The 72,089-nt window shown below is 41.8% G+C and overlaps 2 protein-coding genes across 5 annotated transcripts; one reads left to right on the top strand and one right to left on the bottom strand.

Moving 5' to 3' along the window:
- The first annotated feature begins 3,099 nt into the window (after positions 1-3,099).
- Positions 3,100-17,038, top strand: LOC133455148 (substance-P receptor-like). The gene is made up of 7 exons (XM_061734032.1): positions 3,100-3,354; positions 6,815-6,990; positions 7,931-8,125; positions 10,376-10,526; positions 10,670-10,866; positions 10,963-11,059; positions 12,173-17,038. The coding sequence occupies exons 1-7, from the start codon at positions 3,139-3,141 to the stop codon at positions 12,347-12,349; spliced, it is 1,209 nt and encodes a 402-aa protein (XP_061590016.1). The 5' UTR covers positions 3,100-3,138; the 3' UTR covers positions 12,350-17,038.
- An 8,817-nt stretch (positions 17,039-25,855) lies between these two features.
- On the bottom strand, positions 25,856-60,254 carry scarb1 (scavenger receptor class B, member 1). Of its 4 annotated transcripts, none has more exons than XM_061734029.1 (14): positions 60,080-60,254; positions 52,370-52,530; positions 49,129-49,270; positions 48,836-49,039; positions 45,566-45,661; positions 45,371-45,486; positions 45,127-45,293; positions 42,631-42,749; positions 33,659-33,732; positions 33,420-33,471; positions 33,048-33,194; positions 31,770-31,811; positions 28,867-28,936; positions 25,856-26,684 (listed from the first exon to the last, which is right to left on the bottom strand). In XM_061734029.1, exons 1-14 carry the CDS (start codon positions 60,197-60,199, stop codon positions 26,677-26,679), a joined length of 1,518 nt encoding a protein of 505 aa, XP_061590013.1. In that variant the 5' UTR covers positions 60,200-60,254; the 3' UTR covers positions 25,856-26,676. The 4 variants fall into 4 exon arrangements, with proteins under 4 accessions (XP_061590013.1, XP_061590012.1, XP_061590015.1 ...); XM_061734028.1 differs by lacking the exon at positions 60,080-60,254 and adding an exon at positions 54,302-54,624; XM_061734031.1 differs by lacking the exons at positions 31,770-31,811; positions 60,080-60,254 and adding an exon at positions 54,302-54,624.
- Between the last annotated feature and the right edge of the window lie 11,835 nt (positions 60,255-72,089).

The raw sequence follows: 72,089 nt of genomic DNA, 5'->3' as shown, positions 1-72,089 counted from the left end.
TGGTGGGCTGTACATGTTTAACTAAAATACTCAATTTGGCAAAATAAATATAATTTAAACAGAGGAAGGACATTCTTCAAAAAGGTGCCTAATTTATAAATAACATTTAGTTTATTAGATTGAAGTAACAAAATCAATTTAAACATAGATGGTCGGTTTATATAATACTTTGTTAAATATTTTTGTCTGAGATTCATTATATTTACATTTTTACATTCGAACAAAATATGAAACTCATCTCCAAAAAATGTCACCATTAAACCTCAACGAAGTTAGCCACGAGCTAACCATTAGTGCGTGAACTCTGGGAGAAGCAGATGTTTCTACATGTGGATGGGTGGAAACAGCATTTTAAACATGTTGTCTGACGTTTGCGTCAGAAATAATGCTGCTAATCATGAAACATGAGGAAGGGTGGTCGTGTTATTTTACCTCCTAATGAATTTTGTGTTAAAATCCCACCAGTGATTAAAGTTGTTTTCTGGACTCGTCTCCATCGGACCTCCTCACATCCTCCAGGTATTGTCATTTGATTTTGCAGCTGCTCTCAGATGAAGGTCGCGGCCTCCTGTTGCATCAACATGTCCCTGTAATCAAACTCCCACATTTTTAATTTAAGTTTTTTATCATAGCTCATTAACGGACGTCATTCGGGAGTTCCTCCTCTCCGCTTATTCCTTCGTAGCTTGTTCAAACACGAGTGCTGGTGACCTGCCGGTGACCTGCTAGCGACCTGTTCTGGTGTGCGTCTCAGCAGCTGCGAGGGAAGCAGGTGGTGAGTGAGATTTGTTTTCCTTTCTGTGGACAGTCTGGATCAAACGGGACTCACGGTGAGCTGCAGACAGAAACGCTGCATTCCTGCACCTCCACAGAAAAATGTTGGGAACCAACAACTGTGACAGTGGTGTTTGAAGGTGTTTGAGGGCTGCTACGCCTGCGTGTTTCAGATGAACAACAAACACTGCATCAAACTGGGTTTAATCCAAAGATACATCTGGCATTTTTGAGCAGAATAAATTCAATTCAATTCAGTTTTATTTATTTACCATCTGTCACAAAACAGACGGCGTCTGGTCGCTTTTCAGAGACTCAGAACACGATGCCTGAGCAAATAAAAAAGAAACAAGAAAATGAAATCCCAGAGGCAACATGCAAACTTCTGGGTTGAAGCTAATGCATAAGTATGAAAAAACTTGCAGATCCAGACCTGCAGTTCTTCTACTGCCGACAGCATAGACACAGGGACCCCAGCTGACCGACATCCCGGTTGGTAAGGTGCAGTAACTAGTTCTGTCAAGCGACTAAAAAAATTGAGAGATTAATTAATTAAGATCTGTAATTTAATTAATCTCCATTTGGATTTACGTCCAGTTGGCAAGAACATTCGCCAGCCTCTGTGTCGCAGACCTGCACATGCGCAGGGGGCTCTGCTCGAGTTTAGTTTGGGGAAGAGCGTTGCTGTGGTAACATCTTTGCTACTAACGTTAGCTGTGGCTGCGCTCGCGACCGGGTGCTTTGCATTTATGCGGCTAAACTTGAGCCTCTTCGGTGGTGAGCAAAGTCCTTTCCATAAAGAACACATATCACTCTACCTTTATCAATGGTGCCGTCAGGGCTTTTTATAAATGTAAATTTCCCATTCACTGGACGGGCAACTTTAACATGCTCCTCCATTTTCACTTCTCTACTCTACTACCCACCGTTCCTCCCCATGCGTGTCCAGCTACAATGGGATTTCAATCCAGATTGTTGTAATCCACGAGCACGTGACAGCTGGCTTTTAGCCATATTTGAGTCTCAGTTAAGATAATTCGTTGCAGCTTTAATTGAGTATTTAGCCCTCTTCTTTGATGAAGTGAGCCTATTTTATAATAATTAACATAGCAGACTATGAACAGGCTGGATATTTATTTGCTGTCATGTGGTTTACCATCATCTTTGTCCCCATCCAGGTGACAACAGGTGTGTACACCCACATGAGTATCCTGCTTCCTGTGTTTGACGTTAAAAGCATTGCCATAGCTCAGGTAATATCATCAGACTGCAGATTAATCCCGCGGTTATCCGGGTCCGCGTGTTAGATCCAGTACTCGAGTTGTAAAAAGAATTCAGGGGGGATGGTGGATTTTATCATATGGGGACAGATCATTTGTGCTGATTACAAATAATATAATATATTACAAATAATTGCAGTGACCAAAACACCTGCAGAAATACTGCAGGAATGACATAGCAGCAGTTAAATGCAGCCTTCTGTAAGCTTTAAATATCCACTGGGCTTACATCAAATACATCAAAACACAACAAAAAAAAACAGTTTTCTGAACTTATCAATATGCCTCTGTCCTTCACAGGATAAGTAAAATGGATCACTGCAAAAACTCAAAATCTTAACAAGAATATTTGTCTTATTTCTAGTTAAAATGTCTCATTTTAGTAAAAAAAAATCTCATTACACTTAAAACAAGAATCATCACTGGAAAAAACAACAATTTTCACCTATTTCAAGTAGATTTTCACTTGAAATAAGTAGAAAAATCTACCAGTGGAACAAGTTTTTTTTTGCTTGTAATAAGAAGATAAAATCTTGTCCCAGTGGCAGATTTTCCTACTTATTTAAAGTGAAAATGTACTTGAAACAGGTAAAAATTGTCAAATAAGTTATTTTTCTGGTGTTATTTTTCTAGTGATGACTCTAAATGTTGAAATAGCAGTAATACCACATTCATTGATGAAATGACATAAGGGATGGAAAGGGGGGATGGCAGTTTTACGGGGGGATGATTTTGACCGTTTTTATTTCAGGGGGGATGCCATCCCCCCTCATCCCCCGGCCCTCAACTCGAGTACTGGTTAGATCGCATCCAGAATTACTTCTAATAAAGGTGACAGTGGGCAGAAAAGGCTGATGGTGGGTGTGGGGTGGTTGGAGGAGGGGTGTAGCTGGTGCGCTGCGTCGTGCGTCTTGGCACTGTGGCATCCTCTGGGGCGCGCGTCTCTGCGGTGCGTCGCTGCGCTTTCCACAAGCCCACTGTTGCCGTTGCTTTTTGTTTCTCGGAGAAGAACCTGTTCTGGTAACAGGACGCTGTCGGCTCTATTTTTAACACCCCAGTCACCAGACGGGCTACGGCCCAGAACATGGAGCCGCTCCTCAACGCCACCGACTGTAACAGCACCGGCGCTCCCGGCAACTGCAGCGACGGCTTCAACCAGTTCATCCAGCCGCCGTGGCAGGTCTCTCTGTGGGCTGTTGCCTACTGCAGCATCGTCGTCGTGTCCGTGGTCGGCAATATCGTGGTGATTTGGATTATTCTGGCGCACAGACTCATGAGGACCGTCACCAACTACTTTCTGGTGAGTGTTCGGCGGCGATACCCTAACTTTAAACGATTTTTGTTTGGTTGGTGTCTGAGCAACTGTGGACCCAGAACTGTTTTATCATCATGACCCAAATGTGAGAGCAATGAGGATTCTTATGCACATATAAACTACATCATCCTCATTGATGAACCGATCATCAGCAGGTAGGGTTGCCACCTTTCAGAAATAGAAATAAGGGACGCCCCGATTTCAGCAGCACAGGCGCCAAAAAAAAGCCCCAAAACTTCTAAACTGCATAAAAATCTGTTTATTTTATATGAAAAAAACAAAACGCTTAAAGTTTAAAGTGCTTTAATAGCATTGAACTTGCGTGACTGTATAGACAGACAACCGTACTAGTAACTGAAATATCCTCCTATGCTTGTATGTCCACATCAGCCAAGATGTATAATATAGCTACAGGTGAAGAATATGGGGTAAAAGTTAATTTATTTCAATAATTCAAATAGAATATGGTGTAAAAGTTAATTTATTTCAATAATTCAACTAGAATATGGTGTATAAGTTAATTTAGTTCAATAATTCAACTAGAATATGGTGTAAAAGTTAATTTATTTCAATAATTCAACTAGAATATGGTGTAAAAGTTCATTTATTTCAATAATTCAACTAGAAAATGGTGTAAAAGTTCATTTATTTCAATAATTCAACTAGAATATGGTGTAAAAGTTCATTTACACAATCAAAGATTTTGCTGGCCTTAATGTTTTCTGTGTTTTATTTTGTTCATTATTGTTAAATTTAGATGTTTGTGTGACAGATGTGTGTATGAGGCGTTAATGAAAATACGGAACAAATTGCGGCCCGTATTAGTTCAATACGGGACGCAACATTTTTTTCTCAAATAAAGGACAATTCCGTATTTTACGGGACGGGTGGCAACCGTATCAGCAGGTATGCAGACTGTAAGTAACACTTAAATATGTCCCATTACCTCTAGAGAGGCAGAATTTGTCTGCTCTGGATCATTGGAAACGTTAAAGTCCACACACCACAACCAGATGTCTGGACCAGGACGGTTTGTCTGGAATCAGCAATGGTCTTGGAGAAACAACTGTTGCCACACATCAATCTTGTAAAAGTTATAAAACCAGTTCCAAACTATTTGAAGTTTAACATTCTTAGAAAGATGATTGATAAATGTACACATTTACATCAAGGTGGCTGTAATCAGAAACAGAATAAGAATCAGCTTTATTGGCCAAGTCAGGTCAAACAAGACAACGAATTTGACTCAGTTATTTTCACTCTCTGTACAGTAAATAGACAAATGAGAGCTCTTATTAACATATATTCCTTTTTTTTAAGTAAAAGGTGCAGCAGTATGAGATAGACATGGTTATTGAAATGTGCATTGTTACAGCATATGGTTGTGGTTATTATTATTATTATTGCACAGTGATTGATTACTCTGAGACTCTATAAGTGATGAGAGTTCATCAGAGCAACAGCTTGGGGGAAGAAACTGTCTCTGAGTCTGGAGGTTTTGGCTACAGAGCTCTGTAGCGCCGTCCAGAGGGGAGGAGTTCAATCAGACTGCGTGTGAGGGGTCTGCAGAGATGTTACCTGCCCGTTTCCTGGTCCTGGACCGGTACAGGTCCTGGATAGATGGGAGGTTAGTCCCAGTTATCCTCTCTGCAGACCTGATTGTCCATTGCAGTCTGTGTCTGTCTAGTTTGGTGGCCGATCTGAACCAGACAGTGATGGAGGTGCAGAGAACAGACTGAATGATGGCAGAGTAGAAGGTGGTCAGCAGCTGCTGTGGCAGGTTAAACTTCCTGAGCTGGCGCAGGAAGTACAACCTCTGCTGAGCTTCTTCCAGACAGAGTTAATGTGGGTGGACCACTTCAGGTCCCGGGAGATTGTGGATCCAAGGAACCTGAAGGAGTCTGTGGTGGAGACAGTGCTGTTGAGGATGGTGAGGGGGGGGGGGGGTGGTGGTGGGTTTTTCCTGAAGTCCACTGTCATCTCCACAGTCTTCAGCAGGTTCAGCTCCAGGTGGTTCTGACTGCACCAGTGGATCAGCTGATCAACCTCCAGTCTGTACACGGACTCGTCACCCTCCCGGATCAGGCCGATGACGGTGGTGTCGTCCGCGTACTTCAGGAGCTTCACAGACGAGTCCCCTGAGGTGCAGTCGTTCGTGTAGAGCAGGGGTAGGCAACCCTGGTCCTCGAGTGCCACTGTCCTGCATGTCTTAGATGCTACCCTGCTTTAACACACCTGATTCTAATTAATCATCGCCATCAGCTTGTCATCCAGGGCTGCACAATTCTGTCGATGACACAGGTACTTTTATCACGGTGTGCTGAAGCAGGGAAACATCTAAGACATGCAGGACAGTGTAGAGGGAGAAGAGCAGTGGCGAGAGGACGCACCCCTGGGGGGCGCCAGTGCTGATGGTCCGGGTGCTGGATGTGATGCTCCCCAGCCTCACCTGCTGCCTCCTGTCAGTCAGGAAGCTGGTAATCCACTGACAGGTGGAGGGAGGCACTGTGAGCTGGGTGAGCTTCTGGTAGGGCTGTGCGATTAATCGATTTTAAATCTAAATCGGATTTATTAATCACAATCGATGTTAAAAAAAGGAAATCGGAAAATCGATTTTCCTTTTTTGCAGCTGGCTGCATTACAGACAGAGCTCGTCTAGTCATCTTTGTTTGGTCAAGAAAATTGTAAATTGTTGTCACTTTACTAAAGTCAAGGAGGATTTACAGTATCTTGCAGTTGCACTTCATTCCCAATAGGGAAATTTGTTTGCTATTTTTCTTTAAAAATAAAGATAAAATATTTGAAACAATTTTTTCCATTGTCTTTTGTAGTTTTACAAAAAAAAAAAAATCAAAATCGAAATTGAAAATCGGGTTTTCAGAGAAAAAAATCGGGATTTTATTTTTTTCCAAAATCGCCCGACCTAGCTTCTGGTAAGCCAGCTAGTCCGGGTCCAGACCGGCTCAGAAAAGGAGACAGGGGTTTGTCGTAGTTTTTCTGAGCAGGCCATCCTCCTCCAGTCTGATGACTTTTATCAACCAAAACATCAGATTAAAAGGTGAGGTTCTAATGCTTGTCCTGGCTGAGAAGACGTCAGTTAACGTGAACCGTCTTAGGTTCCCGGGTATTCTTGGGGGTCATGTTCTCTGAATTATCTTCTACGAGAGTAGAATAAAACCTGTTGATGGGTTTCTTGCTCAGATCAGTGTTAAATGTCAGGCTGATTTAAATGATCAAATGTGGGTTTTTCATTTTCTGTCGTTTCATTTTAGTAAATCCCTCCCACCTCCTTCACCAGCAGTCGTGTCGACACGAGAGGCCACTGTGGTGTTGGACGTGTCTGTGGAGAACAGGATCAGCCTTCGTCCCCTCAGCCAGTTCTGGAGGGTTGGTGACGTGTCTCAAGGTTTAGGCCATCATCATCCAGGCTGTTCTTTCCCCACAGGTGAACTTGGCCTTCGCCGAGGCCACCATGTCAGCATTCAACACGGTGATCAACTTTGCCTACGCCGTTCACAACGACTGGTACTTCGGCCCGGTTTACTGCCGCTTCCACAACTTCTTCCCCATAGCGGCCATCTTTGCCAGCATTTACTCCATGACGGCCATCGCTCTGGACAGGTGTGTGTGTGTGTGTGTGTGTGTGTGTGTGTGTGTGTGTGTGTGTGTGTGTGTGTGCGTGTGTGAGTGTGTGTGTGTGCACAACCCTGAACCGGTTCTTGTTGACTCCTTCTGAGAAACATCAGTCAGTTCATGTACACACACATACAGCTGAACCCTCAGGAAAATGACTTAACTAAAGCTAATCGGATTCTGGGGACGAGTATTGCGGATGAAATAAATGAAACACATTTACGTATTTTCTGGACTATAAGCCGCTACTTTTTTCATAGGTTTTGAACCATGCGGCTTATACAAAGGTGCAGCTATTCTGTGGATTTTTCTTCCACCGCTAGGGGGAGTGCTAACCGGAATTAGAATAAAAACTAAGACAAAATAAATGCAAAGAAGAATACGCTACTTCTTCTTTAGCAGATAGAAGTAGAAGCAGATTTCAAACAGATAAATAGATAAATAAATAGCAGTTATTTTCTCTTGGTTCTGTCCCGTTTTAATCAGCAAAGTTGCTGCCGTGTTAAAAGACACCGTTAGGAAAGGATCTATTTAGGTACAAACATGTACATCATTTACAGCTCAAAATCCTTCTGTACATGTAGTACAGATGTACTAATCTAACAACAGAAATATCTAATCTAACAACAGAAATATCTAATCTAACAACAGAAATATCTAATCTAACAACAGAAATATCTGCGGCTTGCATATCTTTTTTTCTAAATAGAGCGGATGCGGCTTATATACGGGTGCGGCTTATATATCTTTTTTTATTGTTTTTTTTTTTTAAATAGAGCTGATGCGGCTTATATACAGGTGCGGCTTATAGTCCAGAAAATACGGTAGATCTCAGCAGTCTTTGCAAGTCTGTTGTCAGACGGTGCGTCCTGAGGAGGAGCCAAGGAAAAGCTGCTAAGCAGTTCCTCTGCTTGTCCGTGGGTGACAGGTACACGGCCATCATCCACCCGCTGCAGCAGAGGTTGTCCTCCACGGAGACCCGGGTGGTGATTGGGGTGATCTGGACCCTGGCTCTGCTCCTAGCCTTCCCTCAATACCACTACTCCACGACAGAGCCGCTGCCAGGACGGACGGTCTGCTTCATAGACTGGCCTGAATACGCCACCGTGGACTTCAGGAAAGTGTGAGTATCTGTGCTGCTGGTCGGCGGAGGAGCCGCAGGTCTGGACCAGACCCTAGTGGTCAGTAGATGAGGTCCGACTCTGGTCCAGTTTATACCTCTGCATCCATCACTCATGTCAGGTGATAAAGATCCACTCCATAAATCTCCTGGTGTTCTGAAGTGAACCCAGAACTCCAGACAGTTGGTATGTTTGGATAATCTATGCAAATTCATGTAAATGACTTCTGAGAGATGCAGGAGGTCAGGGGTCACCATCCCAGAATGAGATGATGGATTGTGATTGATCAAATGTCACAAATATGTCCGAGATGCACTCAGTATTCATGAAAAATTAGTCAGACACACAGTACCACACTGTATATACTACGCCTCTCAGTGCGTCTCGCTGTCAGCTCAAGATTAGCTCAGCTGAGTCTAAAAAAATATTACATCTCTTACTTTAAAGCTGCATGTCAGTTTTAAGTTGCCACTCACATCATGAGATTTAGGTCCACTAATAAAAACCCTGTCTAGAAATAAACCTCAGGTGCTGAGATAATCTGTGTGTAATCCTTCAAGTGAGGTCAAAAATCAAGTCAAGGATGTGGAAAGATGTCAAAGATTGGGGAGTCTTCTCTTTGATTTCATGCATGTAATTCCTTCAGCCACAGGAACCCTCAGTAGATGTTTCCTGAAGCAGCAAGAACCCTCAGTAGATGTTTCCTTTAGTAGCAGGAATCCTCAGTAAATGTTTCCTTCACTGGCAAGAACTCTCAGTAGATGTTTCCTTCAGCAGCAGGAACTCTCATTACATATTTCCTTCAGCCACATGAACCCTCAGTAGATTTCATTTCATTTTCATTTTATTCTTTATTTCATTCAAAAAACAAAACAATTTAATACAAACACAAATACAAGTGTTCCTAACTTATGAATGAAAAGGGAGCAGCAATCTTATCTGATCTGCCCCTTTCACAAATAACATAAATTAATAATAATAAAAAAAATAAATAAAAATAAAAAAAACAACTAAGTGAATAAAAACAACTAAAATGAAATTAAAATAACATTAAATAAAATTACCACCGCCTACGGGTATGTCAATCAAACTCAACATTTTTCGTTATATTTCCTTAACATACAGGCTTTAATTGTTCTTTTGAATGTAATGTTTGATTTGGATTCTTTGTTTTCTTTGTTCAGATTGTTCCATAAATTGATTCCTTTCACAGAAACACAACGTTCCATCAATTTTGTCCTGCATCTTGGTTTTATAAAAATCTCTGTTCCTTTTAAGTTATACTTGCTTTTTCTTTTTTCAAATCTTTTCTGAATGTTGATTGGTAAAGTTTTTTTATGAGCTTTAAACATAATTTGCAGAATACTATGGTCTACTAGTTCATGAAATTTCAACAAATTTAACTGAAGGAATTAGATATTTCCTCCAGTGGCAGGAACCCTCAGTAAATGTTTCCTTAAGCAGCAGGAACCCTCAGTAGATAATTCCTCCAGTGGCAGGAACCCTCAGTAGATAATTCCTCCAGTGGCAGGAACCCTCAGTAGATAATTCCTCCAGTGGCAGGAACCCTCAGTAGATAATTCCTCCAGTGGCAGGAACCCTCAGTAGATGTTTCCTTAAGCAGAAAGAACCCTCAGTAGATATTTCCTCCAGTGGCAGGAACCCTCAGTAAATGTTTCCATCAGCTACAGGAACCCTCAGTAGATGTTTCCTTAAGCAGCAGGAACCCTCAGTAGATGTTTCCTTAAGCAGAAAGAACCCTCAGTAGATAATTCCTCCAGTGGCAGGAACCCTCAGGAGATGTTTCATTGAGCAGGAAGGAACCCTCAGTAGATGTTTCCTTGAGCATCAGGGTTCCCCTGGGCAAACTTGCACCAGCTGTACTCCTCCTACCAGGGAGGATCAGCCCAAGAGTCAGGATTTGTGCATATGTTTTTAGTTTTATGTTGTTTTTTGCGTGTGTGTGTCTGAGGGGGCATCAGGGGTCCCGGGACACATGCAGGGCCAAAACACGAGCTTATCCGCAGGTCAGGTACCCGGGCTGGCCCCAGGGAAGAGCGCTGGGCGTAGCCTAGCAGGACCACCACTGATCAGGCACACCTGAGTGGAGGAGGGTAGGCCACGCTCATCCCAGCACCGTTCCCGAGCACCGCTGCCCCCCCTCCCCCCAACAGCATCCACTAATTTGACATTTCATATCCTTAATGTCCATTTGCACTTATTGTATTTATTTATTTCTATTTGCGGTTTAGCTACTACATGTGTGTGATGCTGCTGATCTACTTACTACCCCTGTGCATCATGGGATGGGCGTACATGACGGTGGGGGTCACCCTCTGGGCGAGTGAGATTCCTGGAGATTCGTCTGATCACTACACAGAGCAGCTCATCGCTAAACGCAAAGTGATGCAATACACAAACCATCATCACCACTGTGTCATTTACCTTGATGGCTTTTTAATCCCTCACATGTAAAAACAAACCCTCTGAAAAGATTAGACCTTAACCCGCTGCACTGCCCGCTGACTCTCGATCGTCCGTGTCAGGTGGTGAAGATGATGATCGTGGTGGTTTGTACATTCGCCATCTGCTGGCTGCCCTACCACATCTACTTCCTGCTGCACCAGTTCTTCCCCGAGCTGTTTGAGCAGCGCTTCATCCAGCAGGTTTACCTGGCCGTCATGTGGCTGGCCATGAGCTCCACCATGTACAACCCCATCATCTACTGCTGTCTCAACGGCAGGTCTGTCTCCCGGTTGGGCTGCATCAGTGCAGCGTTCGCTGCTTCTCCGTGTCGGTGTGGGCTGTGATCTGTGTTTGTGTTCATCATACTTGCCAGGTTCAGGGCAGGTTTCCGGCAGGTCTTCTTTTGCTGTTCTCCACCTGCCGCCAAGGATGAGCTGGAGCTCAAGTCTCCCCGTTTCCTTCAAGCCCAGGTGGGTGTTACAAACACGGAGAAACCAGAGAGAAACTATCTGCTGTCGATGCTGAGCTGACTGAACCGATCAGCTGACTCTGAACTAGGGCTGTTCGATTAATCGATTTTAAATGGTAATCGCGATTATGTAATTAGAACGATGTTAAAACGTGAAAATCGTAAAATCGATTTTTTTTTATTTTTTATTTTTTATTTTATTTATTTTTTTTACCTTGTCTGCACACATATTAATGATTGATTGATGGAAATACCTCTCAATACCTGCGACAAGTTCCCCATCGTAGAGGCTCTTTAGTGTAGGAGGGGGCGCTAGACCGGCTCGTGTTCCTTGCAAAAAACTTGCAAATGTGAACAGCAAATGTAATGACTGACATTACACACCTCTACCTCCTTCATGGGTTGCATTATTATTTAGCATGCAAAGACCCAGTTTAGTTTAATTAGAAAATGTCTTGTTTTATTTAATTGGAAATATAACTTACTGTATGTTTGCAAGTGCTGATTTGCTGATTTTTTTTTTTCCAGAGATAAAACTTTATATTTTATTATATTTTTTAAAACTTTTTTTCAACTTATTTTACAGAGTTTTGCACTTTATTCATTCATTTTTGGTTTAATAAGAGCAAAGTTTGCACTTAAAGCCCAATGGGGCAAATGTTCAATAAAAAAACAGCATATTTGAAATCATTTCTTTGCCTTTTGTCAATTCACAAAATAATCGTAATCGAAAATCGGATTTTGAGAGAAAAAAATCGAGATTTTATTTTTGGGCAAAATCGAACAGCCCTACTCTGAACGGATCAATAATCTCTGAGACTGCTGTCTCATCACCGTGTGAAGGCAACCTCAGACGAGCAACAACATGTAACATTTTTTCACAGCAACATTATTTATTTTAAACTAGACAAGTGTTGGACACAAGTTTTGGACTCGACTGTTGGACACAACTGTTGGACATGACCGTTAGAGACAAGTGTTGGACACAAGTTTTGGACTCGACTGTTGGACACAACTGTTGGACATGACCGTTAGAGACAAGTGTTGGACAGGACTGTTGGACACGACATGGGTTGAGATCGTTTTTTTACATGTTAACGGTTTGTGTTTTCAGATGAGCATAAGTCGAGTCAGTCGGATGGAGACGGTTGTGTCCATCACCGTAGATCCTGCAGCCTCACATCAGAAGCTTTCAGACCAGCCGTCCTGCACTCCTCCTCAGGTGGACGTCACATCTAACAGTTCAGTCTCAGAAGCCACCCCCCCGAGCCCTCAGGTCTGCTCTCAGTAGGAGAAGACAACCCTGACGGAAACATGGACAAACCTCGAACTGTCTCGACGCTCAGGACTGTCGAGCTGGTTGTGGTGTGGCCGGACTCTCGTGTCCCCTCAGCAACAGTGTCCCGTCCACTTCGAGACGCTGTGTTTGTGTTGCATAGAAACAAGGGGACGGTGTGTGAAGGGTGTGCTTGAGCAGAGCCAGCACCTGTTGGACTGTATTACTGGTACCCCCCCTTGTTTTGACAGTGTGGTGAGTAGGGTTCAGTTTGCAGCAGCCGGATCAAAGGCCAGCTAAATATAGAGGACAGGACACGAGAAAAGAGACGGGAATAGCAGCGCCAAGACTGGGGAGGGACAGGCAAGGACGGGAAGGATTCACTGCCAAGGACCCGGGGGGACCGATGTTCCAGACCTTCGAACTGGACTCCTCCTGTCCACATTCATCCCGTGGAAGGTGTTGCCTGAAATATTTGTCCGGGGGGGAGGGTCCGTAGAGCAACTGATGATAGAAGGATATCCCGTCATTCATGCACAGAGAATTCAGCTGGTTCTGGAAAACCTTCCCTTTATCATTACAGATTCCTTAGAACGGGCAGGAACCTGGCTTTTGTAGGGTATATTACAAGATAATAGGTAGATAATTCATAAAACCTATGAATATATCTAAACATAAACATAATTTCTGCAAACTAATGAGACCATAAAATCAAGGATCTTCCCATTTACTTATAAACATACAAATAACTTTAGATTTAAACATGCACAAATTAATTGGCATTTTTCTGTCAAAGAAAAAACGTATAATGGTCATTGAAATAACATGAAACTTGTCATCAATAATTATGCATTTCCACTGAGAAATAAAAAAACTGAATCATGAAAAACAAACTAATGAAACTATCTTGGACACATGAGTTGGTTACTCTGGAGAAGATGTCAGATCATGTTTCCATGGTGACGGGTTGAGCTAGTGTCCTGTGAACATCTCAGGTAAAGGCCGTGGGAAGATGATTTGGGTTGGGGGGTGGAAGAGAGGTTTCCAAGGAAATAAAAGACAGCGACATATGGCCACAATATTTAGGGGGTAGGGGGTGGACCTAAAAACACTGCTCAGCTCGGCTCGGCTACTTATAACAAACCGAGCACTTATTGTGGAGCTGCAGTTACGTTAACCCTCCTCCAGTCATGGAGGTGTCATGGATATAAAACCTTTCATGAGCGCATTCATGTCTGTAGCTACACAATGTCTTTGTGGACATTCATCAGTGACAGATGTGTCTCTTCTGTGTCATAGTGTTCGGTAACCGCATGTTTAATCTCCTCAGAATGGACAACGAGCGCTCCGATGAGACCACTGATGTTGGCATACCACGACGATTCAAGCTGCCAGGCGTAGCTTAAACATGTGTGGCTACTTCGTACGATGTCTGATAACCACAATGCACAGTGTTATCAGACACGTTTTGAAAACTGTGTTAAACCATCTACTTTGTGTATACAATAGGGGTGTAACAATATATCGTGCCACGAAATTTCGCGATACAAAAACGTCACAATACGTGTCGTGGAGGTGACAAAGTGTATTGCGATATTGGGTTATTAATATTAATCTATTGTGTTGACTAGAAACGCGCATCCGACCGCGGCCGCGACCGCGACCGCATCTCGACCCGCGGACCAAAATCTTACTCCGCTCAGAAGAAACTAGTCCCATTTTGTGGTCCCGTTTTGAGCTCTGAACTTTTACTTATGTAAGGCTGGTGTAGAGTTAAGCCTTACCTTATTAAATTAAACATTTTTCGGGTCGTGAGTAGGATAAACACGGGGACAACTTCTGCTGAGCTCCAGTGTACTTTAATGTCCGCTCAACAGTGTAGGATTTTAGAACATCAACACAGCAGCTAGTGCTGTATCTAAATCTAAAACAGACAGTATTAACAACTACAGATAAACTGACTAGTGTAATTATAGTCCCTGATTTACATCAGAATATAAAGAATATATTTATAAAATAATGAACCCTGAATTACCAAAATAACCTTAACAAAAATAAATCTCCTCTTACACTTATAAGGTGAGCATGAATCAATCTTTTTTATGATGTAAAATTGTATGTATTTATTTACTTTTATTTATTTATTTAATTTTAGTTGTTAAATTAGAAATAAAAAAGTCAAATCATACATGAGAGAAACTATTCAGTTTGTGGCAAAATATTTGTACTTGTATGAAACTGAAGATGCATAATGCAAACCTGACATTTACTTTTAGTTCAGTTTGTGGAAAATGGTTGGCCTGGCTTTCTCTTTAAAACGTAAACAGTTATAAAGCATTACAAACTGTAACAATAGGGCAAACACACAGCATTGTTTTGTATTTTGTGTCTTTCAAATAAAAGACATTTTTTTTCCAGTCATATGTTCCTCATTCAAGGTTGTTAAAAAAATACTGCTATAATATCGTATTGTATCGTTATCGTGACTTCAATACCGTGTATCGTACCGTATCGTGAGATTAGTGTATCGTTACACCCCTAGTATACAACACAATTTTACTTTTATTATTGCATTTACTCTGTAGTTTTTTTGTCAACTGGTGGGTGTGCCACGACACACTAATCCAGCAGGGGGTGCTACACCCCCACTTCCCATGGCTATGTCTCAGGTGTCTTCAGTCAGTCTTACTGTCTAAAGGGTCAAATGTGTTTCTTTGCTGGTTGGTGTCATGGTGTCCACCACACTGAAACTGGACCAGAGACAGTAAAGGAGACAGTTGTTTGAGATCATCAGGAATTTCTAGAGACCAACACGTTGAAGACTAAAGGACCGTCTTCCAAGCAGATGGATGTTCCTGACTACAGGTGGAAGTTTTATCCAGAAGTTCAGGCTTTGCAGGACTGTAGACAACCTTCCTGGATGTGGACACAAGAGTACAACTGATGACAAACTAAAGAGATGATAATACGAATGGACACTAAAGGGTCCAGAACAACTTCCAGAGATGTTTCATCACTGTTAGAACCAAGGAGGACCACCAAGGAGGACTCCACTGTTGAGACCAAGGTGGACCACCAAGGAGGACTCCACCAGAGAAAGACCATCAGAAAAGCTTCTTTGGACAGTTGAGAAAAAACTGGAGCTTTTTGACAAGTCCCATCAGCTCTACTGTATGTCCACAGTTGTAAAAACAAGTCCTTCAAAGAAAAGAAGACCTCCAACAGGATGATGACCCAAAACACGCAACTAAAAAATTATATTATTGACCCTTTCTCAGCCTTCTGATTGGTCCATGACTGACCAATCAGAAAAATCATTATCCGTTGCTACATTCGGGCAGAATATCCAGCTGGACAAAACAGCCATCTCTCTCGTTCACATCAATGGAAAAAGCATAGTTTTTACTTGCCTTGTATAGAAATTTAAATCACTGGATTATTTTTTTTTTAAACTTTGTATTTGTAAAAGGAACACTTCGGAGCACACTGCACATAGTGTAGTGAGGGTGCAGCGTATTTTTAACTGGCAGAAATCCGATCCGTACTTCCAAAACAAAATCGGTTCTGCAGTAGGCTACAACCACAAAAGCGTTTATTTATTTATTTATTTAAAAATGGTTAAGTGGTGTGCTTGGGGCACTTGTAAAAGTGACACCCGCTTTCTAGAGAAAATCACTAGAATACATTTCATCCCAAAACCAACTGTAAATTATGAAAAATGTCTGCTTTGTATAAAGCTATGTGGACGGCCAGACTCACAGTTCAACCCTTCCACCGTGCTATTAGCTAAACTAATCAAAAGATCTAGTTTTCAAATGCTGGGGTCCGGATCTGGACCTGTAACGAACCTCTCTCTCGTCCACACCTTTCACTCGCCCCTATAAATGATAAATTACTTGTTAAATTATACAATTACACAGCTATTGGACGTACAGGTGTCAGTACAGCTGAATTTACTTCACAAATCTCAGTTTCTCAGTCTTCATGTAAAAAGTTCAAATACGACTCAGGCTGCTGTTATAAACCTTTTTCACTATAAAACTGAAAATACAATAAATATTTCAGACAACTGTGATGTGCAGATGTTTAAGATTCATGGTCCAGGTATACAGGAGACATCTTTGAACCGTACATCAAGTTAACTGTACATCGTGCTGATTGTATCATCTACACCTAAACATCAAACGTAAAGTTGTGTAGTAAACCTGTTTCATCTGTTGTGGGTTGTCTGTTGTGAGGTTATATGCCACCATGTTTTTATTGGCTTTAAAGTAGCTGCAGCAGGAGTGAAGCAGTGAAAGTGGTTTTAAGGTGTCAGTTCAGCCAAACTACAGTGAACTACTGTCTGTTCTGACAGTACTTTTTTTTAAGTTCTGCTGCTGGTCCGGAAATTACACATCCAGAAGCGGTACCATGTAAGACCTACTCCCTGATAGGAAGTTCTTTTATTTTATTTTGGTGATCCGAACACTTTTATGAGGTTCTGAAAACAGTGATGTTGTTGTGGTGTTGCACCCTGACCCACTGCAGTATTGCAGTATTGTGACTTTCCCGTGTATTAATTTGGGATGTTGTCAGTGTATGAGGCAGACTTGCTTTTAAATGTTGAAGTTGCCATATTCTGCTTTTCTATGTTTTTCTAACTTATCTACTGTAATATTATGATCATTGACATGAAGTAAGGCTGAAATGTACAATCCAATTCAATAAAACTTTATTAATCCTCAAAGGGAAATTGATTTAATAAAGATATATGTTGTGATATTTCTACACACTAAATATTCAGGTTTCATGGCGCTTCCCTCTGGAGAGTTTTCAAGCATCAGCTCTATGACATCATATAGGGTGGAGTTTCCCTATATGGTCATTTCCTCCATGCGGGATGCATCCAACAAGGAGCAAACAGAGACTACCACTAGGGCCTGGATCCAGATCCTTTACCGACTACTGGGGTCCGGATCCAGATCTGCAGTTCCTCTACCGACCATTAGAGTCACGATCCAGACCTGCGGATCTACCGACCACCAGTGGTGGACAGTAACGGAGTAAATTTACTTGAGTACTGTACTTAAGTACATATCCAGAGGATTTGTACTTTACTTGAGTATTAGATTTCTTTGGTACTTATTACTCTTACTTGAATACATTTCCAAGACAAATATTTTTACTTTTACTCGAGTAAATTTCTAGGAAGGCTGAAAAGTACTCGTTACTTTCAGGTCTGCTCTTTTTTCTTCTTCCCTAAAATCCTATTGGACACAAGCTGTTTTTGTCAAAGGAGGAGACCTATCACGGTGCACGCTCTCCACTGGGATGTACGTAAAGCGGAAATACGTCAAGCCTCCTCAAAACGATACCGCCAAAGTAGCCTGCGTTTGTCAAGACAGAGCCGCAACAATGGCTACGCCTGCGTCAGGAGAAGAAAGACAATCCGCTGAGTCGTCTGAGTCTGATAATGAGCCGGACTCGGAGCAGGGACTTTCACAAAATCCTTGGCCGTATCTTAACTCAATGTTTGAGTTTGACCGAGTAAAAAACGAGGACACAGACAAACCACAGACATTTATTTTCAAATGTTTATTGTGTCTGCCGAAGCAGAACTACCTCTCTGCTTTCAACAACTCAACATCCAATTCTCAGAAACAAGAGTTAAAAGATCCTTAAATTAATTTAGAAAAAATATAGTAATTTACTGATGTGGAAAATAGGAAATGTACTCTTACTCTTACTTTTACTTTTACTTAAAGTAAATTTTACTTTTGGATACTTAAGTACCTTTAAAAGCAAGTACTTTTCTACTCTTACTCGAGTAATATTTTGACTGAGCTACTTTTACTTGTAAAGGAGTAAATTTTGACCAGTAGTATTTGTACTCTTACTCAAGTACTGGGGTCGAGTACTCTGTCCACCTTTGCCGACCACTAAGGTCCAGATCCACCTGTGAGTTCACCTCCATTGCTGAACTTCTTTATCCAGCTGTTTTACAGTCAACCTGCTACCTGTCATGGATTTAGCTACTTAGCATTTGTAGTGATCGTGACTAAGACTCCGGTGAGATGGGGGAGATCAAATCCTTCTTAAAGGTCTCTAAAAAGAATCTGTTTTCTTCCAGATTTGTCAGTGTTAAGATCAAATGGAAGTTGAGGTAGCAAAATAAACCCAACAAGCTCATATCATTTATATATTCTGGTGTTTGAGGAACAACTTTTACACGGTGGAGTTGTTGGTTGAAGTCTGATGGAAAATCTCAGAAATTCTGACATTACATGTAAATTTGCTTGAAAACCTTCTGGATCACAATACAGACGCCACATATCTGAACCACCATGTCCTTATTTAGTGGGCTGATGGAGTTAAAGTCTGTATTTGAATTCAGCACCAAGGAATTATTCTGGAATGCTGCTGAGTTTGTGTTTTAGTGCTTCGTATTGATCTGGCTAAGACCTGGTTCTGGGGTAGAAGCTGGGAGCTGAAGCAATGAAACAATCACTCCTTTTGTGAATTGAATCTTTGAAAGTCCAAGGCTGTTTTTTTGTGCACTTGTCATGTTTTTAATAGTAACAGTAAGTTATTCACACTAAAATGCTTAACTGCATGTATTTAGTTAGGAGGGCACAAACAAAGACAGGTTTTATTAGTCCACAAGCGCTGCATATTGAGGGTGAGCTAGCAGCTGCAGCGCTCCCCAGTGGCGGACATGCGCCTGAAAACCACTTATCTGGCGCCACCTGGTGGCAGAGTTTCAGACCGCAGTGCTTCTGAACGAGCTGTGCTGCTCAGACAGACAGGGACGACTGAAGGTGGCATGAAAAACTGCTGATGGTGTTACATCCTGTCACAGTTCATCCATGTAAAAATCTGAATCAAGTCCTCGGTGCAGCTCTACTGCCAGTTCAGATCAAAGTACAGCACCAACACAAAGTTTTTTAGCTTGGATTCAGGAGCAGCTGCAGTGAAGGTCTGACAGTGTTATGCAGTCTGTTTACGTTAGCGGTTGTTAACGACCAGAACCCTTTATTTATATAGCATCATATAAAAGCCTCTGGCCATCCAAAGTGCTTTACAGTAAAAAGTCATCATCAGTAAGAAACAACAAACAGTAAAATAAGACAGATAAAAGATCCAGTAGGGATGGGGCTCAGCCAAAAACCACTGTGAACAAATGGGTCATGAGAAGCATTTTAAAAATGGAGAGGCTATGATGGAAGAAGCTTGTTCAAGAACAATTATGTAGTATTGCTAACCATGTCTTATATTTTTTTTAGGGTTCCTCTTATGTCAGTTTATTTAATTTTTTATTTTAAATTTTAAATTAAATTTTGTTTTCTTAATTTATTTTTATTTTTTTATTTTTTTGTTGCAGCTGTTTTGCGTGTCCTGTATTTTAGTTTATTACTTTATTTTTCCTATTATTATTGTGTTCAGTCAGAGTTTGATTGGTAATCGGTACTTACTTTGGGACCTGTTTATAATTACGTATTTTGCAGTGTGTGTGTTTTGGGGTGTTTGTTATGTTTTGTGTCCTTATTTATTTTATTATTTTTTTTATTTTTATTTTTTATTTTTTTTATATTTTATTTATTTATTTATTTATTTATTTATTTATTTATTTATTTATTTTTTTGTGTGTGTATGGTAAAATATAAAACGGGGTATTCTGTCGAACCCTTTAAAAGAAATGTTTATTGTGTAATATAATTTACATGGATTACCCAATAAAGAAACATGTTTAAAAAAAAGAACAATTATGTAATCTGGACCTCAAGAGAAAGACACAAGACCTAAGTACGATCATGAAACTGAGGCAAGAGACAAGAGAAAAACCTGGATCAGGACTTTGATCATAAGCAGACACGGAGATGGTCAGAGGGGGGAACTGCGGGTCAGTGGATCATGTTGGTGTTCCCCTGCAGCGTAGCTCTATAGCAGCCAATGGAGGAACGGTAATTGATTAATATACTGTTTAAACCACAAATCCTGATCAAAATAACACCAAGGTTCCTCACAGTTGTACTGGAGGCCATCGCAACACCATCTAATCCCTTCCTAAGGTGTTCGGGACCAAAAATAATAATAACATCTGTTTTATGAGGGTTGGGGCTCGGAGGCGTGCTCATCCATCACCCAAGCCGAGGTCACCGAGGTGGTTCGTAAGCTCCTTGGTGGCCGGGCACCGGGGGTGGATGAGATTCGCCCTGAGTACCTCAAGTCTCTGGATGTCGTAGGGCTGTCTTGGCTGACACGCCTCTGCGACATTGCATGGAGGAAGGGGACAGTACCGCTGGGGTGGCAAACCGGGGTGGTGGTCCCTCTGTTTAAAAAGGGGGACCGGAGAGTGTGTTCCAACTACAGGGGGATCACACTTCTCAGCCTCCCGGGGAAAGTCTACGCCAGGGTACTGGAGAGGAGATTACGGCCGATAGTCGAACCTCGGATTCAGGAGGAACAATGCGGTTTTCGTCCCGGTCGTGGAACACTGGACCAGCTCTATACCCTCCGCAGGGTGCTCGAGGGTTCATGGGAATTTGCCCAACCAGTCTACATGTGTTTTGTGGATCTGGAGAAGGCATTTGACCGTGTCCCTCGTGCCATTCTGTGGGGGGTGCTGAGTGAGTATGGAGTCCGGGGCCCTCTACTAAGGGCTGTCCGGTCTCTGTATGATCGAAGCAGGAGTCTGGTTCGCATTGCCGGCAGTAAGTCAGACTTGTTCCCGGTGCATGTTGGACTCCGGCAGGGCTGCCCTTTGTCACCGGTCCTGTTCATAATTTTTATGGACAGGATTTCTAGGCGCAGCCAGGGGCCGGAGGGGATCCGGTTTGGGAACCTCAGGATTTCATCTCTGCTTTTTGCAGATGATGTTGTCCTGTTGGCTTCATCAGACCGGGACCTCCAGCATGTGCTGGGGCGGTTTGCGGCCGAGTGCGACGCGGCAGGGATGAGAATCAGCACCTCCAAGACCGAGGCCATGGTTCTCGACCGGAAAAGGGTGGCATGCCTTCTCCGGGTGGGTGGAGAAGTCCTGCCTCAGGTGGAGGAGTTTAAGTATCTCGGGATCTTGTTCACGAGTGAGGGAACAATGGAGCGTGAGATTGACAGGCGGATCGGTGCAGCGTCCGCAGTAATGCGGTCGATGTACTGGACCGTCGTGGTAAAGAGGGAGCTGAGTCGAAAGGCGAAGCTCTCGATTTACCGGTCAATCTACGCCCCTACCCTCACCTATGGTCATGAACTTTGGGTAGTGACCGAAAGGACAAGATCGCGGATACAAGCGGCCGAGATGAGTTTCCTCCGCAGGGTGGCTGGACGCTCCCTTAGAGATAGGGTGAGGAGTTCGGTCACCCGGGAGGAGCTCGGAGTCGAGCCGCTACTCCTCCACATTGAGAGGAGTCAGCTGAGGTGGCTTGGGCATCTGTACCGGATGCCTCCTGGACGCCTCCCTAGGGAGGTGTTCCAGGCATGTCCCACCGGGAGGAGACCCCGGGGAAGACCCAGGACACGCTGGAGAGACTATGTCTCTCGGCTGGCCTGGGAACGCCTCGGACTCCCCTCGGAAGAGCTGGAGGAGGTGTCTGGGGTGAGGGAAGTCTGGGCATCCCTGCTGAGGCTGCTGCCCCCGCGACCCGGTAACGGATAAAGCGGGAGAAGATGAGTGAGTGAGTGTTTTATGAGGGGCGTCAATAATCATCATTGATGAGCTGATAATCACCACTGATGAGCTGATCATTTTATTTATTTTATTTTTTATTTTTTTATTGGCTTTGTCTCGAACACAACAAAACCCAATCAAATTAAAAGCATCAAAATATTAAAAAAAAGCAAAACAATTTAACAGTCTCATTCAAAAATAAAACACACAGCAAAACAATGTGTTCGAGAGGGAACAGGAGGAAGCAGAACGCTTATTTAGTCCTGTCCCTTCCTCACAATATCATATCATATATAACCTATAAAAATTAAATAAAATTAAAAGAAAAGAAAGAGAAGAAAAGAAAAGAAAAGAAAGGAAAAAGACAAAATAACAAAAAATAAATAAATACATCATCATCATTATTGATGCGAGGATCATCATTATTGATGCGAGGATCATCATCGTTGATGAGATGATCATTGTCACCAATGACCTGATCATCATTATTGATGTTCGGATCACCATCATTTATGAGTTGATCATCATTGGTGAACTATTCATCATTATTGATGAGCTGATCATCATTGATGAGCGGATCAACATCATTGATGAGCTGATCATCATTATTGATGAACTGATCACCATCATTTATGAACTGATCATCATTATTGATGAACTGATCACCATCATTTATGAACTGATCATTATTATTGATGACTTGGTCATCAGCAAAGTTCCAGACTTCTAGAAAAGCTTATGTTTTGGTTGATTGATGTTCTGGAGCATTCAAGTGTGTGTTGACACAATGTCAAGAGGGAACAAAATCACCACAGATCTTGGCGAAGTAACTGTTTCTGCACATTACTCTTAAGTTATAAAACCATTTCCCAACTATTTTAACTTCAGCATTCTACATCAAGAAAGAAAATGTCCAAGTTGAAAACGAAAATGTTGATCTTTCCAGCAGTGGACACTCAGATTGGACTAGATTTAGCTTCAGTCTAAGAAGAACCTGGAAGAAGGACTGAGGTCCACAAACCTGCATCTGAACAAACCAGCAGACTTCTAGATCAATGTCCTCTGGACACATGAGACCAACAGGGAGATGGTTGGTCTTCATGTCCAGAACCATGTTTGGAAGAAACCAGCAGAAACACCTCAGACCCACTGTCCAGCACTGTGGTGGAGGGAAAAAAAAAGAAGAATCCAGGTTCCGTTATGACCTGGTCAAGTTGAGATCTGAACTTGGTTGAGATGCTTTGGTGGACCTTCAGAGATATGAGTACATTGAGAGATCAAGGTTCGTCCACGGACCTTGATGAACTGAAGCAATGATGAAAAGAAGCCTGGAGCAGATCTCCTCCACAACCATGATGCAGAGATAACGTCAGACAGGAAATATGTACTTGAACTTATTGGTGTTAAAGGTGGCTCTGAGCTGTTTGATCATGGGGGTACTTAACAATAAACTCCTCCTCAGCTCATTGTTGTTCACATTGTAACGGATGGTGCAATCAGACAGGGATAGACCTTCACCTTTGAGTTCTGCTTCAAGGTCTTTAGATGTTTCCTTGACTCTTTGTCTGCTATGAAGATCCTTTTGATCAAGCTGGGGTTGCATTTCCTCCAAAAACCACATCCTGCTTGGCCGTGGTCCCGTGGAACTTATACTTCCTAACTATATCTGCAGCTGCAGTAACAGGAACACAAAAGTGCTTCAGGATTTTCCTACAGCCTTCACCTTCAACACCCAGAATTCTCCTCCAAAAGCTTGGTGTGGTGCTCAGGTGATCATTTAACTATCATCCAGTGAGTTATGATCCTCTTTGGTTACAACAAAACTGGCAGTTTCAGAATATGCTTTTATGATGAATGAAAACTTTTCTTCACATACTTTACTGTTTACTTTGTTAAATATGCATACAAGAAAGTACACACACATTTGGTTTTAAAGTAAGTTTATCCATTTTATATTTCATTCAAATAATTTCAATCACAATCATTTTAACACCTTAACACCTTTGTAACGCCTAAGCTTAGGGTTGCCACCTTTCAGAAATAGAAATAAGGGACGCCCCGATTTCAGCAGCGCAGGAGCCAAAAAAAAAAAGCCCCAAAACTTCTAAACTGAATAAAAATGTGTTTATTTTATATGAAAAAACAAAATGCTTTGATTTAAAGTTTAAAGTGCTTTAATAGCTTTGAACTTGCATGACTGTACAGACAGACAACCATACTAGCAACTGAAATAGCATCCTATGTGTCCACATCAGCCCAGATGTATAATATACATACAGGTGAAGAATATGGTGTAAAAGTTAATTTATTTCAATAATTCAACTAGAATATGGTGTAAAAGTTAATTTATTTCAATAATTCAACTAGAATATGGTGTAAAAGTTAACTTATTTCAATAATTCAACTATAATATGGTGTAAAGGTTAATTTATTTCAATAATTCAACTAGAATATGGTGTAAAAGTTAATTTATTTCAATAATTCAACTAGAATATGGTGTAAAAGTTAACTTATTTCAATAATTCAACTAGAGTATGGTGTAAAGGTTATTTTATTTCAATAATTCAGCTAGAATATGGTGTAAAAGTTAATTTATTTCAATAATTCAACTAGAATATGGTGTAAAAGTTAATTTATTTCAATAATTCAACTAGAATATGGTGTAAAAGTTAATTTATTTCAATAATTCAACTAGAATATGGTGTAAAAGTTAATGAAAATACGGTACAAATCGTGTCCCGTATTAGTTCAATACGGGACGCAACATTTTTTTCTCAAATAAAGGACAATTCTGTATTTTACGGGACGGGTGGCAACCCTACCTAACCTCCAACATTCTAACCTCCAGGTTGAATCCATCCAGAACAGTTTCCCGACTGAAATCCCCCATCCAGTCGCAGGGATGTGAACTGTAAACAGGTCTAAGATCAAGACCTGCGGTCCTCTACTGACCACTAGATCCTGCGGTCCTCTACTGATTACTAAGGTCTGGATCCAGACCTGCAGTCCTCTACTGATTAGTAAGGTCTGGATCCAAACGTGGAGTCCTCTCCTGACTACTAGTCTGGATACAGACCTGTGGTTCCTCCACTGATCTCTACAGTCTCGATCCAGATGTGTGGTCCTCTACTGACTTTTAGGACCTGGATCCAGGTTCTGTAAGTCTCAGTAGTCCACAAACTAACCATTGTGTCTGTGTCTCTCCTCTCTCCATTCTTCATCCTCTCTTTCCTATCTCTCTTTCTCTGCTCCACCCGTCTGGTCTTCAGCCTGAGTGTCCCCCCTTATGATCCAGGTCCTGATCCAGGTTTCTTCCCTCTTAATGGGGAGTTTTTACCTGCCATTGATTATGTAATAATTGATTGGATATTCTGGTCTCTGGAGAGATCCTGGAGACAACTTGTAATACACCCTTTATGAATAAAATTGAATTGAATCAAATTGAATACACATACATATGTGTATATGTATCCATAAATGAATAAGTAAACTTGTATGTTTATATTTGTACGTATGATCATACATGTACACATCTAACTCAGACATTCAAAAATACCACTGAGCTTATAGACTTGCATCTCTCTCTATCTCTCACACTTTTCATCCTTTTCTTTTTGTCTGTCTTTTCTTTTACTGCAAGACACGCTCATCTTTCTAGCAGTCTTGTCCTTTCATGTTTCACTTTGGTGATTTTAGTCTGACAGAATTGGAATTATTATATAAATAGAATATGTTGGACTAGACTGCTGAAGAGGATCTGTCAAGGACACACACACAACCCTGCTGCAAGATTAACACGCATATATGTTTATATACTGTTTATCTTCAACTGTAATGGATAAGAAATTAACCAAAAAACACCAACGTGTTCTTTTGAACCAGGCTGCAAATGTCTGTTTATTAAAAACATGTTTTTTACATATAATAATACAACAAATACGTTTAAAGCAAGGACAATTCTCTGCTTCTGCATCATTGTAATTTGACAAATATATTTTAAGGCAAACAGAACATCATTATTTGTGTGATTAATCAATTTATACACAAAAGTGAAGGCAGGTGAAGGTAAAAGGTATAATTTACACAGGAGATATTGACGTTCATCAATAACCGTATCCAGTCTTCTGAAGCTCCAGTGTTTTAGTTTCTATCATTTATTTATATCCACTTTTTTCCAAAAGGAAACAAAACAGACAGCAGAACTGACATTTGAAGACAGGACAGAGAGCAAAGACTCCTGCAACATCTTCATCGACTTCACACACCAGTTCGTTGCTCAGTGCCAGACATCATCCACGTCCGTCCTCAGCTTGAAACACGAGCACTCCGTTCCACTCAGTGATTGTCGGGAGCGCTTTGAAAACCAATATAAAAACATATCTGGCGTCCCCATGTAGTAGAAACTTGTTTCCGCCAGTTCCCTTGTTTAGACAACTGTTTAACAATAAAATATAAGTAAAAGGTCGTCCAGCTTTGGAGACGGACTGTCTCCCCGCTGACTCCAGGGGGAATAAAGCGTGGCCCAGCTTCGTCAGTGTTTCAGTTCTGGGTACGAGGACGCCATCCATCTGCGAGGCCGCCACAGCGGGGTGGATTTCATGTGTGTTTACGTGGGTGTGTGTCGTCTCGGAGCAGAGGGGTTCGCTCGTCTGTGGGAATGCTCGATTTTCCTTTTGGAGTGGTGCTGGTTCCTCGTTCATTTCTCTGTGACGGGACCAGAACAAGAGACGTTATTAGAGCCTGAGAGGAGAACTGAAGCAGTTTCAGGTGGACTCAGTCTTCAAACTGAAGCTTCAGGATGCAGGTTGTGTTAAAAGGAAAACTACCGTTAAATCACTCAATTATAACCAAACACTGATCTATGATTAGAAATGTCATAAAAATGTAAAAATGATAAGAGATTTTATTTTTAAATATTCACACATTATGAACCCAAATCTGGCCAAATGTTTAAAAACGCAGTGTTCTACTTTCAGGATCAAACGTTTGTTTCTCAACATTTATTTCTATTCTGTTTGATAAGATAAGCGTTAAATCCTGTGGGCGGCGACGGGTATGGACCGCAGGGAGCCTGCTTTCCTCATGCAGTGTGTTGCGGAAATAAGCATGACTTTCTCAAGAACACAGTATCTGGATGAAGGCGGGAGAACGTATCGGGTTCAGATGTCACAAAGACGTCACCACCTGCCTGGAAGAGTCTTACAAAACAACTGTTTTCGTTGGTTATTAAAGTTTGACAAAAAAAGAAAGAAAGGCTTTAAAGTCACATCAGATTTCTGATTCAACACATCCCAGGTTGATACATAAATAATATAAAAACAACAGAGAAACACCTTAAGATCTCGATCTCATCTGTTTTACAGAGTTTAAGACAAAATAATCTCTAAATCCACGTGTCTGTGGTACTTTAATACTGATTCCAGGTATCCGGAGAGGATGGAAGATGGAGTTTCTGTTCTTATATTTCCTCAATGCAAACAAAACAGAGCAACTTGTCAGAGCTTGAAGAGTATGTGGTCAGAGAGGATGAAGTTTTCCCACAGCTCCATCAAATCTAACTCCCTCTGTCTCATGGAGCTCAGGTTTTGTTATATGTTGTTTCCATGTTCTTTTTTTTTTTATAGGATTACGTTGGGTCACATTCATACATCAGGGAGGGCAGGACTTATCTATAGGCCAACCTTCAAAGATCTGCTCATGTTGGTGTTTCACAGCTAAAGTGGAGGAAGAGGCCGAGAGGAGCTGGAGGGATTCCTCGTCTGAGTTCTGGTTAGGGTTGCCACCCGTCCCGTAAAATACGGAATTGTCCTTTATTTGAGAAAAAAATGTTGCGTCCCGTATTGAACTAATACGGGACACGATTTGTACCGTATTTTCATTAACTTTTACACCATATTCTAGTTGAATTATTGAAATAAATTAACTTTTACACCATAATCTAGTTGAATTATTGAAATAAATTAACTTTTACACCATATTCTAGTTGAATTATTGAAATAAGTTAACTTTTACACCATATTCTAGTTGAATTATTGAAATAAATTAACTTTTACACCATAATCTAGTTGAATTATTGAAATAAATTAACTTTTACACCATATTCTAGTTGAATTATTGAAATAAGTTAACTTTTACACCATATTCTAGTTGAATTATTGAAATAAATTAACTTTTACACCATAATCTAGTTGAATTATTGAAATAAATTAACTTTTACACCATATTCTAGTTGAATTATTGAAATAAGTTAACTTTTACACCATATTCTAGTTGAATTATTGAAATAAATTAACCTTTACACCACATTCTAGTTGAATTATTGAAATAAACTAGCTTTTACACCATATTCTAGTTGAATTATTGAAATAAATTAACTTTTACACCATATTCTTCACCTGTAGGCTATATTACATTTGGGCTGATATGGACATACAGTAGCATAGGAGGCTATTTCAGTTGCTAGTATGGTTGTCTGTCTGTACAGTCATGCAAGTTCAATGCTATTAAAGCACTTTAAACTTTAAATCAAAGCATTTTGTTTTTTCATATAAAATAAACACTTTTTTATTCAAGTTTTGGGGCTTTTTTTTGGCTCCTGCGCTGCTGAAATCAGGTGTTCCTTATTTCTATTTCTGAAAGGTGGCAACCCTAGTTCTGGTCCTCTTTGCTGCAGCATTACCATGATGAATAAAAACCTCAGCTTCACACACAAACATCTGCCATGAGCAAGCAGCTCATTTATATAGTTTCAAGTTCGAGTAGAAAAAGGGATATTGTGAGTATTTTTCAGTATCCTCCCACCCCCCACCGCCGCCATGGTGAAAAACTAAACAAAAGAATTGATTTACAGCATTTGTCGTGTGCATGCCGTGGAGTGTGAACCCACCTGAAATACTCATACTTTTCTCCTGAGTTTCATAGCCATCTGAGCCTTTTAGCTGCCCATTACTGGAGGCCTAAAACACGATCAAACCGCCTTACAAATGAGCCAGTCAGAAAAACACAAATTAAAAGAATTGACTGTTATGATTGAGAAGTTTTGGATGGTTATTTCAGAGGATGGGTATGGATGAACGTAACTGGAGAACTCATGCAGGGAATTGTTCCTGGTGCTAATCCAGGCGACCATGCAGTTAATCAGCAGCACAAGCGATTGGTTAATTCAGTTTGTCACATGATCATGTACGATTAACATGTCAAAAAAAAGTCAAATTTCACTAAATGTTCATTGAGACCAGAAAGGTGTGGAAGCGCCCTGCCTTCTTGGCACAATAACTCCAAACTTGACCGTTTTACAGATTTTCTGCCCACTTTGAAAGACGTCTTCACCTGTAACATACCTGCAATTAAGCTGTACAACTCATTTGAACCTGAGAGGATTCCTTTTATGAGCACAGGGATGAAACTACCGGTCCTAATGGACCATCTAAACCCCTTTTATACATGAAAATTACATATTGCGTGTGGATATATCCCTATCTATATTCTTATCTGTGAAGACGAGGTCAACAGCTGATTGGTAAATAAGTTGGTCTGCCCACCGGAAACAACTAAGGTTCTACAGACTGACATTTAGTTTTCACACTGGTTCTGTTTTCATGAATGGACGGCAGCCGAGAAATGTTCTGGATCATCTGGACATGAAGACCAAACATGTTCACGTTTTTTCTCGTGTCCAGAGGACCGGTCTGTTGAGATGCAGGTTTGTGGACCTCAGTCCTGGTTTCATGTTCTTTTAGACAGAAGAGGTCTAATAAGACAAACCGGACACACTCACACTCACACCTACAGGCAATTTAGAATCATCAATTAACCTACTATGCATGTTTTTAGACTGTGGGAGGAAGCCGTAGTACCCTGAGGGAACCCACGCAAGCACGGGGAGAACATGCAAACTCCATACACAAAAACCCCCGCCGGGCCTGGGAGTCGAAACGGGAACCTTCTTGCTGTGAGGCAACAGTACTAATTCCCCTAAGGGAAGTAAGCGGTTTGGACACTTGTCCAATTGCAATACAAATGTCTCCCGCTTTGCACACTGTACCCTGGATATAATATTAAGGTATTGCCATTGTCAGAGAGCCCTGGTACCCTGGATATAATATTAAGGTATTGCCATTGTCAGAGAGCCCTGGTACCCTGGATATAATATTAAGGTATTGCCATTGTCAGAGAGCCCTGGTACCCTGGATATAATATTAAGGTATTGCCATTGTCAGAGAGCCCTGGTACCCTGGATATAATATTAAGGTATTGCCATTGTCAGAGAGCCCTGGTACCCTGGATGTTAAGGTATTGCCATTGTCAGAGAGCCCTGGTACCCTGGATGTTAAGGTATTGCCTTTGTCAAACGAGAGTGGAACTTGGAAAAATGTCTTGAGTACCAGACTAAACAGTCAGAAATGGTCAAAAATGCATGGTCCTCTGATTTCAATGAAACTTGGTATACTGGTAGGTACTCCAGACCTGGTGAAAACCCTTAAAGGAGCTGTATGTAAGAGCAATAATAAAACGAATCATAAAATGACCCCGATATGTCAATAGACATTTAAAAATCATGTTCATTTCAAATACTTATGTCACTGACAACAGCACTGAAGCCAGGATATTCCAGTTTAAAAAGAGGAGTTGCAGCCCTCAACTGATGTTTATGTTGTCATTTTTTGTTTTGGCCTGAAGCTCCACCCTCCACCTATCTCCCAATCACCAAGTCAGTATTGTTTCTGAAGCTCCACCCTCCACCTATCTCCCAATCACCAAGTCAGTATTGTTTCTGAAGCTCCACCCTCCACCTATCTCCCAATCACCAAGTCGGTATTGTTTCTGAAGCTCCACCCTCCACCTATCTCCCAATCACCAAGTCAGTATTGTTTCTGAAGCTCCACCCTCCACCTATCTCCCAATCACCAAGTCAGTATTGTTTCGGCATCCGGGTTGCCAGCTCGGCTCTAATTATCGCAGCCATGGCAGCCTACGTTCCTGCTGCATTCTGCAGCCTACCTGGCAACCTCTGGTCGGGGGGGGGAGGGGGAGGGTACACGCCGCTCAACAATATTTTGAAACTGACTGCAGTACCAGTTTTGGCCATTTCTTACAGACGGCTCCTTTAAATTTTAACTTCCAAAAACATTGCATTGGATAGTTGCAGGTTATTTTCCGGGACCTTTTTTCAGGATTTTTGTCTGACCAGGGCCCCCCCCAGGGACCTCGGAACCCAAGTTTGGAGCCATTCGGACCACCCCAGCCAAAAAGACCTCTGCAACACCCCAGACACACCAACAGCCCCATATCGGGGTATTGCCATTGTCACTGGGACCCCAAAAAAGCAATTTCCAGTTACGGAGTATCCAGTTACTCAGGATACTCTGTCGTTTCCAGTCATAAGGAAACGTATAACGCAGGATGCGCCTCCGTTATGTCCAGTTGTGGAAGCGAAACCAGAGAAACTCTGAAGCAAGTCCTCCATGGATGTTTTTCATGTGTAACAACAGCGAGTTAAAGCTCATAAATCAACAGGATAACATGAACGAACATCGACTCAGAGAGCGTTTAGATCAACCAGGAACTTCCAGAAAGCAGGAAAAATTATTATTTTAGAACAAAATTAAAGTCAGATTTCGCTGAAATCTAATTTCAATGTAAACCCCAGATTCTCTGTTATTAGGAAAAAAATGTTCTCCATGATTATAAAAATAGTCCAATAATCACAGTCAGAAAAATCAAGCTGATAACCAACGTCTGTTTTGATCATCTGAACAAGGAGGATTTGCATTATGCGGCTTTACGAACCCCGTAGTTGTGGATCACTAAGGAGCTGCTCATTGCTGTGTTCTGCAAGAACAAACACAGAGACCACTTCAAAACCTCTGAACAGCTGAAGTAAACATGTTTTATGACCTGCTGGAGACCGTCACCAATACTGTCAGGACATGTGGTTTTCTGCAGAACTAATGTCTACTTCAGCATTGATGGTGTTATACAGAACTGTACGTCACATGTTTCAGAAGATTGGTCAAATGTTGACCAACTGACCAAATGTTGACTGCTTGGTGAAATTATCTTTTGTTTTAAAGGTTTAAATGTGTCTCTGAAATGTGATTTATTTGCTCCACTGACTGGAAGAGATAAAGACTGGGAAAGAGTACAAAAAGGAAAACTAAGTAGCCAGCAGAAGTTTAACACAAACTGTTGCTCATTTTTATACAGACAGAAGAACCAGATTAACTGCATCACTCTGATCCCATGACGCTAAACTAACTGAACAAGTTTCACACAAACATGAAGGATTGAAACTGGCAGCATCTTATGTTTATAAGAGGTTGTTCTGGATGGATGACAACACCTGACTGATTACCTTTGCCGTTGCTTTTTAAATCAGCTGCTTCATCTGTAAGATAATTGAGCAATAATGATAAGGTTTTATTGCTGTGTTGTGAACAGTAACAGCAGGAATCTGGCAACAGCTGAAAGATTTTATCTTTAACAAGTCGGTCTGGAAGGTTAAAGAAGGTTCAGAGTTTGAGTTGAAGACAGATGAGTCTGATGGTGAAGTGGAGGGTGAATCCGTGTTGGTCTGGAGCAGGAGTGATGACCAGAGCCATCGTTTTAGAGAATAAGAAAGAATAAATTCAATATGACTACCCCGAGTTGTCTACCAACAACAAGAATAATAATCATTTCTGATACATTTGGGAGATATTCTGTTTGTGGGTTTAGTAAACTAAAGGGTGATGAAGGTGTCCAGATCCATCGAGATGGTTTGAGGCCATGAATTTACAAGAAAACCGGGAAAAGAAAAAGTAATTTGAATTTCGAATTCGAGTTAAACTGGAAAGATAAACTGAAACCGTTGGAAAAATTCTGATGAAGCTAGCTGGACTAGCATGCCTTTGTGCTGGAGCCATTTCAGTTTAAAATGAATTAAATAGAAAAAAAAAAAAAAAGACATCATGAACATAAGCTTTCTCCAGCTCCTTTTTCCACCTGTTTGTAGGATAACATGCGCTCAGCTGTAGACATGCTCCATGCAAGTAAACATCCACATCTGCATGCCGCTGGCAGCCGTACCTTCACTCTGTGATACACCACAGAAGCCACGATCATCGTCGCCAGGCCAAGTGCTATGAAGATGTACTGCATGTACTCCATCATGGCAGGAAGGATGACCAGGTTTGTGTGGAACGTGGTGAGGACGGGTCCGTCTATGTACCCGTTCTGTGGGGGGAGGGATGAACAAACAGGTTAGAGGTCATACCGTGTCATGGCCCGTTTGTAGGGAGAAATACATCCAGGACAGCAATCAAATATCTTGAACACAGATGAAGTTTCTGAAATGATGGTTCTGGACATGAAGACCAAACATGTCTACCGTTTTATAAAACCACCACTTTATGAATTCGCCTTACAAAACGGGTCATGGCCGTGCAAGCGGGATCTTACCTCCTCGAACCAGATCATAGGCATCACCACCTCAGAGATTTTGCCCGTTTCCCTACGAAGTTGGAAACGACACAAAAAGAGAGAAAAAGCAACTTCAAATACTAACATTTCATAACAAAATGGGTGAATAAAAAGCAGGAAACATCAACGGCCTCTTTAATCTGATGAATGAATACAAAAAATCACAATGCATTACATTGTTAAAAGCATTATAATAGTTCTGGAAGCAACTTCCTTACGTAATTCCTGAAACCCTCTTCATGTAGAGGTTGAGCTGCAGGCGGATGGACACGTTCAGAGGAACCCCCGTGAGCTGTAAAGAGAACCACCACAGGAGCAAACATGTCACATGGGGAAAAAGACTTCCACATTTGTTCCTTGTATCACCTGTCATGCGTCACACATGAAGAACTGACCACGAAACCTGCAGGAAACCACTAAACAAGGGTTAAGCATGGTACAAAAGAAGGAAATCCTCAGCTCCGAGATGTTCTGTTTGATGGTTTACCCCCACTGTTAGCATGGCATGGGAAAATGACGGCCGACATCTAACAATGAGAACCGGGCGACACTTTGAACCGTTACGAGCATCTAACGATGGAGACTCCATCAGGGAAACAGTAACACGCTTCCTACAGCTGGATGTCTCTTCCTTCTACGCTACTGAGGAGAGGCAAAAAGAACTATATATACAATTTAGGGAAAAAACTAACTTTTTACCTCTCCATCCCTGACACTAAAGTTGATTATTTGTCCTCACGTTTTAGGTCCGTTAGCATTCAGCTCACAAACCTGCTACGGTCACCAGAATCATGTGATTGACAAAAGTAATGATGAATCTTAATTTACTGAACACGGACTAATGAATCAACAGAATCATTAAAACAACAACTACTGAAACATATGTTCAACAGGATGTAGATCAGGACTCACTTGTTTGGTTCTTAGTGGTTTTTGGCTGGTGTGTTATCTTGTTGGAGGACCCATGAACTGCGACTGAAACCAAGCTCTCTAAACAGAACATTTGTCTCCAAAACGGCTTGTTGGTCTTGAGGTTTCATCGCAGCTGCACAGATTCACGACCCCGGTACCACACGCAGCAAAGTGGCCCAATGTCATGATGATGGTACCACCGTGCTTCAGGTCAGCACCCCAAACCCAAAGCACTGCCCTGAATCCAACTCCCAGTTCAATTCAAGCTACTTCAAACATGCAAATGTATAACAAACATCATCTCAAAGTTAGGAAAGTCCTTTACAAGTTCAACCAAACTAAATCACAATCAGATTAAGTTCACGGAGGACGTGGGACCTGGTCCCCCCGTGTTGGGGGTGAAGTTGAGTTCAGGACTGTTCAGAACAGGAAGTGTTTTAGCAGAAACCTGGAGCACCATTTACCCCCTAAAACAAAGCCTTTGTCGCGGTGAGATGAGGCCTTTGTCGCGGTGAGATGAGGAAGGCTTCTTCAAAACAACATCCTCCATTCAGACTACTGGTACTTAACTGGAACTAATGAACCAACATATCGCTTACAGATATCCGGTCCTTCTGCAGGAACGGACGCCAACTCTGACATGAAGATTAGAAGGTTTCAAAAATGTTATTAAATTGATTAAATTTAGATTTTTTTTCAAAAAACCTTTCACACAAACCATCATAAACCAGAAAACTGCTCACGCAGTAATACGCCTTAGTTTATATGACTCAACACGCGTTCATAATAGTAATGGCAGGATCTGATCTAAGAACATCTTTTGTTGTTGTGTGCCACATTCTGTGGCAAATAAACGCAATAAAACAGTTCCAGGAGGTTAGCGTTCTTTTTCCTGCCTTTGTAGCGCTATTTATTGACCAACTAACGCAACACTTTAAACTTAAACTTTATTTATTTGTATAGCACCAAATCATACAATATAAAATGCAACACATGGTGCTTTACATCACTCACTCACTCATCTTCTCCCGCTTTATCCGTTACCGGGTCGCGGGGGCAGCAGCCTCAGCAGGGATGCCCAGACTTCCCTCACCCCAGACACTTCCTCCAGCTCTTCCGGGGGGAGTCCGAGGCGTTCCCAGGCCAGCCGAGAGACATAGTCTCTCCAGCGTGTCCTGGGTCTTCCCCGGGGTCTCCTCCCGGTGGGACATGCCTGGAACACCTCCCTAGGGAGGCGTCCAGGAGGCATCCGGTACAGATGCCCAAGCCACCTCAGCTGACTCCTCTCAATGTGGAGGAGTAGCGGCTCGACTCCGAGCTCCTCCCGGGTGACCGAACTCCTCACCCTATCTCTAAGGGAGCGTCCAGCCACCCTGCGGAGGAAACTCATCTCGGCCGCTTGTATCCGCGATCTTGTCCTTTCGGTCACTACCCAAAGTTCATGACCATAGGTGAGGGTAGGGGCGTAGATTGACCGGTAAATCGAGAGCTTCGCCTTTCGACTCAGCTCCCTCTTTACCACGACGGTCCAGTACATCGACCGCATTACTGCGGACGCTGCACCGATCCGCCTGTCAATCTCACGCTCCATTGTTCCCTCACTCGTGAACAAGATCCCGAGATACTTGAACTCCTCCACCTGAGGCAGGACTTCTCCACCCACCCGGAGAAGGCATGCCACCCTTTTCCGGTCGAGAACCATGGCCTCGGTCTTGGAGGTGCTGATTCTCATCCCTGCCGCGTCGCACTCGGCCGCAAACCGCCCCAGCACATGCTGGAGGTCCCGGTCTGATGAAGCCAACAGGACAACATCATCTGCAAAAAGCAGAGATGAAATCCTGAGGTTCCCAAACCGGATCCCCTCCGGCCCCTGGCTGCGCCTAGAAATCCTGTCCATAAAAATTATGAACAGGACCGGTGACAAAGGGCAGCCCTGCCGGAGTCCAACATGCACCGGGAACAAGTCTGACTTACTGCCGGCAATGCGAACCAGACTCCTGCTTCGATCATACAGAGACCGGACAGCCCTTAGTAGAGGGCCCCGGACTCCATACTCACTCAGCACCCCCCACAGAATGGCACGAGGGACACGGTCAAATGCCTTCTCCAGATCCACAAAGCACATGTAGACTGGTTGGGCAAATTCCCATGAACCCTCGAGCACCCTGCGGAGGGTATAGAGCTGGTCCAGTGTTCCACGACCGGGACGAAAACCGCATTGTTCCTCCTGAATCCGAGGTTCGACTATCGGCCGTAATCTCCTCTCCAGTACCCTGGCGTAGACTTTCCCCGGGAGGCTGAGAAGTGTGATCCCCCTGTAGTTGGAACACACTCTCCGGTCCCCCTTTTTAAACAGAGGGACCACCACCCCGGTTTGCCACCCCAGCGGTACTGTCCCCTTCCTCCATGCAATGTCGCACAGGCGTGTCAGCCAAGACAGCCCTACGACATCCAGAGACTTGAGGTACTCAGGGCGAATCTCATCCACCCCCGGTGCCCGGCCACCGAGGAGCTTACGAACCACCTCGGTGACCTCGGCTTGGGTGATGGATGAGCACGCCTCCGAGCCCCAACCCTCTGCTTCCTCAGTGGAAGGCATGTCAGTCGGGTTAAGGAGATCCTCAAAGTATTCCTTCCACCGTCCGACAATGTCCCCAGTCGAGGTCAACAGCTCCCCACCAGCACCATAAATGGTGCCGGCAGAGTACTGCTTCCCCCTTCTGAGGCGCCGAACGGTCCTCCAGAATTTCCTCGAGGCCGACCGAAAGTCCTCCTCCATGGCCTCCCCGAACTCCTCCCAGACCCGAGTTTTTGCCTCCAAGACTGCCCGAGCCGCGGCCCGCTTGGCCTGCCGGTACCTATCTACTGCGTCAGGAGTCCCACCGGCCAACATAGCCCGGTAGGACTCCTTCTTCAGTCTGACGGCATCCTGTACTTCCGGTGTCCACCACCGGGTTCTAGGATTGCCGCCACGACAGGCACCGGAGACCTTGCGTCCACAGCTTCGAGCCGCCGCGTTGACAATGGAGGCAGAGAACATGGTCCACTCGGACTCGATGTCCCCCGCCTCCCCCGGGATCCGAGAGAAGCTCTCCCGGAGGTGGGAGTTGAAGATGTCCCTGACAGAGGGCTCAGCCAGACGTTCCCAACAGACCCTCACAATCCGTTTGGGTCTGCCCGGTCTGTCCAGCCTCCTCCTCCGCCAGCGCATCCAACTCACCACCAGGTGGTGATCAGTTGACAGCTCAGCCCCTCTCTTCACCCGAGTGTCCAAGACATGCGGCCGAAGGTCAGATGAAACGACAACAAAGTCGATCATTGACCTCCGGCCTAGGGTGTCCTGGTGCCACGTGCACTGATGGACACCCTTATGCTTGAACATGGTGTTCGTGATGGACAAACTGTGACTCGCACAGAAGTCCAACAACAAAACACCGCTCGGGTTCAGATCGGGGAGGCCGTTCCTCCCAATCACGCCTCTCCAGGTATCACTGTCATTGCCCACGTGAGCGTTGAAGTCCCCCAGTAGAACAATGGAGTCCCCAGTTGGAGCACTATCAAGTACTCCTCCCAGGGACTCCAAGAAGGCCGGGTACTCCCCACTGCTGTTCGGCCCGTAGGCACAAACAACAGTGAGGGACCTATCCCCGACCCGAAGGCGCAGGGAAGCGACCCTCTCGTTCACCGGGGTGAACTCCAACACATGGCGGCTGAGCTGGGGGGCTATTAACAAGCCCACACCAGCCCGCCGCCTCTCACCCTGGGCAACTCCAGAGTAGTGGAGGGTCCAGCCCCCTTCAAGGAGCTGGGTTCCAGAGCCCAAGCTATGTGTGGAGGTGAGCCCGACTATCTCTAGCCGGTATCTCTCAACCTCACGCACAAGCTCCGGCTCCTTCCCCCCCAGCGAGGTGACATTCCATGTCCCCACTGTGAGGGTTGATGTCCAGGGATTGGGTCGTCGAGGCACCCCGCCACGACTGCTACCCAGCCCACAATGCACCGGCCTGCCATGGTCCTTCCTGCGGGTGGTGGGCCTACTGGAAGGCGGACCCGCGTCGCCGTTTCGGGCTGAGCCCGGCCGGGTCCCACGGGCAAAGACCCGGCCACCAGGCGCTCGCCATCGAGCCCCAACCCCAGGCCTGGCTCCAGGGCGGGGCCCCGGTGACGCCGATCCGGGCGACGTAGCGGTCCTTGTTTTATTCGTCTTCATAACAAGCTTGTGAACCGCTCTTAGTCTGGCCCGTCACCCAGGACCTGTTTGCCATGGGAGTCCCTACCAGGGGCGAAAGTGCCCCCGACAACATAGCTCCTAGGATCACTCGGGCACACAAACCCCTCCACCACAGTAAGGTGGCGGTTCAAGGAGGGGGGTGCTTTACATGCAGAATAAAATGACAATAATAAAAAAAAACTTAAAAAAAAAATTTAAAACATTCCATACGACCCCGCCCCCCACGCGTACACACACACTCACTCACACTCATATACCGTACATGTGCACACACTCACACGCCCGTACAGTAAGCAGTTCCTAAACCAACAGCTCCTTTTCACAAATTTTCTACACTAAATAATTAACAGTTTTTGTTTTTTCGAAGAGTTTTGGCATCTCAGACTCCGCTGGACTGAAGCCACTAACTCCAGGCCTGTTTTCTAGCAGAATGATCCAGCCAGCGATCTCACTCAGGACAACTTTTTTACCAGAGGAAATAAAAGGCCCTTTGTGTACATGTAATCGATACTTTGATAACTATCCTGTTGCAGTAATTTGGTGCTGCTTTCGCAGACATGTGACTCTGCAGGACTTTTGTAACCTCTCTCCGATGAGACGTAGAAATCCACCGCTTACTGTCTGAGCCGGCAGGAAATTAAACAACACTTTCTACAGTTGCTACCTCAGGGAAAAATTTGAAAAGGTAGAACAAAAATCTATATTTTTTTAATAATAAAATGTCAATTTAACACCAGTTGAAAAGCATGCAACAACTAGGAGTTACCCCAAAAATCTGTTACAAAACAAGAGGTTTTATCTCCGCCTCCAGGTCACGTGTGGAGCATGCTGGATGCAACTGTGACATCATACCGCTACATCAGGTTTGCTTTCATCATTTACGCTTGAAACCCGTTAAGAGCTTAAGAGGTTTCAGGGACAGAGGAGGCCCACAACCCTGGCCTGGAACCCAGCAGCTCTCGGCTCCGGATGGCTAGCAACTCACATTAAAGATGAAGTCAGATGTGTCCATCAACCATGGTTTATATTTCTACACTGAACTGACGTATGTCCGGTCCTAAACTGGCGTTCAGAAACCTGCCAGTGATGTCACCAGAGGGTTTGTCCAGTTCTTTTATAGGACTAGGACATATGTACACAAGCGTATTGATCTCCGAGCTGTCATTTCACAAATTTATAGAATTCCGACCTAGTAAATGTTAAAGTTCCTGCAGCAGCATTGCTGCACGTTCATCCCCACATGAAAACCATTTAGCATCTTTTTGGTGGTTAAGCCTTCCTGCTGTTAAAGTCAACAGCTGTTTCTGTACTGTCACAGTGACCACATGTGCAGTTATAAAACAAATCAATACTCATCACACTGCTTATGGAAGTAATTTCAGGCTGAAGTTTGCTTCAGCTGAGCCAGATGCTGGATTATTTACAGTCAACGTTATAATTGTGACCTTCTTGGAATCTGACAATTAAAACCAGTCCCAGCACTGAGGCCTTCTATGGAATTCAGGGAGTTTACTAAAATGTCAGAATGTATTTATTGATCTTTGATAAAGTGGGTGTTTGCTTTCAATTCAAAAGAGGGAAAAAAAACATTTAGACTGAAGGCAGGTTTAAGGGCTCATCTGTAGACATGTGGCTCTCATAAAAGGTTATTCTGGGCTGAAGTCGGAGGGGAAACGGCCACTAAGGATGAACCATAAGTAGCGCAGCTGGAGGGACAGAACTGAAAGTGTGAGTAGATGACCTGCCAGAAGAGCTTTACTGCACCCTGGCACCAATCATCCAAGTTTCTGGAAGAACATTTCTTTCTTTTTGCATCATTTTATGCTAAGATGATGGCGTAGGGCCCAAACTGAGACCTATTGTATGCCACATACAACAAAGAAGAATGCACACATGCATGAGATAAAATGACAACTTAAATTTGTTTTGCAGGTTTCCTTAGCATCTTTTCACTTTCTGTTTTCAGAGCTATCATTATTATTATTATCATATTATTGCTATTATTATTATCATCATCATCATTATTGTTATTATTATTATTATTATTATTATTATTATTATTATTATTATTAATATTATTACTATTATTATTATTTTGTGTAGACTTATGATACTTACTTTTTTTTTTTTTTGTATATTCTATTCTGTTAAAAAGTGGGCAAGATAAGCTTTATGCTTCAAGCCCAGACCTTTTCGGTCAAATAATCACAATGTTGACCAGGGAAAAACCTGTGTTATCTTGTTTGTTGATTTTTGTTTGTGTTTGACCGAAATAAATATTTACTACTACTACTACTAAATATTTACTACTACTACTACTACTACTTCATAAATATCAATGACACAACTGACTTTGCCATATGACTCCATTCCTGTAAATTACACCTCACTGCATGCATTTATAGATCTGCATCAATCAATATATGTAATTTCTGAACAAAACTGCTAATGATAGTAGCTTTACTTTAAGAAGAGCCCAGATGCATGTGAAGAAGAAGTTGTGAGTCGGTCAGTAGTTAAAAATCAGCTCTACAGTCCTCCTCAACACAGGTGACTGAGTATGTGCACGTTTTTATGGTTCTGGACAAATATCCTCTGTCATCTGATGTCTGATGTCTGATAAAAACACAACGCTTCTTTGATGCAGCCAGTTTCAAATGTGTTGTGTAACTCCACCTGCACAATCTTTGCAGTAACAAGAAATCTGATAAGGTAATTGGAAATTGGGTTATTCTTGTGTAATTGCAGTTGTTTATGAGTTTATGGTTGTAAAAAATAATTATGGTTACAATAAAAAAGAGAAAATGTTTTGATAATGAAGCAGGTATTGCTGTCAATGTTACAGCCTGTCAGATGGTTCGAGTGTCGAGTCCACCAACCCCTCACTGATATCAAGTTAATGATTTAAGAAAAATCAGCGGGGCTGAGATTTTATAGTTAAAGGAGCTTGAGGCAGGATTGAGGCAGGATTTATGAAAAAAATTCGTATACGTTTTAAGTTTTCTAGTAATAATGTCAGATGAAGCGTTCCAAATCAAAAAGAATGAGCCCTCTAGTGTATCTCTCCTTTGCCTTGAACAGGCTGTGTGCTGCAAAATGTGCTGCAATTCGGGGGCCGAATTTCCCGCGCTGGGCTGCGGATGTGACGTCACATGACGCTGCATGCACGTTCTCCCCGTTCTCCCGTGCCGGCTTCACTGTTGGCTTGCATCTCATTTCTTAAAAGGAGCCTCATGCTCCTTTAAATAAGACGACAGAAACGCTGGACCCACATATTGGTGCTACAGCTGAGACGTGTTTAGTTTGGAGTAAAAAGCTTAACCCCCCCCCTCATCCTGGTTGTTATTTCTTTTTTGTACATATTAAAGAAAGTTATATCTAATTGTCACGATCTTAGCATATGTCAAACAACCTAAACAATAACAGAATGTTTTTCAGTGAGACGTGTCTTTAAAAAATGAAAAATGACCTGGTTATAGTCCAGACCTGAACGTGGTTTAGATGAAGCAAAGTACGGGAGAAGATGGAGCAAAATTCCTCCACAACCATGTGGGACACTGATAACTTCACGCAGGACACCTCAACGTATTACTGCTAAAATAAATAAAACACGTTGGTGGACAAACAAGTTATTCAAACATGGAGGTACTGATAGTTGTCCACAAGATTCGTTTTTCTTTATTTTTGTTGAATTAATAATGAAACAGTGAAACAAAGTGTTTACCCTCACCTCGAGACCCACCATGATCAGGTGATAATTATGTTCTCAGAGGAAACAGACACTGGATTAAAAAAGGGGATGGCAACTTCTGCACGGAAGCCAGGCATCTAAACGACACAAGAACTCAGACTCCCTCAAACTCTGTGAGTGATTCAGCTTCAGCTGTGCAGTTGAGGAACCCAGGCACATCTGAAAGGTCTGAATCTAATCCTGGGAGGATTTCCTACTGAGACTTCAAGGTTTCTTCAGACATTTATGGCAGGAGCTCCTCTGACCCCGTGTTACGTAAGACATTTGGCATCTTGTAAACATGTGTGCTCACTCACTGGGTGGATGTCGATGAAGAGGCCGTGCTCTTCCTCTGTGGGATTAAGGCCCAGCACGTAGTCCAGTAGCACTGGGTCAGCATTGAAGAAGTGAGGGTGAGAGATGAAGACCGGGGAGTCTGAAACGGACAAAGTAAATTAGACAGAACATTTTGAACACCGTCGCAAGGAATCACTGCACGACTTCCGACCAGATAGTCAGGAAACTCTGAGTCTGTTACTGGTGACGAACCCACTTCAAGACTAATCAGAGTCTCTGCAGCTTTGAGGATCTGAAAATGTGCAAACGGTTCGAGTGTTAGAAGGTGGTGGTCATAGAAACACTAGTTGGCACAGCGATGAGCGTTCACCAACACAAACTACAACCAGCTTCATAGTCACACCGGTGACACTCGGACCCGTTTGTGAACTGTGGTCTTCTACTCAGATCAGGGAAGGAGACGCAACAATATCATGACGTGGTGCCGTCCTGGATCTGTGTTGAAAAACTAACTCTGAACTGGATCAGACACCAGAACCAGTGGTCCTACATGGGTAGAAGGGTCTTTAAGTCTCAGAAATTCTGACCCGAGTACAGATTTGTAGGAGAGGAGTCAGAATGGACCTGGTCAGCACTCAAACTTCAGCAAAGATGTATGGATGACAGCTCATGTTAATGCTCCCAAAACACAAAATACTGACACACACTTCCCGTCCAGTGCCATAATTTCACTAATTACTTTAGTGAAATAATAGATATAATAGATAATAGATATAAATAAGCAGTCACAAAGTCACAAACGAATGCCACTTAGTCTGAGCTGTGATGGATGAGATGCAGAGTAGGGGAGAGCAATATTCACCACATGAGATTGTTATCCCGTCTTTGATAACAGCAGGAACTTTCAGCTTTATGGGGAAATGATTTAAGCTGTTCTTGTGACATGATAAAGTCACAGAACAAAAAAAAAAAAGAATAGAAAAAAACAGTGACACTTCCCTGGAAAACAACAGTTCAAGGAAGGGATCATAAGAAAGAGGAGACAGCAGTTTTTACAGAGATGTTTTTTTCCTGGGTAGAGAAATACAAGATAGCCCAACACATCCAGATAGTTTGGAAATGTTTTTATGACATTTTCCAGATTGATGTGCACCAACAGTAACTGCTGGCATTGTTCTAACACACATTTGAATAGCCCAGCTGTGTTTTTCGGAAGCAGAGGTGAGCAGGTTTTATCTGAACCGGGGGGGAGGGCGAAACCACCGAAACGTGCGTCCTCCCCACCCAATCAAAGGTTATAGGGATCCTTTATTTTTTTATAATTTTATTTTTTTATATATATAAAAAAATATCAGAAAATATCTGTACCGTTTCTGATTGAAAAAAAAGAGTGACATCGTCTCTCTCCATCCCGGCGAGGTGGCGGTGCACTGTGGTGCAGTGCAGGCTCTGGAGCCACCAGCCTGCCGCGGGACCTTTTAAATCGCCGCAGAGCCTACGCCGTAGGGTACGATTGATTTATTAAAAAAAAAAAAAAAAGCAAAAAACATAAAATAAATGCATCCTCAACAGGGCACAAGCCAGTGTCCTATTAGTGCTGGTCCCAAGCCCGGGTAAATGCAGAGGGTAGTGTCAGGAAGGGCAATTGGGTTAGCATACTGTTGGTCAAAGAAGGAGAAGATAGATGAACTGATATGATGATAGCATAGTTTTCTATGCATTTCAGGGTTTGACCCCCCAAAATATTTTCAGCGTCGCCCACCCTACATTTCAGTCTGCCCACCTTAATGGGCCTCGCTAAATCCGGCCCTGCTCTGGAGCAACTTTACAACCAACAGACCAAAGTGCTGAAAAGACGATTTCACTCACGGGCCTTCAGTTCAGGACCGGTTTCAGATGTCCTCTCAGTTCATATTATTCTTAGTTGTATTCTGATGTGTATTATTTGTATCATTTTACTTTCTACCTCCTAAACACTTTGATTAGAAATAAATTTGACCTTTGAAAGACATCTTTATGCCTGCTGACAACCAGGTAAACTGGGATTAAAACAGGGTACTAACTTTTGTATGATGTAAATTCAGCTTTCTTCCCTTCCTGGACTAATAAAGTGCCTCAGTCACTAGGAAATTAAACTCTGAATTCATCCTAATGAAACTAATTACAGAGCTGTTTTTCTAGGGAATTCCTGGCCGTGTAAGGAAGCCGTTTTCCTGGTGTTTATTTAACTCCATGCAAGTTCGCCCCAAAGGAGTACATTTATTAGATCGCACCATGCTGTTTTAGTTTCAGGAAAATGATTAACAAACAAGCGTATTGGGACTGCAACTGTAAGAGAGCTGTTCATTAAAAAGTGCACGTATTCTGGCTGCAGGGGGTTTGTGCACGACTTCCACGGTCAATTTAAGAGGTCACCAAATGAAACGGTTGAACGTATGTGAAGCCCTTATGGTAAATAATTGCTCCGGATGCTGAAGGTAAAGAAAACACAGATGTATGCAGTTCCAGAAACTCACTCTGGCGGCAGCTGCTGACGTTCAGCAGACCCGACTGTCTGCAGGGGCAGAAGCCCTCGTTGGGGGCGTAATCTGTCCCGTTGGCGAATAAAGTCTTTGGTGCAACGTATCGATACAGAGGGATGCCTTTCATCTCTCCGGGACGCTGGTAAACGAGCTCCAGAGACCTGTAGAAGAAGAGACCCAAAGTGATTGAGTGAGCATGAGAGAGTAGCGTGAGGGAGGAGCAGACAGAGTGTCTCACCTGCAGGCATCTGGGCTGTAGAAAGGTAAAGTGGTCTCCTTGGTCATGAATGGAGGCCACATCTGTCCAGCGGTTCCGTTGATCATGTTAGTTTGAGGCGTCCTCCAGTAGGCCAGCTGTCAGAGGAGGACGACGGTCAGCCGCGTGAAGTCAAATTAATAAGACGATGATAAAACCATCCCCGGTGAGTCTCACCTCGGTCAGGCCGTTCCAAGAGTTCACTTTGTGCACTTTAGTAATGTCGTCTTTCCCGGTGTTGATGGTGAACAGTCCGGTGTTGGAGTTGTTGAACTAGATAATACAAGTATTTATTTTAGTAAATTATAGGCACAGAGACAAGTATAAACAAGAAGGCTTAAAAATATGCATTTCTAATGGAGGATAGGGCTGTTCGATTAATCGATTTTAAATCGTAATCACGATTATGTAATTAGAACGATGTTAAAACGTGAAACTCGTAAAATCGATTTTTCACTTTTTTTTTTAAATTGGAAATATAACTTACTGTATGTTTGCAAGTGCTGATTTGCTGATTTTTTTTTCCAGAGATAAAACTTTATATTTTATTATATTTTTTAAAACTTTTTTTCAACTTATTTTACAGAGTTTTGCACTTTATTCATTCATTTTGGGGCAAATGTTCAATTAAAAAACAGCATATTTGAAATCATTTCTTTGCCTTTTGTCAATTCACAAAATAATCGTAATCGTAATCGAAAATCGGATTTTGAGAGAAAAAAATCAAGATTTTATTTTTGGGCAAAATCGAACAGCCCTAATGGAGGATAGACCAAAGAAAAAGGCAGAAAACTGCAGACTTGAAAAATCACATACGGCACACATCTCAAAAGCATGGCTTCACAGAACATGAGACCAGGTTTTAGACTGGTCCATCTGCAGTCCAGACCTTTTACCAACTGAAAACATCTGATTTTCATAACAAAACACATTTCCAGACCTTAGACTCCAGCTTATTGAGCAGAAAAGACCTAAATTCTCTCAAAAACCAGCCTTTGACTGGACGGAGAATGGGAAACTCGGATAAATGCTCCTGAGGGAGTCTGAGCTGTCAGGATGGTGTTTTGTCTGAGCACAACACAGTCACTTTTGTTACCAAAGAACAGAACTCTTTCCTGTACTGTATGTGCGGGTTTAAAGAATCATGACATGAAAAGGTCTGGTCACCCTGCACACCTCAGATGTTGAAATCTTCTGACATGTCATAATGAACTCTGAGCGGTAATCATCTGATAACCTTTCAAGCTGAAACATGTATTTATTGAGGGTCATTTAACCATTGATGTGGTAACTGAGTCAACACTACCCTCTCAGCACAGACTTTGCCTCAAAAACAACGTTTTTTGTAAGCTGTTTGTGAAAAGCGAATACAGTTACACCTCCACCTTTAACGTGTAACCGGGAGATGCTGGGGAAGTTCTGCCCCTTTGGGAACTGTAGCACTCTGTTCCTAGTTGTAAACATGTAAGAATGCCCCAGGTACTTAGAACTGAATACGGCTGAAGAAGGAGAGCCTGCAGAAATGCCGTCAGGCTGAAGAAGGAGTCCTACCAAGCCATGTTGGCCTGTGAGACTCCTGAGTAGTAGATGGGTACCAGCAGGCCAAGCGAGCCGCAGCTCGGGCAGTCCTGGAGGCAAAAACTCGGGTCTGAGAGGAGTTCGGGGAGGCCATGGAGGAAGACTTTCGGTCGGCGCCGAGGAAATTCTGGCGAACCGTTTGGCGCCTCAGAAAAGGGAAGCAGTACACTGCCAACATCATTTACGGTGCAGGTGGGGGTTCATACTTTTTATGGACAGGATATCTAGGCGTAGCCAGGGGCCTGAGGGGATCCGGTTTGGGAACCTCAGGATTTCATCTCTGCTTTTTACTAAATATTTTTGGCTAAACAATATAATATGACAAAGTTGAAAATCACTAATTTCAACTAACCCTACAAACTCATACACTCTGCACCTTTTTCCTGTCACGTTTTTTAGAGGGACTTTGTCATAAATTAGTAGTCCAACATACTTACTGACAAGATAAAAAAAATACTTTATAACCTGTGAATAACTGAATGTTTTTGCAGATCAGCCCTGCACAATTTTATAGTTCTCAGGAAAAATAGTAGAAATGTTCTATACATTTTCTTTGCATTGCATTCTTTCCTCTAGTGCTGTAATTCTATTCAATTGTAGTACTATTTTATAAAGCTTCCTCATTGCCAATTACACAATTTTATGATCACTATTATTATTCTGTGTTGAATGTGAAAACATTCTAATTTTGATTCTTATTGAACATAGAACTCTACATTTACATTTGTATCATAACAATTCTGTCTCTTGTTTTATCCCCATAAATCCCCATCGGTCGGACATCCCTCCTTGTCTTTCAGCTCACGCCAGTGAGTGAACGCCGGGCCAATGTTTATTCTTGCCCAGGCATTTAGCTTGTTACTCTCCCGCTTTATTTTTTTCGCCTTCTCCGTTAAAACTTTTATTTTCTTCTGATTTTTCACTGCTTCGGCCATGATAACAACTCCGCGTTTAGCTCAACACTAGCTTCTGCTGAGCTCTGCGCTCCACGCCTCGCCCAGCTTTCGTCTCGACTACGAATCGAGAAGGAGGGGGAAGTGACGTATGCCGTAAAGCAGTCAAAGCCGTAAAGATTTGTAGTTTTTTTGTGTGGCAGGGTTCCTACCATGCACCTCAAAGTTACATAGTGCCAGTGAAGGCGATACAGACCCCTCAGATCATGACAGAGGTGTCATTAAACCTGTTGTAAGTTGATGTACCATCACAATGACTCTGGACATATTATATTAAGGTGGAAAAGTTACATAGTGCTGCTTTAACAAGAGTTTTTAAAGCAATCAAACTGTAATATTTGTGAAGTAGCAAAATAAGTTTCCTTCTACTGATGAGCATTTTATGCGAAGACTAAGCATGAGCCAGTGATTGTCAGTAGAAGGGAACACCTTATTGGTGCCCAATTTTCTCAGTAAACAGGTAGGTTACACGGCGGTGCAGGGTGAAAAGATCCTAAATAGCCCAGAAAAAAAAAGAGTTTGGACTCCTGCAATCCCAACAATCTGTGAACAAATGGAGGAAATTCAAGGCCACTGTGTTTGAGCTCCAAAAGCAGCAAGAAAAACAACCCAGGATATTTTCTTAAACTTTTCCTGGCCGATGGCTGTTAACATTCACAAATCCAACAAGAGGAGCATGCTGAACAATAATGGTGTGCATAACGGGCCCCCTGCCCATCTGGAGATCATTAATGAGTACGGGGTCCAGGCTAAGCGCTGCTGGAAAACATGTTTGAAAGGAAGGCTGAAACCAAAGAGAGCTCAGCATGAAAGAACATCGGCCCAGTAATAAACATGGTGGAGGTAAAATCATTGTCTGGACCCGGGCCAGGAGAGAAGCTGCTCCACAAAAGAACAACCCATGTTTCACACTCACTTCTGCAAAGAGGCCAAACTTTCCCGTAGAGGGCAACATGCCGGGGAAGTACTTGTTGAGGAATTCGACCAGCTGGCTGTCGTATCCCCACATCAGCTCCCCCACCGTCTTGGTCAGGAAGGGCCCCTCCTTGAACGTCTTGAAGGTGGCGCTGATCATTAAACGCATGGCGTAGGGCAGGTCCTCCATCATCACCGCTGCACCCTAGTCATGGTATTGGGAAAGCAAACATCTCACCACACATATTGAAGGGAATTGTGAAGGTGACACGACGAAGGTGGATGGAGCCTCACCAGCACCAACATGTTGGGGATGGTGACGACATCAGACTCGTTTCCTACAGACATGGAGGGTTCGAAGAAGTATCTCCTGTATTCTCTGTACGACACTGTGCTGTTGGGGTGGAAGGTGATGTTGTCCTTCTGACACCTCTTTCTAGGAAAGGAAATAAGCATACACACCCTTAAAGTCCAACAGAGGCAGGGAGAAGGAGAGATATCTCACTGGACTAATCATCAGTAAAATCAACTCATCAAAGTGAGTCTCAATATTCAGCAAAAATACTATTTCAAAGAAAACTAAGCCCAAAAGAAAAAAAAAAAACATGTAGGCAATGCCAAGTACCTCGCCCATTGCTTCCGTAGGATTTAAGAGGGTACGTTAAAATTGGGTGCTGCTAATCATCATCATTGATGAACTGATGATCAGCAGATGCTCATCTACTGAGGGTTCCTGCTGCTGAAGGTGGATCCATTCATTGGGGGTACTTGGTATTACCCACATTAATATTTCTCTTTTTGGCTTCATTGTTATCAAAACATGGAATGATGTATGAAGTAATATGCTATTGTTTACTATGACCCACTACGATCATGCGATTTTTATTATGTTTTTACTAAAAAGCACTATAGGCAGTACAGGAGTTGAGGGGGGATGAGGGGGGATGGCATCCCCCCTGAAATAAAAACGGTCAAAATCATCCCCCCGTAAAACTGCCATCCCTCCTTTCCATCCCTTATGTCATTTCATCAATGAATGTGGTTTTACTGCTATTTCAACATATAGAGTCATCACCAGAAAAATAACTTATTTGACCATTTTCACCTGTTTCAAGTACATTTTCACTTTAAATAAGTAGGAAAATCTGCCACTGGGACAAGATTTTATCTTCTTATTACAAGCAAAAAAATCTTGTTCCACATGCAGATTTTTCTACTTATTTCAAGTCAAAATCTACTTGAAACAGGTGAAAATTGTTGTTTTTTTCCAGTGATGATTCTTGTTTTAAGGATAATGAGATTTTTTTTAATAAAATGAGACATTTTAACTAGAAATAAGACAAATATTCTTGTTAAGATTTTGAGTTTTTGCAGTGATCCATTATTACTTATCCTGTGAAGGACAGAGTCATATTGATAAGTTCAGAAAACTGTTTTTTATTGTTGTGTTTTGATGTATTTGATGTAAGCCCAGTGGATATTTAAAGCTTACAGAAGGCTGCATTTAACTGCTGCTATGTCATTCCTGCAGTATTTCTGCAGGTGTTTTGGTCACTGCTATTATTTGTAATATATTATATTATTTGTAATCAGCACAAATTATCTGTCCCCATATGATAAAATCCACCATCCCCCCCTGAATTCTTTTTACAACTCGAGTCCTGACTATAGGACTAAAGGAGTCCCAAATGTTGCTTGACTGGACTTCTTAAAGTAAGACAGCAGCTAAAGCGCGGTTTTGGTGTTGCGAGACGAACAGTTTCTTCCTTCGACCTGGCATATTTTAGTGCTGACTCAGGTCACATCATGAGGTCTTTAAACCAAACTAAACATGTGACTAAAGATTAGATATGCCAAGTAAATGGTAAACTGGCAAACAGTCACATAGTAAGTTCTATCAACGTGTTCAGATCAGGAACATCCACTTGAAAAGGAATTCTTGATTTTAAATATGTACTTATAACATAATTATGAAGGAGTAGTAGGAGCTCTGAATTATTTCAGTTTTTAATCTGTATTTTGGTCCTCTGGCAGACATAAACAACTTGTTTTCCCCTGAAACCCGAGCTAGTAAAAATAGCTTCTAGACTTGAAGTTGCAAGTTCATGGAGAACACGCATCGTCATAGACTGGCAACAACGTCAAGTTTAAAGAATCAAAATGTGTCCGTGCAAGAAAGAGGGGCACTTCTGCCCAAGCTTAAACAAAGGGCAGAAAAAAAAAAAAGAAAAAACAGGCCGACTTTGCACTCATTTAAACTCTTAAAGGCAGTTTTCCTTCTGAAATAGCTGCAGAACAATAACTGCATTCTGGCAGGACAACAATAGTTGATTTCTTCTTTACTTTCTGTGGCTAGATTTCTTTGGCGTCTTCTCCGTGGAACCAGGAGGGGTAATTATGTAATTTCTGAGACAATAAGAGAAAATCACGGCCATAATGACACCCGGGACCAAAGCCTGTCGGGTTCCAGCAGAGGTCTTTGCCAACATATCTGGCCTAAATTAAAGTTTTACAAGGTTTTCTAGTTGGAACTGCTCTGGATAACGGCCTGAAAAGATAATTTTGGATGACGAGATTAAAAAAAACAAACAAAGTTTTGATGCTTGATCCATTTCCAGGGTTTTTTATCTTGTGTGTTCATTTCAGCTTTAAAACCTCATTAATTAGGTTCATTTGGTCCAACAACATTTGAGAAAATATATTTAAAAAACTGAATGATTATGAAACATCCCATTCAAGCGTAAAAACCGGTGACACCAACTCAGCCAGCAGGATTCTGGGATACACAAGTCTGTCTTGTTTGTTGTGAAAAAAAGCTCCAGATGTTAAGTGCGGTAGATCCACATGTGCAGCCTGACATCTGCAGTCTTCGTGCTTGGCAAAGATCTCCTCAGAAGTAACATGCTCCAGTCATGAAGCTTTGATGGAGGCCTGACTGGAGGAACTGAATCCAGTCAAAGAAGTGCAGCGGTACTTGGCATAACTCACATTCTTTTTTTTTTAGGGGGAGGGGCTTTATGTTTGCTAAATAAATCAGATGACTAAATAAAAATAGATGTAAGAAATTAAACAAAAAAATTTATGATTAAGGACACCAAGTTTTGCGTGTCTTTACATTACATAATTTTAGGTTGCATCCTGCTGTGGAACCGGGTCAAAGTTCAACTGCACTAATTTCAGACTATCTGCATGTTGTCAGCGTGTCCCAGACAAAACGCCCAGCTGACACAGATACGCAAGAAGCTGCTCAGCCACATGAAAACCAGCCACTTATAACCTGCCTGAACATGACGTAGCTGAATCAGACACCTCACATATTTAAAGTGGGGAGTCTTGCTTTTGAAACAGAAAAATCAAAACAGAGGGGCCTGCAACTTGCAACACTGCGGCGGGCTGCAGGACAAAGTGTGCTGATAGGAAAGTACAAGGCAGCAGAAAATACAGGGCTGGGTGGAGACTCAGTGTGATACTCCACCTACTGAGGCCACTACAGATATCTGTACGCATGGCGACCTGTCGGGGCTCGGAGCATTACCTGTATACATAAGGGCCTTTCTGCTCCACCATGGGCTTCTCTCCTTTCAGGATCTCATTAGGGTTGAGGACGTTGAAGAAGTAGACCGACATGAAGAAGGGCACAGGGAGATCCTTCCACATGGTGTACGAGAGGTCGTTCTTTGGATCAATGATCGTGTTCTAAAATTAAAAACAGAAAAGCCAAGAACAAATGCATTTCATTATCAACTTGTACAACTATTAATTTAAAACTAAAATGTCCCTTTTATACGCCCGGAGCACAAACAGCACCCAGAAACCTTCATGCTCCTTAACCACGGCTTTGGTAATCATCATCACAGCTGTTTTAATCTACCATTTCAATCATAACTTTGTTCCTGCATATACATCAGAGTGGGTTTTCAGTCAACAGAAGTAAATATCTTGTGGGGTTTTTTCCCTCCACACTACAACATTTTTACGATTTAAAAGACCACACGAAATGCCAGAATCCCTCAAGCCTCTTGACCAGTTTTAATGATGGCAGTAAAATTCAGTTCAATTGTATTTATTTGGTGTCTATTACAACAGAAGTTGTCTCTAGGCGCTTTCCAGAGGCCCAGAACATAAAAGAGATTAAGTTAAAAAAAAGAAGAGTCAGCTGCCCCCCCACCCCGCACACACACACACACACACACACACACACACACACACACACACACACACACACACACACACACACACACACACACACACACACACACACACACACACACACACACACACACACACACACACACACACACACACACACAAACCTATTAATTTTATGAATATTGAAATAAAATAAATATTAGAGTTAAGTGTTTATTTGTTACAGATCAAACTTCAAATGTATAACTATATAAAATTTTAAATGATTACTAGGTAGAGGAGTGTTAAAGCCTCTTTTTTTAATTCAATGAAATCATTTGCGTAAATTGTAAACTGTATATACCTTTTTCATTTTTTGAAATGTTGTACTTAGAATTATAAAATATCATAATTTCTATAACTTATATTGAATAATTTCATATTTATATTTCTTACTTTTAATATATAAATGAAAAGATTGGCATGATACATATACATATATACAATTTCTTTAAATATAAAAATAATTGCAAATATTGATGTTTACACTTTGAATAAAAGACCAAAAATAAGGGGGAAGATTAAATTAAGTGTAATATATATAGCTCAAAAGAATTAAGGGACACACTTCCATTGGAGGCCACACACTAACGAGCCTCATTTTGACATGTTTAAAGATAACACTGCTCTTTCTTTTAGCTGTCACTTTACATGATATGTATTTAGATTATCTTGTGATGAGTTTGTCATATATATATATATATATATATATATATATATACACATACATACATAATTTTTGGCAGTCTAAAAACAAATGTTATGGTAAATATTCACAGATGCCTGAAACAACACACTAAACTAAATGAATTAGAATATTATTTTGATCCAAGGATGTTTTTTTATTGTATATTTTAAATTGTTATAACAACGGCTCATTAAAATTAGGTGTAAATAAACTTTTTTCAATTAACATTTTGTAATGCTAGCATAGACTCCTGAAGCCTTTTTAATTAAAACTAAGCAAAACAAAAGGCTCTCTCCTTCTTTTATTTGCATTAATTTTGAAGAGTATAACTGTTTTGTATTTGGCTGTTAAGTTTAAACCCCTGCCGCTGCTCAACGACAGTCTTTTATACTTTAATGTACAGGTAACAGTATGAGCGGAGTGTTTACCGGACAGCGCACCTTCACGCCGCCGCACGCGGCACCGCCGCTGCGCGCCGCGCGCCGCCGCACGCGACCCTCATCTTTGACGCTCCTGCATGGATCTGCAGCAGCGTGTGTCTCTGATTAAAACCCAGCAGGACATGATGTTCCAGACCGGCTCACGGCTTACCTTCACCACCTGGCCATCAATGATCAGCGGTCCCACGAAGACCAGCACGGTTCCGAAGAACGCCGTGAGCATGCCGGCAACGATGAACCCGGCGGCAACGCTGGATGAATTAATTGCCATAATCACAGGCTGCCGGCGCTCTGGAGCTTTTTGTTTTTGTCCAAGTACCACGTCGCTGCGCCACTAAACAGAGTAAACTGTCCTTAATCAACTTCACGACGTGTCAGCGAGTAATTGGCAGTTTCATTTTCAGTTGAAGTCCACTCGCCGGCTCTAACTCACACCTTTCTGATTAATGTTGTTGACCTGTGTTATTGTTGCCATATTTATAATCGCTTGTTACGCCTCCGCGGCCCAGAGCATTCTGGGAAACGTAGTTCGCCTGTTAACATGGACTGGACAACCAGATTTGATTTGAGATTTAAAAACATTTACAGTCTATATTGAAGTAAACTCTCAATCTTACGACCAAGCTTTCAATTTTCAAATCCCCAGCAAGATAATATAAAAGAGTACAAAAGAAACAGTAAATTACATGAGATGAAATGGCATGCCACATTAACTAGTCTAGAGACAGGCTACTGACCTACAGAGTAACACTGCTCTTTCTTTTAGCTGTCACTTTACATGATATGTATTTAGATTATCTTGTGATGAGTTTGTCATATATATATATATATATATATATATATATATATATATATATATATATATATGTATATGTATGTGTGTATATGTACATATGTATGTTTATGTATATATATATATATATATATATATATATATATATATATATATATATATATATATTATATTTGTATATATGTATATATAAAATCAGAAATGCAAAACCAGTAAACTACCTCATACTGTGCAATATTCTTTACTCATCTATGTGCAATATTCTTCCATCCATTCAAGTGCAATATTATTCTCTCATTCACTCATTTTTATAGTGTATATATATATTTATGTTTCCTGTTTCTCATTTTGTTGTTTACAGTCTCTGTTTTCATAGTGTTTGCATGTGTGCACTTTTACGGAGCTGCTGCCTAATCTCATTGTACCAGTATAATGATAATAAAGGCTTTCTATTCTTTCTATTCTAACAGAGCTTCTATTATCATAAACTCTGTTACTTTTGGTGTTTATAATAGTTCTGTATTATTTTGTTCACATTAAGTGGGACATACACATGGCAGACATCAGTACGTTTGTTCGTGCCAAATAGAGTGTCGAGGACTGGCACGAATTATTGCTAATCATGGCTTGCAGCATCGACTGCGAATCCAACATTTGAAAAGTTTCATAGCCTTCAGCTGTTAATGGCTTTTCTGCAATTTAAACTGAAACACAGTCAACTCAGTTGTGACATCATGCTGCATTAAACTGTGTTCTGAACTGGGTGAAATAAAAAGACCTACAGCACAATAAGGCCTATAGAACTGCCACTGAGCTCCGGATTTTAGAAAACTCTGGCATCATCCATGCTGACCGGATCAAATAAGTTGATGTCAGAGCAACGTGACAGCTCACGTGCTCTCGTGGCATCTCCATCTACATTTAGTTGATATCTTTGGGAAGTAACGCATTTGTAAGCATGTAGTAGTACTTTTTCTGCAGGTCAGAGGTTCGTGAAAACATTTCAGCATTGTCACTTCCAAGCTGCGAATTAAATTGCAGCATCATCCCCAGTTCTAATGCCACGATTAACTCAGCATGCAGTCCAACGCAGACTAAATTCAGACCCCTGAGGAAAATAAAACAAGCTGCACCTGTCTGTTCCCATTTAAACCATGACTGGTTTAAAGTACATATAAAAATGTCTGTCTTGTTTTAAACTCATAATGAAGTTTTTAATTATCTTTTTTAACTGTAGATATAGAGAACTGATTAAGTGCTTCCGATTTTTCTGCTGCATTTGACTCCACTCCAATATTTTATCATGAAAGCATACAGCACTTTATCAGTTTAATTTATCTTAGACAGTTATTACACAGTCAGGAGTTGTCTGTACCACTTGGTAAATTTTATTTCTCTTGTAGGGTAGCCCAGGGGTTAATTATGAGCCACTTACATTTTTTTTACTTGTACATGATTAATATTTTGCTCTTTTTGTCTTGATGTTCATCAATGTATATCTGCAATTGTTATAGCTTGATTATTGTCCTTATAAAACACTGGTCAACCATGGTTGAATAAATTCAACCTTGACCTTTTGACCATATTTGGTGTCTTTGTATTTTTACACATTTAACATTAGCCAATTTATGAGTAGTTATTAAAATATAATTTAGCCTTTTGTTATTGAACTGGACAGTTGTGTATAAAATGTGTTAATGTTGTTTAAATACAAAAATCATTTCATACTATGCATGATAACATTTAGCATACTTAAATGAATATTATTCTGCTTTTATTTGGTTCTGGTAATGTTTGGAATTCAGGCCATTTGTGGTGATACGACAGTAAAGGGTTGTAGAGTTTATTCAGGTTCTAATGGTGAATCAAGATTAAATCTGACTCATCTAGTGTCAGCACTGATGAGTTGCTACTGGTGGTGCATCAGCATGTTGGCAGTTTTTTGCATTTCTGGCTGTTTCAAGCATAAGTTGGCTATAAGTGGTTACTTTATTAGATAAAAAAACTAATATCGCACAAAACCTCTGCCACAAAATCTGTTTCCATGAAGCTCAGAACATCCAGATTTTGTTATGAGGATCATAATGCTGAGTCAGTGGTGGAAAGGAATGCTGTAAATTACATATTCTAACTATGCTGTGTTTTCAAAATATTTCCCCTTTTCAGTATTTCCCATTTTTCAGTTTCAGTGGACCTGAAGTAAACCTGTTGATATCTTACCATTATTACTTTTAGTTTTGGTTTAAAGTACAGGTCCCAGTGTGTAGTAAAATCACTTCTGTCCAGTTGGGGCACATGGATCTACTGTGCTGACGACGCTGTGATATTGAGGGAAGACAGTCCAGCATGTATTGCAATACAACTTTGTCCCACAAGGGGTGCACTGAGCGGAATCTCAGGCATCTGTTTTACTTAGAGGTTTTCTGAAGACTGGTTTTGGAGCACCAACCATCTGACTTCCTGGTTGTGGCTCAACTGGCCGCTACAGGCTTCAAAAGCAAGCCAATCTCTATCAACCTCCAGGTTAAAATGTCCAACTTTAGAGCAAAAATAAATATATTTACAGTCTGGTTCAAATAAAACGTTTCGGTCTCAATTGTTTGATTTCACACCATAATGACTCTGAAGGGCTAAGTTTTATTTACACGTGGTGGGCATGTTCAAAATGGGCTTCAGAAACCAACAGGTTACATGTACAAATGTTTGTTTCATTGTTTTTCATAGTTTATGGGTTGGAAACAGCTGCAATATCAATTTTTAAAAGAGATGCACCCCACAGTGGAGAAGGGTGGAGTCCAGTAACTGACTCCACCCCCTTAAACCAGCTGCTGAGTGGGGACGTAAAGGCATGGTTTCAAAGGGGAACTTTTATCTTGCAATATTTGTACATTTTTAAGCATATCAACATAGAACAATGTTTAAGCACAACATTTTAATATTTTGCAGTTGGTTTCCAATAAATCCTCTACTTTTAGCAGGTTCAATTCTCTTTCTACAACCACTATAGCTGTCATTATTATTTTTTACATTTACTCCTTACACGCGGAGCCACGTTTGAGGGATTCCTGGGACGTCATGTTCGTAGTTTCATAGAAGAGCAGTGGATTTGAACCTAAGGCTGCATCGTTGCTGAGCTACGTGAGGCCGTTTTGAACCACTGCATCAAGACAAGAAGAACCAGTTCCTACAGAAAAGATCTCAGGACTATTTTAGGAGGTCTATTACAAAAGAAGTTGTCTCTAGGCGCTTTCCAGAGACCCAGAACATAATCTCAAAAGAGATTAAGTTAAAAAAAAAGAAGAGTCAGCTGCCCCCCCCCCCAACACACACACATACACAAACCCTATTAATTTTATGACTATTGAAATAAAATAAATATTAGAGGTAAGGGTTTATTTATTCCAGATCAAACTCCAAATTTATAAATGTATAAAATGTCATTTTATTTCTAATTTAAAAGGATTACTAGGTAGAGGAGTTTTAAAGCCTCTTTTTTCTAATTCAATGAAATAATTTGTGTAAATTGTAAACATACTGTTAATACATTTTTCTTCTGAAATGTTATACTTAGAATTATAAAATATCATAATTTCTATTACTTATATGGAATAATTATTTTCATATTAATATTTTTTACGTTTAATGTATAATTAAAAGGATTGTCAGGATATACATATATAAATTTTTTTATATAATAATAATTGCAAATATTGATGTTTACACTTTGAATAAAGGACCAAAAATAAGGGGGAAGATTAAATGAATTGTAATATATATAGCTCAAAAGAATTAAGGGACACACTTCCATTGGAGGCCACACACACTAATGAGCCTCATTTTGATGTCTTTTAAGAACATTACAAAGTTGGATCAGCCTGTTGTATGTTTTTCCACTTAACTTTTTAGTGTGACTAGAAATCCACACCTTAATTTGATTTCCACTGATAATTTTTGTGTGATTTTAAGCACATTCAACTAAGATTTTATTCATTCACTATAGCTTTCATTATTATTTTTTACATCGTTGCCAGCCAAGCGTCTTACACGCGGAGCCACGTTTGAGGGATTCCTGGGACGTCATGTTCGTAGTTTCATAGGAGAGCAGGGGATTTGAACCTTAGGCTGCACCGTTGCTGAGCTGTGAGGCCGTTTTGAACCACTGCATCAAGACAAGAGTAACCTGTTCCTACAGAAAAGATCTCAGGACTATTTTAGGACCATCGACGCACCTGGAGATGCTATAGAAATGAAAAAGGGAACATTGCAGTCTTGTGAATTATTTATTGTTTGTAAGGCCTGGAAAAATACCTTGTGAATGTAAAAAATAAATCTGCAATATATCAGCTTTCTGTTCAAGTTTTCTTTTAAAATTCCAGATTTGTGAAAACTGCACCTGAAAACCAGGTGGTGAAACTAATTAAATTACGATATTATCTCAGATACGTTTCACATGTAATAAACATGCGTCTATTTCTATTGAACGCTCTTTTTCAGTTCTACTTACTGATGAATTGTAGCAGTTTCCACACTAACCGAACTGTAACCTTTAGTTTATTTAAAACTTGGTATCAAAATATCTCAATATAGAAATAGAAAAACAGTTAAAAGGGTATCTAATATGTAATATATTAATATAAAAAGGTGATTTGACCCAGGCCCAGACACACAACACTCAATACACAATACACTCGTCAGTGTGTGATTGTACTAACTGAGAGCACTCAAATGTCACACTTATTTATTTTACTTTGACTCTTTTATTTGATTTTTAATTCCTTCCTTTATTTCAGTGTTCAAGTTTATTTCCATGTATTTATTTGATTATATTTGAGACATTCCATCACTTGTAATGCTCAGTTATATAAATGTTGACCAGCTACCAGGTTCAGCAGTTTTTGGTCATACTGTATCTTTTGTATTTAAAGTTAGCCAAGATTGCTTCAAGCAATCAAGCTTAAGATGAGCACAGATGGTTTGCAGATGTAAATATCTATTATCATTTGACCCTGAGGGTGGAATATTTGACTGGAATGAATGAAATAAAACTTTAGCAAGATAAAATAGATTAAAAAAAAGAAACCTCTGTGATGAAAGTAAACATGAAATAAAGAGGAAATCTGTATCACGATGGCTTACCTTTCCTACTTGATCCCTCATAACTGCTGGTCCAATAATTGCAGTAATTACTCCAAAGATGAACGTCAGAACGCCGGTCACCACAAAACCAACTGCTACTTTGGATTTGTCTATTGCCATTGCTGCCAGTGGTGATCAGAGCTGGATGATCACAGGGAGAGTGTAGTTTCCTCCTGCCGCTGGGACCCGCGGCTCTGGCTGGAAATGTGAATAGGAGTGTTTTGATTTAGAGTCGAGCTCTGAGCAGCGCTGGGCTGAGAGGCAACTTTTATACCCAGCAGATCCCGCCCATCATCATCCTCACTACGTTTACACAAATCCATGCAAATCCACCCAACCAAATTGCAGTCAGATGACTGCTGCAGCCATTGATCTTATTACTGCGTTTGGCTGATAAGGCTGCCATTGTTATTTATCTGCTACAAACTGTTGTGAAACACAAGTCAGTCCAATCAAATCAATTAAATCAAAAGGAACTCACCTTAAGACCATCAAATAAACGTTATGAAACTAGACCTGAGTAGAAGAAACAGAAAGTGAAACGAGCACTGCAACAAACCGGCTGCCTTTATGTCCATCTTCACATCAGAAACTGATCCTGAACACCACGGTTACCTGGTGGACCCAGAAAAGGACAACAGATGCTGTTAGATAGTTCGTCCCTTGGAGACTATCCAAAAATCCTCAACAAAGAGATTAGGCCAGAAGATAATACAAGAACAGATTTCCAGGTGGTAAGAAACAGCTTCACTCTTCAAGAAGTTTCCTCAACAAATAACCACAAAAAAGCAAAATGATGGCTTGAAGACCAGGACCAGCTGAACATCTCTAGCATCTCACCATAGGACAAATACAATTTCTGTCAGCTGACAGATCGTCAATATCCACAAATGATACCAGCAAAGATGCATCGATTCCTATCCTGAGCAGCTCCGAGCTAAGCAGAACTGGATGGATGGAGTTAAAGAATCTCGGTGTCTCCCACCATCCAGCTGAGACAGCACATCGTCTTCAGCCTCATGAGGCTCATAATCGAACTGATCAACAGCAGCGTTGCCCCAGCTCTGGGCTACTGGACTTTCGCCGACGTCACTCATTGCTTTTGAAGTCTGATGGTGCATATTGGCCCATCTTGGCAGGATCTGACTCCACCCATCCCCTGGTTAATCCAGAAATGAGGAATCTGGAGAACAAACCAGCCTGACATATGACTGAGACTCACCCATTTTACCTCAGCTCTGTCGGCTTAGCTCAGGCTAGTTAGTGACGCTAAGTAACATTAGCTTACAGTCTAATCGGTCAATCTTTCCTCATCTCAGGTGTCGTTTCAGAATTGGTCCATCCGTCTTCCTCTCAGACATTGTTTCAGTTGCTACATCTGAATTATATCATCATAGGTTAGCATGAGCAGCCCTTCCCTCGATACAGAACAATCCAAACCAATCACAGTGACCAATCGAGAATATCTGCTCCACCGGAGACATTCTGGATGTTTCTTGTTGATACTAGTCTGGTTATAGCTCCGCTTACATCAAATGTTTCATTTCTCTGACATTTTTTTAAATTAATAAATGAATTGCAAAACATCCTCAAACAATCAATTCGGTTGATTTTATAGGTTGCACCTGTGTTGAGGAGATTAAAACCCCTTCAGTTATCATGAGGACTTTGGAGAAGAAGATGGACCCGTTACACTGATCAAAGGGAGGACTGCAAGACCAAGGGTCTGTTCTTCATGGAGGATTTTTACCTTTTATCATTTCGCACCACGTTGTTGAGTTGTCACGCTCCAGAGATGACAGCATTCAAGGCAGAACATGCAGCTGGTGCTGGGGCGTTGCCTCAACACCCGGAGGAGCTACTACATGTTCATCTGAACCCCAAACTCCTTATCAGGTTGTTGACGCCATCGAAAGGAAAAACCCTGGATCCTCTATATGCAAATGCCCGGTGAGCCCCTGCCCCACCAGCACCCGGATGATCAGTCATCAGATCAAACGGCAAAGTCAAGAGGACATCTGACAGAACATTTAACACTGGGATATCCACAGCCAACCTGGAGACGACGTCAAAATCATCTCTAACTGGATTACAGCTGCTTCATCATCTTAGAATGAAGTCAGTCCCTGTTAAGTATATTTGATAATATACCAGTTGCAAAGCCATGTTGCTCTAACTAAGTGCATGATGGGACAACATCATGACGTGCCTGCGCACACTGTTGTTCTGAGCATGCGGAAGAATAAACGGTCAGAGAGAGAGTTCCCGACCAAGAGAGAAGACGTGTGTGAGACTTTTTGTCCGTGACGTTAATTCCTTTAACCATCTCTGGTGATTGCTAAAACGCAAGACTACTGCAGAAATGTCTAATGCTGCAGGTTATGGGCCCAGTAATGCAGGCCATAGGTGGATGAGACTTTTATTCGACGGTGATGAAAAGTTATGAACTCTGGGAAACTAGGTTTCTCGCGGACATGGAGCTGTGCGGCCTCAGAGATGTAATCGCGGAGAATCCGGATATCGCGGAGGATGACAAATAAGCTGTAAATGAAGATGAGGCAAAGAATGTAGAGGCATATGCAGAGCTGGTGCAATATCTAGACGATAAGAGTTTTTCTTTGGTGATGAGAGACACCAAACGTAATGGAAGAAGAGTACTGGAGATTCTCCGCGAGCACTACGAGGGGAAAGACAAGCCACGCGTTGTGAGTTTGTACTGTAAACTGTCATCGCTCTATAAGGCTAGTGCTGAAACAGTCACTGAATATATTATTAGGGCAGAGAATATATTCACATCATTGAGGAGAGCCGACGAACAGATTAGTGATGGCCTTCAGATAGCCATGGTCGTTAAGGGACTACCTGACTCATACAAGCCATTCGGCGAGCACGTTACGAGAGTACTGAAAAATATGGAAAGAGTGACGTGAATGCAGAAAGTGTAATGAAGAGCGGTGCAACGTGGGAGAGGACGAGGAAAGAAAATGGACCTGGCAGATGTCGAGTGCTACCCGTGCGGTAAAAAGGACACATGGCCAGGACATGTCCTGATGAAACTCAAAGGAGGAGAGAGGATCGCAGATGGAGCACACCACCACGTGGAAGAGGGCGCAGTCGAGGTCGAGGCGGTGACCATGTGAAGAAAGCTGATGGAGAGAAGGATGCAGCATCAACATCTTTCTGTTTCAAGCTGAATGACTGCCCCACACGACATGGAAACAAGAAGGGTCTCTTAGTCGACTGCGTTGCCACATCACACATGATCAACGTTGCCACAAAGTTCACAAAAATCGACAAGAGCTTCAAACCTGAGGGACACGTGATCAAGCTTGCCGACGGCACCAAAGTGAGCGAAATGGCCAAAATGAGGGGAGACGCTAAGATCTACTTGCTGGACAGTGATGGACAACAGATGAAAGCGACATTCAAGCAAGTGCTCTACATCCCATCGTTTCTACAGACCATCTTTTCAGTCAAAGCAGCGATGGCCAACGGAGCTGAGGTCCACTTCAAGGATGGTGATGACTGGCTGGTCCGCAAAGATGGTACCAAGTCCAAAATGGATGTGTATGGTGTATGCTGTATTACCTTAGCACAATAAATGATGAAAATGTTGACAAAGGGTGTGGTTATCATGACATACAATGTACAAACATGGCATAAGATACTTGCTCATTGTAATTTTGATGATGTTGCAAAATTGGAAAAGTTGGTTGAAGGGATGTCCATAAAAGGGGAAAATTACAAGTCCAGTGAAAGCTGTGAAATATGCATACAGGGTAAATTTACACAAACCAGAAACAGGCAGGCGGATGCTAAAACTACAGCTGTACTAGAGCTAGTACACACAGATTTATGCAGCCCTATAGAACCAGCAGACAAGGATGGGTACAGGTAGCAAATAGAATTTACTGATGACTACAGTGGTATGATTTTTCCATACTTTATTAAAGCAAAAAGTGACACGAGAAAAGCTACAGAAAAACTTGTAGCAGATGTAGCTCCATATGTAAAGATTAAGTGCATATGGTCTGATAACGGTACAGAATTTACCGGGCAAGAATTCCAGACATTAGTTAGGAGTAATGGGATAAAACACGAGACTAGTGCACCCTACTCGCCTCATCAAAACGGAACTGCTGAAAGAGGTTGGAGAACCTTATTCGAGATGGCGTGTTGCATGCTATTAGAGAGCAACCTACCCAAGCAATTATGGACATATGCTGTACAGACAGCAACCCAAATCCGCAACAGGTGTTACAGTAGGCGTCTAGAGCAGACTGCTTATTATGTTTTCACAGGAAAAACACCTAACTTGTCCAACATGAACATATTTGGTTCTGAATGTTATGCATATAAACAGGACAAAAAGAAGCTTGATTCTAGGTGTGAAAAGGGGATCTTTGTAGGCTATGATAAATATAAGTCCAGCATATAATGTGTACAATCTGGAGACAGGAAAAGTCCTAAAGTATAGGCAGGTAAAATTCATCACGAAGAGTATCGCTGATAGCCAGACTCAGACAAATTGTGATATTGAGAGTTATGAAGATATACCACTGAAGGTAGTCAACCAGAGTCAGGGACAATCTAAAGAGAGTACAGAGTCCAACGTTGAAGAGACTACAGAGACAGGTACAACCAATGTAGACAACACTCAAGGAGAAGGGAGATATCCCACTAGACTGAGAAAGCCTCCACAATACTTAAAAGACTACCAGTGTAAAGCTGAGTATAATGATGATGAAAGTGAAAATGTAGATTATTTCTACAGAGTGACTTATGGTGTACCTAAAACATCCAGAGAGGCTATGGACTCTAAGAAGTCAAAAATGTGGACTAATGCCATGAAAGAAGAGATTGAACTCTTTCACAGAGAATGAGACTTTCACTCTGACTCCCCTGCCAAGAGGCAAACAAGCAGTGGGAGGCCGTTGGGTTATTACAGTAAAAGAGAGCCCAGATGGATCTGATGTCGCAAAGGGTTATGGTCAGGTGGAAGGGATTGACTATAAAGAGACTTTTTCACCAACAGCTAACATGACCGCTGTTTGAGCATTGATGCATGTGGCTGTACAGGAAGACTTTACCCTACACCAAATGGATGTAAAGACAGCTTACCTCCATGCTCCAATGGACTGCGAGGTATATATGGAGTAACCAGAAGGCTTTGAGGTCAGGTCAAAGACAGGAGAGCACTTAGGGCCTGATTTACTAAAGGTTTGCGTGTGTAAAAACGTGTGCAAACTTCACCTCACCCGCAAACCAAAGTGCCAGCTGATCTACTAACAGCGTGCAAAGAGGACTGCGCCTCTCAAATGAGCAAAATAGCACACGCTGTTCATTTAGTACTTTTTCCCTGATGAATAATCAATATGGGGCGTAACTGCCAGAAATCCTAAATACTGGGAGGGGAAGATGCAAATTGGTCCATTTACCACGCACAATGAGATTTACCAAGCCTGAAAGTTTTTGCGGGGATTGTGATTGCGTCTGTATTTAATACGTTCGAAAGGAATGTGCTAATCTCCACATGCAAAAGGAGAAATATTTTATTTGAATGTTAAATCGAGTATTATTCAGCAAAAGGTTGCCACAGGAGGCACATTCATTTTTTTATTTGTGATAATAAATAAATCACGTGTTTTCATGGAGAAAAAAGTGTTTCTTATTGTGCGCCTATACTTGTTCTGCAGTCATACCCCGGTGTTGTGCCGTATTCAGCACCCCTGCCGTGAAAAGCACCCCCTCGTCTGAAAAAAAAATAATATTCTCATTCCGTGTCACGTTCTGTTTAGCGTCCAGCTTTGTGTTAATGATTCATGTTTAAATGCGCTCATGGATTCCACAATAGTCATACTTTCCCACAATCACATTCACAGATAACAAAAATCGGGTAAATGGTTATTGATGTCATTAATTAATAGCCTGCTTACTGTGTTTTCTTCCATAATATTTGTAAATATATATAATATAAACTCCTAAGTATGTGTTTGTGTGAGTGTGTATATATAAATATATTGAAGTGTCAGTGTGTTGTTTTTTTTCTTGGTCTACTTATCATTGAATATACGAGGGGGTGCTTTTCACGGCAGGGGTGCTGAATACGGCACAACAATTTGCCTCTTCCACTAATATCTCTAACTCCAACTCATCAAATTTCATTTTGCGCTTGCGACTATATCCTGCTTTCCATCCACTCTCCATGGCGCAAAGTTTGCGCCGCAAACCGTAAGACACGCAACACCTCATTTAAATACTGCTGTTTGCACCTGTTATCTATGGAGCTAGAACAGTCTCATAATTCACAAATGCACAGGACAAGTTTTACAAATGCACGGACCGATTTGCAAATACACACACCGTTTCACACGTGCACAGAACAATTCACACGTGCGTAGGACAAGATACACAAATGTATTTTTGATGCACACACAAATATAACCTGATTTACACATGTTTTTTTGTCTGTGAGCTGCGCTGGATTTGTGTGTGAGTTTTGAGACTCTCCTGACGTGACAAGATCCACACGTAGGTTTTTTTTAACACGGAAGGATCTGCAACCAATCAGATTAAAGGGGCGGATACACCTGCTGTTTGAGCTGCGTTAGCGCTGGTTTGTCGGGCTGATCAACCAGAGCCGTCAGGAGACTGCACTCCAAGTCCTGCCGATGCAGCAGCTGATGATGAAAAACAGCGGAGATTTTTATATATTTGCTCCGTTTGGTTTCACGAAGTATTACTGTCCCGCTGATTCAGCTCAGAACCAGACAGACAGCAGAGAGCTGCTGCGCTGCCTGGCGGGGACGAGCAGCGGCCAGGTGGAGCAGCACGCGCATGTCAGGAGATTAATTTACCCAAATATCTGGAGTAACGTCGGTATCAGTCGACTGATAACCGAAGAACCTCTGTATCAGCTCAGATGTTTGATGATCGGTGGACTAAACCCCGACCAGCATCATCACGGCTGCATCTTCCCATGCATGACTCTATCTGCACCGGGAATGTGTTGATCTGCCACCGCTGTTTTGACACACGTTTGTCTCTGTGTGTTGGCGATGTCACATCATAAATGTGAGGATAACAGCTGCTTGTTTCTGACCTCCGTGTCTGGTCCCTGGTCAGCTGGTCTGACCGGGACCAGCGCCACCCACGGCCAGAGCCAGAACGAGACTGCAGCAATATTCACCCCCGTCAACAGGCTTGTTCTCCTGAAAGACACCTGTAGTTCATATATATATATATATCTCCGCTGTTTCTCATCAGCTGCTGCATCGGCAGGACTTGGAGTGCAGTCTCCTGACGGCTCTGGTTGATCAGCCCGACAAACCAGCGCTAACGCAGCTCAAACAGCAGGTGTATCCGCCCCTTTAATCTGATTGGTTGCAGATCCTTCCGTGTTAAAAAAAAACCTACGTGTGGATCTTGTCACGTCAGGAGAGTCTCAAAACTCACACACAAATCCAGCGCAGCTCACAGACAAAAAAACATGTGTAAATCAGGTTATATTTGTGTGTGCAGCAAAAATACATTTGTGTATCTTGTCCTACGCACGTGTGAATTGTTCTGTGCACGTGTGAAACTGTGTGTGTATTTGCAAATCGGTCTGTGCATTTGTAAAACTTGTCCTGTGCACGTGTGAAACGGTGTGTGTATTTGCAAATCGGTCTGTGCATTTGTAAAACTTGTCCTGTGCATTTGTGAATTATGAGACTGTTCTAGCTCCATAGTTATCAATTGCGCACGCAATCTTAGTTGATCACCCGCAAAACACACAACAACAGCACGCGCAAACTTTTTCAGTGCACACGCAATTTAGTACTCTTTATTTAGGATCTTAGTAAATCGGGCCCTTAGTGTGTAAACCCAATATGGGTTGAAACAGTCTGGACGTAACTGGAACATGTTACTACATGATCACCTTACAGAAAATGGTTTTGTACAAAATGATGCTGATCATTGTGTGTACAGTAGAGAATCTGAAAATGGGAAGGTGATTCTGTTGGTGTGGGTAGATGACCTGACCATAGGAGCAAGTAACAATACCTTACTCAGTGATGTAAAAGAGATGCTGAAGAGAAGGTTCAAGATGAACGATATGGGTCCGATTAAACACTTTCTGGGTATTGACTTTAGTCAGAAAGAAGGAGAGGTCAAAATGACACAGAAGAGACACATAGAAAGGGTCTTGGGAAAATGTGGAATGTCTAGATGCAAACCAAGATTCACCCCATGTGAGCAGACGTTAAACCTGGACAGTGAGGGTGAAGTTATTGACCCAACTGGTTATAGAGAGATGGTAGGCAGCTTGATATACATTATGACGTCTACTCGATCTTAGCTGGGTTGTTAGTAAGCTGTCACAGAACCTTGCAGAACCGAAGCAGCAGTATTGAGCTGCAGCAAAGCACCTACTGAGGTATTTAAAGGGTACTGTAGATCAAGAACTACACTACCAAAAATGTGAGAAAAACTTACAGCTTGAAGGGTACAGTGATGCTGACTGGGCAGCTGACAAAAATGACAGGAGGAGTACAACTGGATACTGTTTCAGTTTAAATGAGAGTGGTCCCGTCATATCTTGGAAGAGTAGAAAGCAGCCAACGGTGGCACTATCCACCTGTGAAGAAGAGTACATGGCACTTGCAGCTACTACTCAGGAGAGTATGTATCTTGTACAACTACTTAAAGGTTTGGATGGCAGTAATCAACATGTACCTGTTAAAAATATATGAGGACAACCAGGGAGCGATAGCTTTGTCCAATAACCCAGTATGCAGACAGAGAAGCAAGCATGTTGATATAAAGTATACTTTTGTATGGTCTGCACACACAGAAGGGATAATATCTATACAATGCTGTCCTACTGTGAACATGGTCGCTGAGGTTCTTACCAAGCCAGTGTCAAAGGCGAAGCTTGAGAAGTTCAAGGGGTATTTGTTTGGAGAAAAGTGAAAGTTGTCGGGTGTAATTTATTTTTGACATTTTCACAACATCGCCAGAATGCAAAATGTTTTATTTCGGAGTTATGTTTTCATTTACTAATGCACATGTCTTTGAGTGGGAGTGTTAAGTATATTTGATAATATACCTGTTGCAAAGCCATGTTGGTCTAACTAAGTGCATGATGGAACTGCTAAAACGCAAGACTACAGCAGAAATGTCTAACGCTACAGTCCCCCTAGTGGACAAGTGGACCTACAAACCAACCTGTGACATTTTCCTGCCACAGCCAAGAAGTTTACAATCACAATCAGAATCAACTTTGTTCGCCAGGTCGGTCCAAACAAATGAGCAATTTGATTCGGCATACTTTTTCTCTCAAGGTCAAACAAAAACAAATAAATATATAAAATTAAAAGGCATTACAGTTGTGTAAATGTTCATAGCTCTGCTCACATTTTGTGTGTGAAAGAAAGAATAAAATTTATAACAGAAAAATATCATTCAAACACCAGAATTTCTTCACTGTGACATTATTTCTTAAACAAAAATAATTTGCTAATTTGCTGGTCTGGAGCAATCAGGGGATGCTAACACAATGAAAAGAGGGGAAGACATCAGCAATGGCTTTTAGAGGATTAGTGGTTGCGCGTTAAGCAGGGAAGGCTTATAAAATCAAACTATTTGGGTTTGACATCTTACAGAGAGAAATACTATTCACCATTAACCTTGTTGTTAATCAGCTGTTAATCGTTTATTAGTGGACGGCCCAGCAAATTTACCTCAAGATAAGACCATGCAATGTTCAGAGGAACACAAGAAGAACAAAGGAGACCAACAGCTCCGTCTCTTGCAGGCCTCAGTGAGATGTTCAAGTCCATGACAGCATAACTAGAAGAAGACCGTCTGGTCTGTCTAGACCAGGGGTCTCCAACGCTTCGCTTGCGAGCTACCAGTAGCTCGCAGCCCCTTTCAAAGTAGCTCACCCAATTGATTGGTCACTCGGCCAACCGCCACCTTATATCCAATCAAATTCATAGGTGTCCCTCCCCCTACCTACACACAGTGATTATTTGCCAATTAGTTTCATTATTCCCTTCAGAATAATGGGCAGTTAAGGTTTCAGCAGCATTCTCAACATTTCTGGAGCTTAGTAGACCCAGACAACTACAAAAACCTTCACCAAGCAGCTTTGAAAATGTCTGCTTTGTTTGGGTCCACATACCTCTGTCAGTCAGCCTTTTCTGATATGAATGTGATGAAATCAAAGTTCAGGACAAGACTGACTGATGAACATTTGAATGACTCCATAAGAGTGAACCTAAGTGGGTTTACTCCAGCATACACCTCTCTTGTTGGCTCCATGCAGTGCCAATCATCTCACTAATTAAACTCTTGTGACATGGGCAGATATAACAAATGATGAGTGAATTAACAACATCTCTATTTGTAATTGTATTTTGTTTTGATAGCATTCTTATTTCATTTAATAGTGTGAGATAAACACAAAAAGTACATACAGAAAGCCAAAATGCACATGCAGCTGATTTAAATATTGTTCGTGGTGTTTTGATACAAAATGTTAACTGTTACAGTTAAGTTTGTTTGGGTTAAAATGCAGTATGGAATACATGTTACAAAACATGAGTAGCTCTCGTCCACTTTCATTTTTGTAAAAGTAGCTCTCAGAGGGAAAAAGGTTGGAGACGTTTAATTCCTTTTTAATTCAGAATTAAAATTAAATCCGATTTAAAATGAGTAAAAGTTACCATGTAAACACCTAATTCCGAATGAAAATGGCCATTCTGAATTAAACTTAATTCCGAAGTAAGTGGCTGGTTTATTCCGATTTTAAATCCGAATAGAATAATTCCGCGATCATGTATACACTCATTCCGCTTTAAATTAATTCTGATCTTTCTGCGCTGCTCATTCCCTTGCCCATCTATCGCCATGACACTTATATTCCCCGCTGGGCTTGTTTTCCAAACAAAGTTTCAAGATGGCAGCACGCAGTAAACGGTGGTCAAGAGCAGAAATGATTTATTTAAGAAATAGCTTGGAGAACCTGGAAATAATTAAAAGAACAGATGGCAGGAAAGCTTTTCAAAGTTGTAGCGGTTAGGCGGCTAAGTTTGTTTTTCTTCCGGTAGATGTTATTTCCGGTAGACATCCGCAGCATGATAGAACTTGAGCAAAATGATTATAGAAGTCACACACAATGTTCTTTTTTAATTAAACCCAAAAGGCAGCACTATATGAAAAAGGAACGGGACCCTGCAGGTTCATGACGGATTAAAAGGCCTCACTGATACCATCACTCTGTTGGATCAGGAGGAACAACGATGATCTATGAGTTGAGCTCAGGTTCAGTGTGGAGATGCATCTAGAAACCTGAGGGATAGAGGCTGCAGCTGCCTCAGGCCATCTCTGCGTCACCATAGATAACAAAAAGGACTGGGTCAATTCTGGTGTAAATATCTGAAAACCAAATCATCAACCGACCGACTAGCTCACGGCTCCTCTGAAAACCTCTCCATGGAGAGGAGAAGGAATGATGTCAGAGTTGTACTTTGTGAGTTTGAAATGAATAAGAATTTCTGTTAAGGCAAAAAACTGTGTGAGACGATGATTCAATGCTGCTAGGAATTCATTCATCAAGGGGGGACCCTATTGCTGAAGACCAGCCGGGAAGAGCAGGAAAAGAGAGGATGAAGAACAGAGAGATGAGAGACAGATTTATTGTAAAAGGTACAAAAGAGCAAATATATTAGTATTAATGATCTGTTAACTAAAAGTTCTATGTACATATGACTGATACATGGTTAGTTGGTGTACTACAGAGACCACTATATGAACAGGTATAGACAGCAGACACTGAAGTGGTCGGAGGGGGGGACTGCAGGTCAGTGGATCATGTTAGTGTCCCCCTGCAGTGTAGAGCAGCATATGGATGAAGCAAAACTCTTAAAGGGGACCTATTATGAAAAACCCGTTTTTTCTTGCTTTAACATATATAAAGTGGTCTCCCCTCAGCCTGCCAACACAGAGAAGGAGGAAAGCAACC

This window comes from Cololabis saira, chromosome 11, assembly GCF_033807715.1.
Source record: "Cololabis saira isolate AMF1-May2022 chromosome 11, fColSai1.1, whole genome shotgun sequence".
Lineage (NCBI taxonomy): Eukaryota > Metazoa > Chordata > Actinopteri > Beloniformes > Belonidae > Cololabis > Cololabis saira.
The sequence above is the reverse complement of the archived record's forward strand: the minus strand, read 5'-3'. Positions and strand labels throughout refer to the sequence as shown.

Bases quoted from the DNA above. Each gene is read 5' to 3' on its own strand.
- LOC133455148 (XM_061734032.1), top strand. From the start codon at position 3,139: ATGGAGCCGCTCCTCAACGCCACCGACTGTAACAGCACCGGCGCTCCC. The intron at 8,126-10,375 runs GTGAGTATCTGT...TTTGCGGTTTAG, and splicing joins ACCGTGGACTTCAGGAAAGT to CTACTACATGTGTGTGATGC. The intron at 10,527-10,669 runs GTGATGCAATAC...CGTCCGTGTCAG, and splicing joins AGCTCATCGCTAAACGCAAA to GTGGTGAAGATGATGATCGT.
- scarb1 (XM_061734029.1), bottom strand. From the start codon at position 60,199: ATGGCAATAGACAAATCCAAAGTAGCAGTTGGTTTTGTGGTGACCGGC. The intron at 31,812-33,047 runs GTACGGCTGCCA...TTGTTCTTGCAG, and splicing joins TGGTGTATCACAGAGTGAAG to AACACAGCAATGAGCAGCTC. The intron at 28,937-31,769 runs GTTCGTAAAGCC...ATCGTGTTTTAG, and splicing joins TAGTGATCCACAACTACGGG to GCCTCCAGTAATGGGCAGCT.